Genomic DNA, 72089 nt, shown 5'->3' with positions numbered 1-72089 from the left:
ACCATAGGTCTTAATCACTGCACCACCACAAGTTATAAATATTTTAATAATTTGAGAAGTTCTTTAAGTAAGACTCACACCTTTTTATCTTTCTTAAAAGATCCTTATAGGTACTTTAGATGCTACAAAACTGTAATATTTGTACATTCAGAGATAAACAGCATGGAGAAGGAGGAGCTGGAGTGGTCCGGTACTTTAAATTACATCAAACCCCCAAAATATTCCTCCCTTTACTCTCTGCTTTTTGATTTAGTATGAAAATAGAATCAACCAGGAAATAACTTCTGCTTGTTCCTCCCAACACATTTACCAAACCATACATTCTCCCATATATTCTGCCTTCTATCTTTGAATTATTTTTAGTAATTTTATGTGTTGATTTAAGAGTGACTTCTCCAACTTTGCAGTGTATTATATCATCTCTGGCATCATTAAACATTCCCCTTTCTTCTTTATATTTTCACTAGTATGAACATATAATACCTCACATTAAACAAAACTGCATTTCAATAACTATTTTTACCCATGAAAAATTTCTCTGCTCTATTTTAGAAGATGATTTTCCAAAGTAGTTTTCTCCACTTCATCTCCTAGCTCGCTCTTTTAAATCTACCCCAGTGAAGTTTTCATCATGACCATTCTGCTGAAAACAGCCTAGTCATCAATGTCTTTTGGTGCTATGGAGTCAGTTCTGCCTCATAGAGACCCTATAGTCATCATTAGTCACCAATAGTCTCCTTATTAGTTAAGTCGATAGACTTATTTTCATTTTGCTGTATGTTGGATGTATCAGCAATATTTCACACGGTTAATTACTCTTTCCTTCGTGACAGACTTTCTTCAACTTTGGGCCCCTGAGATATCTATCTCCACCTCGCTGCTCATACAGTCTGGTGTCCCTTGCTGATTTTTATTTTCCAGATCTCTAAATATTTGTGTAATTTGTGACTCAGTCTCCTGACTTTTCTATTTCTTAATCTACACTAACACATTAAGTGATCTCATTCCCTCTAGTATCTTCAGATAAGAATTCTTCCTCCTACTATTGGCATATATTACATGTCTGCTTAACATATCTACTTGAATGTCTAACAGACTTCTTGAACTTAACGTCTGTAACTGAACCCCTGATTTCAATTCAGAATCTTGCTTCTTATACCATTTTCCTATCTATGGAAATGACAAATTTATCTCACAGCTGCTTGGACAAAAAAATTTGACTCCATGGCCCCTAACAACAATGGCTTAGTCAAAAAATTGCAGAGACAATCTGGACTGCTCTTTTCCTCTGACACTTAACATCCAGTTGCTCAGATTTACCTACAATGTATATTTAGACTCAAACTAGTTCACACTACCATGCCTATCATGATAGTCAATGCCACTATCTTCTCTTGCCAGGATTATTGTAATAACTTAATAACTAGTTTTTCTGTTTCTAACTTTGTTCCTTTACAGTGGGTTGAGATGCAGGAACCATAGTGAAGCTTGATTAATTTTTTTTTTTTTTCAAATCTACCTAAGGCTCGCCATCTCACTCAGAAAAAATTAAAGTCCTTAAACTGACCCATGAGACCCTACAAGAACTATGAACTTCCCCTACTCCCAATATCTTCCTTTTTTCACTTCATTTGTTCCAGTGACATTAACATGTTTGCCATTCCTCAAGCTCAGCAAGCAGGCACATGCCTCTGGTTTGTACTTAATTTTCTTTCTGTCTAGAATATACTTTCCTTAAACATCTTCCTGACTTTCTTATTTAATTCATCAGATCCTTGCTTAAATGTCAACTCATCAGAAGATCTACACTGTCCGCCCTGTTGAAGTTGTGACACCACGGTTCTCTATCTCCCTTACCTAGCTTTGCTTTTTTCATAGCAGTTATCACCATCCATCAAATTAAATAATAATTTATGTGATTACCGCATATCTTCCCCTACTAGAATGTGAGCCCAGTGAAGGCAGGAGTTTTATCAGCATGCTTCACTACTCCGTGCCTAGTATCTTAAAAAAGTGTTGTGACTTCAGTATGTGCTCAATAAGCACTTTTAAAAAATTGAATGAAGTCCAATTTTAGGGACTATGCCACCTGATGGAAACTCTGGTGGCGTAGTGGTTAAGTGCTACGGCTGTTAACCAAAGGGTCGGCAGTTCAAATCCGCCAGGCGCTCCTTGGAAACTCTATGGGGAAGTTCTACTCTGTCCTATAGGGTCGGTATGAGTCAGAATTGACTCGACGGCACTGGGGTTTTTCTGGGTTTTTATGCCACCTGAATCAACACGTAGTGATAGAATATTATCTCATATCTGCCCCAGAAGGAATTATCGGTTGACTTTTTTTCTTCCAATATTTTCATCCTATATTGCTCTCTTTAACTCCATGTTGACCTCCAAGAGAAAGCACTGTCTGAGTGACGTGAGGAATATGTTTGCCTGACTTTTAATGTCTAGTAGCATAAAGTATACTTTATTTAAATACTTATAATAGTCTTGGTTTCAGGAACAATATTTTACAAATAATTCTTCTTGTATTAACTATGTTTACATCTTCCTTAAAAGACTGATTTTCCACTATGCAATAGTTAGAAGATTTCAAAAACAGTGGCCATCAAGTAAAGGTTAGTTAACCTGTCATGAGACGAGGCCAAACAATACATAAATCTGTTAGTTGCTCTTGTTGTTAGGTGCCATCGAGTTGGTTCCAACTCATAACAACCCCATGCACAAAAGAACAAAACACTGCCCAGTCCTGTACCATCCTTACAGTCGTTGTTATGCTTGAGCTCATCGTTGCAGCCACTGCATCAATCCACCTTATTGAGGGTCTTCCTCTTTTCCGCTGACCCTGTACTCTGCCAAGCAGATCCAGGGACCGATCCCTCCTGACAACATGTCCAAAGTGTGTAAGACGCAGTCTCGCCATCCTTGCTTCTAAGTAGCATTCTGGTTGTACTTCTAAGACAGATTCGTTCATTCTTTTGGCAGTCCATGGTATATTCAATATTCTTCACCAACACCACAATTCAAAGGTGTCATTTCTTCTTTGGACTTTCTTATTCATTGTCCAGCTTTCAAATGCATATGATGTGATTGAAAATATCATGGCTTGGGTCAGGCACACCTTAGTCTTCAAGGTGACATCTTTGCTCTTCAACACTTTCAAGAGGTCCTTTGCAGCAGATTTACCCAATGCAATGCATCTTTTGATTTCTTGACTGCTGCTTCCCTGGCCGTTGATTGTGGATCCAAGTAAAATGGAATCCTTGACAACTTCGATCTTTTTTCCATTTATCGTCATATTGCTCTTTGTTCCAGTTGTGAGGATTTTTGTTTTTTTTATGTTGAGGTGCAATCCATATTGAACGCTGTGGTCTTTGATCTTCACTAGTGTTTCACGTCCTTTTAACTTGCAGCAAGCAAGGTTGTGTCATCTGCATAACACAAGTTGTTAATGAGTCTTCCTCCAATCCTGATGCTCCGTTCTTCTTCATATAGTCCAACTTCTTGGATTATTTGCTCGGCATACAGATTGAATAGGTATGGTGAAAGAATACAACCCTGATGCACTCCTTTCCTGACTTTAAACCAATCAGTATCCCCTTGTTCTGTCTGAACAACTGCCTCTTGATCTAGGTAAAGATTCCTTATGAGCAAAATTAAGGGTTCTGGAATTCCCATTCTTTGCAATGTTATCCATAATTTGTTATTATCCACACAGTCGAATGCCTTTGCATAGTCAATAAAACACAGGTCAACATCCTTCTGGTATTCCCTGCTTTTAGCCAGGATCCATCTGACATCAGCAATGATATCCCTGCTTCCACATCCTTTTTTGAGACTGGCCTGAATTTCTGACAGTTCCCTGTCGATGTACTGCTGCAGCTGTTTTTGAATGATCTTCAGCAAAATTTTGCTTGCATGTGATATTAATGATATTGTTCTATAATTTCCACATTCGGTTGGATCACCTTTCTTTGGAATAGGCATAAATATGGATCTCTTCCAGACAGTCGGCCAGGAAGCTGTCTTCCATATTTCTTGGCATAGACGAGTGAGCACCTCCAGCACTGCATCTGTTTGTTGAAACATCTCAATTGATATTCCATCAATTCCTGGAGCCTTGCTTTTCGCCAATGCCTTCAGAGCAGCTTGGACTTCTTCCTTCAGTACCATCAGTTCCTGATCATATGCTACCTCTTGAAATGGTTGAACATCAACTAATTCTTTTTGGTATAACTCTGTGTATTCCTTCCATCTTCTTTTGATGCTTCCTGCCTCATTAAATATTTTCCCCATGGAATCCTTCACTATTGCAACTGGAGGCTTGAATTTTTTCTTCAGTTCTTTCAGCTTGAAAAATGCTGAGCATGTCTGTCCCTTTAGGTTTTCCATCTCCAGCTCTTTGTACATGTCATTGTGATACTTTGTTTTCTCAAGAAGCCCTTTGAAATCTTCTGTTCAGTTCTTTTACTTCATCGATTCCTCCTTTTGCTTTAGCTGTTGACATTCAAGAGCAAGTTTCAGAGTCTCCTCTGACATCCATCTTGGTCTTTTCTTTCTTTCCTGTCTTTTCAATGACCTTTTGCTTTCTTCATGGATGATGTCCTTGATGTCATTCCACAACTCGCCTGGTCTTCAGTCACTAGTGTTCAGTGCATCAAATCTAGTCTTGAGATGGTCTCTAAATTCAGGTGGGATATACTCAAGGTCATATTTTGGCTCTCATGGACCTGCTCTGATTTTCTTCAGTTTCAGCTTGAACTTGCATATGAGCAATTGATGGTCTGTTCCACAGTCGGCCCCTTCCCTTGTTCTGACTGATGATATTGAGCTTTTCCATTGTCTTTTTCCATAGATGTAGTCAATTTGATTTCTGTGCGTTCCATCTGGTGAGGTCCATGTGTATAGTCGCTGTTTATGTTGGTGAAAGAAGGTATTTGCAATGAAGAAATCTTTGGTTTTGCCAAATTCTATCATTCGATCTCTCGCATTGTTTCTATCACCAATGCCATATTTTCCAACTACTGATCCTTCTTCTTTGTTTCCAACTTTTGCATTCCAATTACCAGTAATTATCAATGCATCTTGATTGCATGTTCGATAAATTTGAGACTGCAGCAGCTGATAAAAATCTTCTATTTCTTCATCTTTGGCCGTAGTGGTTGGTATGTAAATTTGAATAATAGTCGTATTAACTGGTCTTCCTTGTAGTCGTATGGATATTATCCTATCACTGACAGCATTGTACTTAAGGATAGATCTTGAAATGTTCTTTTTGTCAATGAATACAACACCATTCCTCTTCAAATTGTCATTCCCAGCATTGTAGACTATCTGATTATCCAATTCGAAATGGCCAATACCAGTGCATTTCAGCTCACTAATTCCTAGGATATTGATGTTTATGCATTCCATTTCATTTTTGATGATTTCCAGTTTTCCTAGATTCATACTTCATGCATTCCAGCTATTTCTTCTCATTTTGAGTCATGCCACATCAGCAAATGAAGGACCCAAAAGCTGTATTCCATCCACTTCATTAAGGCCAACTCTACTTTGATGAGGCAGCTCTTCCCCAGTCATCTTTTGAGTGTCTTCCAACCTGGGTGGCTCATCTTCTGGCACTATAACAGACAATGCTCCGCTGCTATTCATAAGGTTTTCACTGGCTAATGCTTTTCAGAAGTAGGCTGCCGGGCCCTTCTTCCTAGTCTCTCTTAGTCCTGAAGCTCAGCTGAAACCTGTCCTCCATGAGTGACCCTGCTGGTATCTGAATACCGGTGGCATAGCTTCTAGCATCAGAGCAACATGCAAGCCCCCCACATTATGACAAACTGACAGATACTTGGGGGTACATAAATTAATGATTTACAATGATTGTAAAGATGGCACAAGACTGGGCAACATTTCTTCCTTTTTTTTCTTTTACATAAATCTAGACACTGTAAAATAAAATATCTTTATTTTTTCTGTTGTCTTTAATAGCAGCTCAGCACTTCCCTCACCATGTGACTAGTTAGGGCTTCTATTACTTACCAACTAAGTAATGACTTGGTGACACTTGTTGTATTTATAAACTACATTTTCCTTCTGTAATCTCTTACAAAGCAGTTGTCATGGATTGAATTGTGTCTCCCCAAAAATATGTGTCTACTTGGTTAAGCCATGATTCCCAGTATTCTGTGGTTGTCCTCCATTTTGTGAGTGTAATTTTATGTTGAGAGGATTAGAGTTGGATTGTAAAGCCATCCTTACTCAGATCCGATGTAAAGGGAGTTTCCTTGGTGTATGGCCCGCGCCGCATTTTTTCTCTCTAGAGTTCAAAGGAAAGGGAAGCAAGCAGAGTTGGGGACTTCACAGCACCAAGAAACCAGCACCAGGAGCAGATTGTATCCTTTGGATACGGGGTCCCTGCACCTGAGAAGCTACTTGACCAGGGAAAGCCTTCCTCCAGAGCTGACAAAGAGAGAAAGTCTTCCCCTGGAGCTGATGCCACGAATTTGGACTTTTACCCTACTAGATTGTGAGAAAATAGGCTTTTCTTTGTTAAAGCCATCCACCTGTGGTGTTTCTGTTACAGCAGCATTAGATGACTAAGATAACAGTTAAACAAACCACTCACACACACACCGACACACACTCACACACACACACACATACAGACACAGTAAATCAATGCATTTCCTTTTCTGGTCAAAGTAAAATATTACCTTCAAGTGTGTAGTTACATGATTAATAGTTTCTTTGGTTTATAGCCACCATCTCAGACGCAGTCAACATTTTTTTTTACAGCTAGTATTAGAGACTGAGGAGAATACGTATTTTAAACTTCCATATTATCCCTGTATTATTCACACCTTTGACAAGAAACTCACTGACTCTATATAATTGTTAAAAAAAAAAAAAAGAATTTCAGAATACCTCTTCATTCCATTATTCATATGAATTGACCTTTAAAAAGAATGAGACCCTTTAGAGAAAATAAATCAACTTTTATTTGCTAAGCAAGTTAAAACATTCCACACACTTAGGTATCTTTTTCCTCTTCAAGAAACAATAAGTGAAATAAAAGAGGGACTTTTCAAAAAGGCCAGAAAGTATTTATCAAATAGAAACATCAATCTCAATGGGCAATTTTAAGATTTTTATGTTATTGATACTCATTTTCAGATTGAGATGTTTGTGCATATCTATGAAAGATCACTTAAAATACATCTAGATATATATTGCACCATGCATCTGAAAGTTTGTTGCACTGCGATGACTTGCATGTTGCTGTGATGGTGGAAGATATGCCACTGGTATTTCACATACCATCAGGGTTACCCATGATAGACAAGATTCAGCAGACATTCCAGAAGAAGACACAGTGGAAAGAAAGGCCTTGGAATCTACTTCCAAAAATTAGCCAGTGAAAATCCTATGAAGCACAACAGAATATCACCCAACATAGTGCTGGATGATGAGTACCTTAAGTTGGATGAAACTCAGAATACACAGTGGCCACAACATTGTACTCGAGCATACAATGATTGTAAAGATGGCACAGGACTGCAGCACAAACTCGATGCCAACAAACAGCAGATGTATATTATAGAAAATATAATTTCTTTAGTGCAGTATTATGTAACATTGCCAAATAATTCTAAGAATTACAAACAGCTCTGGGAAGTAATGACAATGTTCCTGCTCGTACTTATAGATTCAGGGTGGCTTAACTTTACAAAATTTATTGAGTATCACAAAAACATAATGGTTGACAAACCTAATTTAATTCTCTGCATCCCTAAAGTTGACTTTTTTCTGTCTATGCTAGCGCTAGCATTTACATTGTCACTATTATATGATAATTCCTATGATCTCCTTAGAGAGATGGGGTGCTCTAATTTCTTCTTGATAAATAAAACAAATCTGGTTTTGGTACCAGAATATTGTCCAGAAGTAACACAAAGTCTAAATATCACATTGTCTCTTTGGTTTTGAGGAAGTTGCAATGTTAAAGAGCCAATCCAGCCTTCCTCATCTCTGTGTATATCACCATCATTAAGAGTAGCACCCAGGTGACTCTTCCCTCAACTGAACCTAACCAAAGGGTTTCTAATGAAATTTGTTGACTGCATGTTACACAGGCTGTCAAGTGTGGATCAGACAATTGAAGTAATTTGACCTTCTATAAATAATCTGAAACAAGTGGTGCTTATTATGGAAACCCTGGTGGCATAGTGGTTAAGTGCTATGGCTGCCAACCAAAGAGTCGGCAGTTCGAATCCGCCAGGCACTCCTTGGAAACTCTGTGGGGCAGTTCTACTCTGTTCTTTAGGGTCGCTATGAGTTGGAATCGACTCGACAGCACTGGGTCACTGGGTTTTAATAGAAATTCAAACATAGGGATGTTCAGAGTATGCTCTCTGCAAAAAGTTAACTCAAACCACTCTTGGGAAAACAAGAGAGGGGAGAAAGAACAAGTGGATGCTCTGTGAAAATATATACAAAAAATGTTCCAGGAAGCATGTAACAAAAATGTCTTTGAACAGTCTGTTCTCGGGGAACAACTGGATAAGAAGAAAGAATTGCTTTCCGGAACTGTTATTAGGAAATATTTGCAAAAAAAAAAAAAAAAGGACTGACCAATATAAAGAAAAAAATTTGTGTGTGTGTGAAATGTCTGTGGTATTGGTCTCATACATAAAATCTCTGCCCTTTTTCAAAATGGCAGAGTATTTTGTATTTTGTAATTCATTTTCATTTAATTACTTAAATAAAACTCCTTTGTTCTCTACTCCAAACAGAGTAAGAATTTTGTTCTTCAACATTTTTTGTTGTCAGAAGGAGGATATCAAATGTGCATTGTATTTCCTGACCCTGAAGTGTCGTGGAATAAGGCCCTGGTCATATCTGAGCTGTTTGGGCTCTCTGCTTTCATGAATTCTTGGGAGCCATCATAAGGTAAATAACCTCTCAAATCTGAGGTCCACTCACGTGTGTTGAAAATTCCTTGAGATTTATTGCAGGGTTTGGTTTTATCCTCGCAAGTGAGTTTCCCCTGTCTTTTTCAGAAAATGGAAAATGACTGATCTAGAGGTGTTTCCAAGCCACCCTCCAGGACTCCTGCCTAAAGCATTTGGTCCCCTTAATGTGCTTATTTTTGTCTGCTTGGCATGACCTTACTAAATATAGTTTGGTGACTATGTGGCCACTTTGGGGATCATTTGATCTTTCTAAATTGGTTTCTCTGTGCAGCAAATTAGAAACTAAGGGTCCCCGCATAAAACAACCTCAATGAGATGCCTATTTTGATTGGTATTTGGAGGTCTCTAAAATACATCGAGACAGTAAGATTGCTTCCCTGCAGGACCTTGTCTCTAAGCAGAATAAAGAATCACAACGTCACATTTCATCTCCTACCCCCTCTGCTTCATTGCCAGCTGCTACTCCTTTGTATCCTTCTTTGCTTTTTTATTCATGTGATAATATTTCATTTGAGCCCCCTTTCTTTCCAACTAATTGGCTGATAAGCCTCTCTCTGAATTAGCTTTTCAAATATGCTTTAGTATGGATGAAGATACTGCTCATATCACTTTCACCCCTTGTCATGATCCAAACTGTGTAGTATTGCAAAAGATTTTCCAAAACTACATAAGGGCCCCTGTAAATTTGCTGAAGGATTTATGATCCTTGTTGAATCTTATCAGTCTGGATTCCCTGACTCATGCCAACTACCTAATTTTTATGCAAATAATGTGCACCTTCTATGTTTGTTTGCCAATTGTTTCCCCCTCAGAATTTATTTTCATAAGTGCTGCAATGTCAGGTTTTTTTTTTTTTTTTTTTTTTTTTACAAGTTGCTATACCAAAAATAGCATATTGAATTTACAAAAACACCTCAAAGGGGGAGAAAACAATTGGTAAGCACAGAGAAGGTGTGTGTTGTTTACATAAAAACATGGCAGTCCATAGGATAACCGGGATGGGGGAGGGACAACTCTGACTGAAATACGCTGAATAGAAAGATCCCAAAGAAGGTTTCACTTTATATATGAGCAAAACAGCCACTGAATTGTTGAAAGATACTCAGGCTATGGGCAGAAGATTACTAAACCCTTTCTGAGAGCCTTTCCCCCATTAATTGATTGCACAAAAATTCACTCCTATAAGCAAAACAGAGTGTTTATGATTGTCAGACCTGGTTGTTCCAGAAACTCTGGGCTTTCCTTAGGAGCCTTAGGAGCTTCTGGGGCTTTTAATGCTTTTTTTATACCTGGTCTTAAGCCTGAAATTTCAGCCTTGGTAAAAGAGCACCAGCTGGACTGGGGAACAGCTCCCATTTTGAATTAACCAATTTGGCTTACACACTTTCCCAGATTCTTGAGACTGAAAAGGCCTCCAAAACAAAAAAATTAATGGCCTTCCAACTGCAACAGTTACAATCTCCCATTCAAAAGAAGAATGCCAAACCTTCTAATGGCACAAGCCTCATCCTTGTCATTTTTGTAAAAAAAAAAAAAAAAAATGGCCATTGGAAGAGCGAATGTTGTAAGTCGAAAAATAAATTCAAGATTTCCCTGCAGGGCACCCTTCAACCTGATATAGAATAAAGGGGATCCTGGGCTAATTCAAGAACTTTTTCCATGGTGGCACTCAACTCACAAGGGGAAACTACTGCATACATTAATAGAGAGCCTTGCCAATTTCTTGTTGACACTGGATCCACCATGCCTGCTATTAACCCTGCTTGTTTACAAAAATCCCTACACCAGAGTACAAAAACCTCAAAAGTTGTGGAGGTTATTAATCAAAAACAAACATTGATTCACTTCCAACCTGTCCCAATATCTCTTGGCTCTGTCAAAGATCTGCACTCCTTTCTTTCTTTCTTTTTTTTTTTTTTTTACTAAGTTCCAATAACCCTGTTAATATATTAGGAAGAAATACTTTACCTAAATAGAATTGTCATTTACAATTTAATGTGAAGGGGAAATATTATTGAGCCTATCTGTTATCCCAAAGTCAGCTGAAGCAGGTTTAGAATTAGATCATATGCAAAAAGAAGAGGACATTTGCTTCTTGCAAGTGCTTGTCATGAATCTTTAAAATCCTACCCAACCTAATCCTCTCCCTTCTGGTATTTTCTAATTCCTGGAGCCTTATGGACCACTTCATCCATAGATGTAGGCTGAGTTTTATCAGCTGAAACTATTAAAATCCTAAACCTTTTAAAATCCACCTAAACCTTTGCCAAAGATTCCCCACTATCCACTTAAATAGAAAGCAAAGAAGGGGGACTTACATCATTTGGAGAATACCTTTATAAGGCTTTAATTGTCCATTGTACTAGCCCTTGTAATAGTCCTGTTGTTTCAGAAAAAACAAAAACAAAAAACTAAGCTGGAGATTCATTCAAGATCTGGGTGCCACAGGCATAAGGGGTCTGTGGACACTGAATGTTTTCACTCCTGCAGAGAACTGTGTAGGCCCATTTTAACAGCATAGGCCCTCATTGGGACAGCACAACAGGGTATATACCTGAAGCCTAACTTCACTGTATCAGCTATATGGTGGAGTGGCAGATTTGTGACATCTGACAGCACTCTGCCCATTAAGCAGGGTCCTCACATACCACAACAGGGGCCTGAGGACTGGTGGTTCTACCCACACAACATAGCCACCTCCAACAGGGGTCCAAGAATAAGTGGTGTCTCCCAGTCTTTACAGCCAATGGCATTGGATGCCCATAGGTCAAGTTGAAAAACCCACACACCTACACAGTCTAGGGAATATGGACATGTATTCCTTCCAAATGCTTGGGAGCAGCCATCAGCTCCCTGCCTTGCTCAGCACATGACCCCCTACTACAGCTAGATACCTGTGTTTACTCCAATCACCTCTGCCCTTCTAGAACTGTAGGTGAAAGCCTGTACCACACACTTGATGACTGACTTTCTGGACACTTGAGCTGAATCCATACCAGAAAAGTAAAAGGACTCCTGGGCTCATGCCTAGTAACAGCTCTAACCACCTAGAGACAGGACTTGAGAGCTTCAAAGACACCAATAATCAAACTAGCTCACATAAGCTGCCCATTTGGGCATATCAAAACAAGAAGCCAAGACACAGTAAGCAAACAAAAAATAAATAAACATAATAAATTTTTGATGGCTTGGAGACAACAGTCAGTATCAAATCGTATAAAGAGGCGGACTATGATGTCTGCAGCAAGCACCCAAAACAAAAAATCAAGAAATCTTCTTGATGAAGAGAACTTTCTGGAACTACCAGAGATAGAATACAAAAGATTAATATACAGGACTCTTCAAGAGATCAGGAAGGAAATCAGGCAAAATTCAGAACAAGCCAAGGAACACACAGTCAAAACAATAGAAGAACTTAAGATTATACAAGAGCAAAAGGAAAATATTAACAGGCTGCAAGAATCCACAGAGAGAAAGCAAAGAGAAATCCAAAAGATTAACAATAAAATTTCAGAATTAGACAACTCAATAGAAAGTCACAGGAGCAGAACTGAGGCAATGGAAGTTAGAATTAATGAGATTGGATATAAAGCACTTGACACCACCTTATCTGAGGAAAAATCAGATGAAAGAATGAAGAAATCAAAAGAATTATATGTGACCCTCTCAAGAGGAATAACCTAGGAGTGATTGGAGTGCCATAATGGAGTGGAAGGTAGGCAGATTAACAGGAAATACACAGAAAATTGTTTAAGATTTGCTGGCAGAAAACTTCTCTGATAACATGAAAGATGAGAAGATATCTATCCAACATGCTCATTGAAAACCTCAAGGTAGATCCCCAAAAAAGTCACCAGGACATATTATAATCAAACTTGCCCAAACCAAAGATAATGAGAGAATTTTAAGAGCAGTTAGAGATAAACAAAAAGTCATCTGCAAAGGATAATCAATAAGACTAAGCTCAGACACTCAGCGGAAACCATGTGTCATGGATTGAATTATGTTCACCCAAACATGTGTGTTTCAACTTGGTTAGGCCATGATTCACAGTATTCTGTGGCTGTCCTACATTTAGTGATTGTAATTTTATGTTAAAAGATTAGAGTGGGATTGTAACACCACCCTTACTCAGGTCACCTCCTTGATCCAATGTAAAGGGAGTTTCCCTGGGGTGTGGCCTGCACCACCTTTTATCTCTTAAGAGATAAAAAGAAAGAGAAGCAAGCAGAGAGTTGGGGACCTCATACCACCGAGAAAGCAGCACAGGAAGCAGAGTGTATCCTTTGGACCTGTGCCTGAAAAGCACCTCAACCAGGGGGAGATTGATGATGAGGATTCTTCCTCCAGAGCCAACAGAGAGAAAAAGCCTTCTGCTGGAGCCAACACCCTGAATTTGGTAGTCTACTTTACTATGGGAGGAAATAAACTTTTTTAAAGCCATACACTTGTGGTATTACTGTTATAGCAGCACTAGATGACTAAGACACTATGCAGGCAAGCAGACAACGGGATGACATGTATAAAGCCTTGAAGGAAAAAAAAAAAATGCCAGTCAAGAATTATATATCCAGCAAAACTGTCTCTCCAATATCATGGTAAAATTAGGGCATTTCCAGATAAACAGAAGTTTAGGGAATTTGCAAAAATCAAACCAAAATTAAAATAAATACTAAAGGGAGTCCTCTGGCAAGAAAATCAAAAACATCAGATAACAACCCAAGACTAGAACATGGAACAGAGCTCCCAGAAGTAAACACAGAAAGGGAAGTCTCAAAAATAAATCAAAGCTAAAACACTGAAAATAGGGAAACAAAGACTCAAATATGTAAAAGATGACAGTAAAACAAAAAAAGAGGGACTAGAATGTGTAGTGACACACCTTTCATATGGAGAGGAAGTCAAGAGAATATAAATAAATAAAAGACTGGTTTAAACTTAGAAATATAGGAGTAAATATTAAGGTAAACACAAATGAAAATAAAAACCCTACACATCAAAATTAAAAAAAAAAAACAAGAAAAACATGAAGACTCACCAAATACAAAATAGGCAACAATGAAAAAGATGAAAAAAAAAAATACAGAAAAGCAACTCAGCACAGAAAATCAAGTGGAACGATGAAACTGTCAAAAAAAAAAAAAAAAAGACATCAAAATGACAATACTAAACTCTTACCTATCAATAATTATGCTGCACATAAATGAACTAAATGCACCAATAAAGAGACAGAGTAGCAGAATGGAAAAAAAAAAATGATCAGTCTATATGCTGCCTACAAGAGACACACGTTAGACCCAAAGAAAGAAAAAAACAAAACTCAAAAGATGGAAAAAAAATGTCAAACAAAGAACAATCGAAAAGGAGCAGAAGTGGCAATACTAGCTTCTAACAACATGGAATTTAAAGCAAAACCCACCACAAAGGATAAGGAAGGACACTAATGATTAAAGGTCAATACACCAGGAGGGCATAACCGTAATAAATATTCGACACCCAATGACAGAGCTCCAAAATACATGAAACAAACTCTAACAGCGTTGAGAAGAGAGATAGACATCCCCACAATAATAGTAGGAGACTTCAACACACCACTTTTGGTGAATGACAGAACATCCAGAAAGAAGAGCAATAAAGACACAGAAGACCTGAATGCCACATTCAACCAACTTGACCTCATAGATACAAACAGAACACCCCACCTAACAGCAGCCTAGTATACTTTCTTTTCCAGCACATGTGGAACATTCTCCAGAATAGACTACATATTAGGCAATAAAGCAAGCCTTAACAGAATCAAAAGCATTGAAATATTACAAAGCATCTTTTCTGACAATAAAGCCATAAAAATAGAATTCAAAAACAGAAAAAAACAAGGAAAAAAAAAATCAAACAGATGGAAACTGAACAACACCTAGCTCAAAAACGACTGGGTTATAGAAGAAATTAAGGATGGAATAAAGAAATTCACAGAACCAAATGAGAATGAAGGCATATCCTACCACAACCTTTGGGACACAGCAAAAGCAGAGCTCAGAGGTCAGTTTATAGTAATAAATGGACATATCCAAAAAGAAGAAAGGGCCAAAATCAAAATGTTAACCCTACAACTCAAACAAATAGAAAGAGAGCAACAAAAGGAGTCCTTGGGCACCAGAAGAAAGCAAATAATAAAAACTGGAGCAGAATTAAATGAAATAGAGAATAGAAAAACAACTGAAAGAGGTAACAAGACCAAAAGCTGGAGCTTTAAAAAGGTCAACAAAATCTATAAGCCAATGGCCAAAGAGACAGGAAAAAAAAAAAAAAAAAAGGAGAGGAATCAAAAAACCAGAATAAGAAATGAGATGGGCAATATCAAAATGGACCCAACTAAAATTAAAAAAGAATCATAACAGAATACTATGAAAAGTTATACTCTAACAAATTTGAAAACCTAAAGGAAATGGACAAATTTCTAGAAACACACTACCTACCTAAACAACACAAACGGAGGTAGAACAATTAAATAAACCTATATCAAAAGAAGAGATTGAAATGGTAATTAGAAACTCCCAATGCAAAAAACCCTGGGCCCTGATGGTTTCACTGGAGAATTCTACCAAACTTTCAGAGAGTACTTAACGCCACTACTACTAAAGTTATTTCAGAGCATAGAAAAGGATGGAATACTCCTAAACTCATTCTATGAAGCCAACATAACCCTGATACCAAAACCAGGTAAAGATACCACAAAAAAAAGAAATTACAAAACAATATTCCTCATGAACATAGATGCAAAAATCCTCAATAAAATTCTAGCCAATAGAATTCAAAACATATTAAAAAAAAAAACTCACCATGATCAAGTGGGATTCATGCCTGGTATGCAAGGATGTTTCAACATTAGAAAAAGAATCATCGTAATCCAACACATAAATAAAAGACAAGAAACACATGATCTTATCAACTGATGCAGAGAAGGCATTTGACAAAGTTCAACACACATTCATGATAAGAACTCTCAACAAAACAGGAATAGAAGGGAAATTCCTCAACATATTAAAGGGCATTTATATAAAGCTAACAGCCAACATCATCCTAAATGGAGAGAGTAGGAGAGCTTTCACCTTGAGAACAGGAACCAGATAAGGATGCCCTGTAGCACCACTCTATTTCAACACTGTATTGGAGGTCCTTGCCCTAGTGCTTAGGTAGAAAAAGAAATAGGGAAGAAGTAAAAGTATCTCTATTTGCAGATGATATGATCTTATACAAAGAAAACCCCAAAGAATCCACAAGAAAACTACCAGAACTAATAGAAGATTTCAGCAAAGTAGCAGAATAAAAGATAAACATTCAAAAATCAGCTGGACTCCTCTTCACCAACAAAGAGAATAAAAAAAAAAAGAGAATATCAAAGAGGAAGGAAATCACCAAACCCATATAATTTACAATAGCCCCAAGAAGATAAAATACTTAGGAAGAAATCTAACCAGAGACATAAAAGACCTACACAAAGAAAACTACAAGACACTACTGCAAGAAACCAAAAGAGATCCACATAAGTGGAAAAACGTACCTTGCTCATGGATAGGAAGACTCAATATTGTGAAAATATCAATTCTACCTGAAACGACCTACAGATAAAATGCAATCCCGATCCAAATACCAATGACATTTTTTAATGAGATGGAGAAATGAATCATCAACTTCAAATGGAAAGGGAAGAGGCCCCAGATAAGTAAAGCATTTCTGAAGAAGAACAAAATAGGAGGTCTCACTCTACCTGATTTTAGGACCTATTATACTGCCACAATAGTCAAAACAGCCCGGTATTGGTACGACAACAGATACATAGACCAATGGAACAGAATTGAGAATCCAGATGTAAATTCATCCACCTATGAGCAGCTTATATTTGGCAAAGGCCCAAAGTCCATTAATTGGGGAAAAGACAGTCTCTTTAACAAATGGTGCTGGCATAACTGGATACCCACAAGCAAAAAAATGATAAGCAAGACCCATACCTCACATCATGCACAAAAACTAAGTGAAAATGGATCAGAGACCTGAATATAAAATCTAAAATGATAAAGATCATGGAAGAAAAAATATGGACAATGTTAGGAGCCCTAATACATGGCATAAACAGAATACAAAACATAATTAACAAAGTGTAAACACCACAAGAGAAACTGAGTAACTGGGGGCTCCTAAAAATTATACACTTATGCTCATCAAAATACTTCACCAAAAGAGTAAAAGGACAGCTTACAGATTTGGAAAAAATTTTTGTCTTTGACATGCCCAATCAGGGTCTAATCTCTAAAATCTACAAGATACACCAAAACTTCAACCAAGAAAGGCAACCCAATTAGAAAATGTGCAAAGGATAAGAACAGGCACTTCACCAAAGAAGACATTCAGGCGGATAACGGATACATGAAGAAATGCTTACGATCATTAGCCATTAGAGAAATGAAAATCAAAACTGCAATGAGATACCACCTCACCCCAACAAAGCTGGTGTTAATCCAAAAAACACATGATAATAATTGTTGGAAAGGTTGTGGGGAGACTGCAACACTTATACAGTGCTGGTGGGAATGTAGAATAGCACAACCACTTTGGAAATTGATTTGGTTTCCTTAAAAGGTGAGAAACAGAACTACCACATGATCCAGAAATCTCACTCCTTGAAATTTATCCTAGAGAAATAAAAACCATCACACAAATAGATATATGAGCACCCATGGTCATTGCAGCATTGTTCACAACAGGAAAAAGATGGAAAACACCTAGGTGCCTGCCCATCAATGGATGAATGGATAAACAAGTTATGATATATTCACACAATGAGATACTACACAAGAATAAAGAACAAGGATGAATCTGGAAACATAACGTGAATGAATCTGGAAGGCATTATGCTGAGCAAAATGAATCAATCGCAAAAGAACAAATATTGTATGAGACCATGATTATGAGAACTCAAGAAAAGGTTTAAACACAGAAGAAAACATTCTTTGATGGTTACAATTGTGGGGAGGGAGAGAAAGGGGACTAAATAGTAGACAAAAATTATCTTAGGTGAAGGGAAGAACAACACACAATACAGGGGAAGTCAGCATCCTTGGACGAAACCATAAACTAAGAAGTTTCCTTAATACAACCAACACTTTGAGATACAGTATAGCAGGTGGGTGGGTGTTGTCTGGGGACCATGGTTTCAGGAATATCTAGGTCAATTAGTATAACAAAGTTTATTTTGAAAATGTTCTGCAACCCACTTTGGTGAGTGGCATACGGGGTCTTAAAAGCTAGCGAGTAGACAGCAGGATGCATAAATTGAGCCCATCCCACCTGGAGCAAAGGAGAATGAAGAGCACTGAAGACATAAGGGAAATATTAACCCAAGAGACAAAAAAGGGCCACATAAACGAAGGACTTCACCAGCTTGAGATCAGAAGAACTGGATGGTGCCAGCTACCATCAACGACTGCCCTGACAGGGAACACAACAGATAGTCTATGAGGGAGCAGGAGAAAAGTAGGATGCAGAACTCAAATTCTTTAATGGTCTGAGACTTGAGGAACCCCAGCAAACATGGACCCCTGACTCTGTTAGCCCAGAACTAAAACCATTCCCTAAGCCAGCTATTCAAAGAATAGACTAGACTATGGGACATAAAATGATACTCATGAAGAGTATGCTTTTTAATTAAAGTAGATACTTGAGACTAAATGGGCAGCTCCTGTCCAAAGGCGAGATTAGAAGGCAGAAAGAGATAAGAGCTGGTTGAATGGACATGGGCAATCTTGAATGGAAAAGAGCAAAGTGTGGTCACATTATAGGGATAGCAACTACGGTCACATAACAATAACTGTATAAATTTTTGCATGAGAAACTCACTTGAGCTGTAAGCTTTCACCTAAAGTACACACACACACACACACACACAATCTGCTTTGTGCAGATGACACAAACTTGCTTGCTAAAAGTGAAAAGGACTTGACACACTTACTGATGAAGACCAAAGACCACAACCTTCAGTATGCATTATGCCTAAATATAAAGAAAACAAAACCCTTCACAACTGGACACATAAACTGAGAAAAAATTGAAATTGTCAATGATTTCATTTTACTGGGATCCACAATCAACACCCCTTGAAGCAGCTGTCAAGAAATCAAAAGACTCATTGCATTGGGCAAATCTGCTGCAAAAGTGTTGAAAAGCAAAGATGTCACCTTGAAGATTAAGGTGCACTTGACCCAAGTCTATGCATGCCAAAGCTAAACAATGAATAAGGAAGACCAAAGAAGAATTGATGTCTTTGAGTTCTGGTTTTAGTGAAAAATATTGAATAATACCATGGACTGCCAAAAGAAAAAACAAATCTGTCTTGGAAGAAGTACAACCAGAATCCTCCTTAGAACAAAGGATGGCGAGGCTATGTCTCACATACTTTGGACATGTTTTCAGGAGGGATCCATCCTTGGAGAAGGACATTGTGCTTGGTAAAGTTTGAGGGTCACCGAAAAAGAGGAAGACCCTGAACATAGTGGACTGACAGTGGCTGCAACAATTGTTGTGCTCAAGCTAACAATGATTGGGAGGATGGCCTTAGTGGTTGGTGTACAAATTTGAATTATGGTCATATTAACTGGTCTTCTTTTTAGGTTTTTGAATACTATTCTATCGCTGGCAGCTTTGGGCTTCAGGATAGACCTTGAAACTTTCTTTTTGACAATGAACAAGACATCATTCCTCTTCAACTTGTCATTCCTGGCATAGTAGACCATGTGGTTGTCTGATTCAAAATGGCCAATCAATACCTGTCCTCTTCATCTCACTAATGCCTAGGATATCGATCTTTATGCATTTCATTTCATTTTTGACAATTTCCAAATTTCCTAGATTCATACTTTGTTCATTCCACCTTCTAATTATTAATAGATACTTGCACCTGTTTTTTCTCATTTTGAGTGGTGCCACATCACCAAATGAAGGTTCTGAATGCTTGGTTCCACCTGTGTCATGAAGGTTGACTCTACTTTGAGTAGGCAGCTCTTATCCAGTCCTGCTAATAGCCCCATCCTGTCTGAATTGGGTTGTTTTAGTTTTTGATTTTTTTTTTTTTTAATCACAGGACATGGTAGCACTAAGAGACGTCTCTAAGGTATTTGCTGTATTATACGTATACCCTTTTTTTACCTTCATATGTAATAAAGAAGGAGCCATCGCAGTGCAGTGGTTAAAGCACTCCTCTGATAACTGAAAGTTTGGTGGTTCGAACCCACCAGCCACCAGCCACTCCCTGGGAGAAAGGTGTGGCAATCTTGCTTCTGTAAAGATTTACAGCCTTAGAAACCCTATAGGGAAATTCTACTCTGTCCTACTGAGTTGCTATGAGTTGAAACCAACTCAGCAACGGCAGTGAGTTTGGTTTGTTTTTTGGTATGTAATAAATAGTCCAATTTCCCCTTGGTAATTAGGATCAATCACAGAAGACAATATGTTAACTTCTTTCTTTGCCTGTTGACTCAGAGGCATGAGGATCCCAAAGTGGCATCTTTAACTTTCAGTTCAGTGGAATCAATGTTTTTTTCCTGATGGGTGCATTCCTCCCTGTGGAACTAAGGCATCTATACCAACAGAGCATAGAGTAGTTGGAAAGGAGAGCAAAATTTTTGCCAGTGGTTCACTAGGGGTAAGAGTGAGCGGTTCTGCTCCCATTTCCCCCCCTTGGTTTCTGGACCTATGAATCCTGGCTGTGGGAGAAACAGGACCATATACTGGATGCTGTTTTAGAGCATATACATTGCTCCAGCCCTGCAAGATAGTTACATTTATATGGTGTCATAAATAGGTCTTTAAAAGACAATTTCATCATTCTATCAAGCCAGCTCCTTCAGGAAAATGGGCAATATGGTAAGACCAATGAATTCCATGAGCATGGGCCCACTGCCACACTTTATTTGCTGTGAATTTTGATCTGAGGCAATGCTGTGTGAGATACTATTACTATGGATAAGGCATTCTGTAAAGACATGGTTAGTAGTTTTGGCAGAAGCATTGTGTGCAGAGAAGACAAATCTGCGTCCACAGTGTCTACACCAGTAAGAATAAAACAATGCCCTTTCCATGATGAAAATGGTCCAAGGTAATCAACCTGCCACCAGGTTGCTGGCTGATCACCTCAGGAGTGGTACCATATCAAGGACTCAGTGTTGGTGCCTGCTGTTGGCAGATTGGTCACTCGGCAGTGGCTGTGTACAAGCTGGCTTTGGTAAATGGAAGTCCATGCTGTTGAGCCCAGGTATAATCTCCATCCCTGCGACCATGAGCACTTTGTCCAGGAGCCCAGTGCCCAGAGAAAGAGGCTGACTGGTATCCAGAGAACATTTCAATCTACCCACTCAATGTTAAAATCCTCTGCCGAGGTCACTCTTGGTAAGCATTCATATAAGATTCAAATATCTTCACTTCTTTGGCCCCTTCAAAGAGGTCTATCCACACACCTCTTTCCCATACCTCCTTGCCATCAATTTTCCAATCATGTTTCTTTCAAGCCCCTGACCATCCACCCAAACCATTGGCCACCACCCATGAATCAGTGTACGATCACACATCTGGCCATTTCTTCTTCCAAGCAAAACAAATAACCAGTTGCACTGCTCAAACTTTTGCCCCCGAGACGATTTCCTTCACCGCTGTCCTTTAGGTAAGTTCCAGGAAAGGGCTCTAGTGCTGCCGCTGTCCACATATGAGTAGTGCCAGCATATCATACAAAATCGTCTGTAAACCAGGCACGAATTTTCTCTTTCTCAGTCAGTTGATCGTAAGAAGCTCCATATGAGGTCACAGGTACAGACTAGGAGAGGGAAGGTAACGCTGCAGGAGTGGGGACCACAGGCATTTATAATTTACATGTGCTCTCAGGACCTGCTTGGGCCCAATCTTTTATAAACTATTTCCACTTGATGATGAAGGGCTGCTGTGAATGTCCAGCATCAGACAACATCCAGTTCACGATGGGCATCTCAGGCTGCAGGGTGATGTGGTGGCCATAGTAAAAGTGTTCAGTCTCTGCTAAAACACAGTAACAAGCCAAGGGCTGTTTCTTAAAAGAAAAGTAGTTATTTGTAGAGGATGGCAGAGCCTTGCTCTAAAGTCCTAAGGGTTTGTGCTAAGATTCACCAATACGGGCCTCCTAAGACTCCAAACACTATCGCTGCAACTGCCACTTCAAAACCATTGGATCAGTTGTATCATATGGCCCTAGCAGCAGAGCAGCTTGCATGGCAGCCTGTACTTGTTGCAGAGCTTCTCTTGCTCTGAGGCCCACTCAAAATTAGCAGATTTTCAAGTCACTTGATGAATAAGCCAGTGTAGCACACCCAGAAGTGGGATATGTTACCTCCAAAATCCAAAGAGGTCCACCAGGAATTGTGCCTCCATTTTAGTTTTAGGAGGAGCTAGATACAACAATTTATCCTTTACCTTTGAAAGAATATCTTGACATGCCCCACACCAGTGGACCCAGAGAAATTTCACAGAGGTAGATGTTACCTGTATTTTATTTGGGTTAATTTCCCACCCTCTGGCACACAAATGGAACCCTGGTGATGCAGTGGTTAATTGTTTGGCTCTAAGTTCAAATCCACTACCCACTCCTTAAAAACCCTGTGGGGCAATTCTACTCTGTCCTGTAAAGTCAATATGAGTAGGAATCAACTTGACAGCAACAAGCTTGGGTTTTTTTGTTTTTGTTTTTGGTGGCACTCAAATGCCTTACCAATAAGTCTAAAGTTGTTGATACTTATTCCTTTCTAGTCCCAATCAGCATAATGCTGTCAATATAATGGACAAGTGTGATGTCTTGTGGAAGAGAAAGGTCATCTAGTTACCTGAGAACTAAATTATAGCAAACAGCTGGACAGTCGATAAACCCCTGAGGCAGGACAACGAAGGTATATTACTGATTTTTCCAGCTGAAGGTAAACTGCTTCTGATGGTCTTTAGAAACAGGTATTGAGAAAAAGGCATTGCCTGGATCAATATGTGCATTAATAATACCAGTTGTTGCATTAATTTGCTCAAGCAATGAAACTATATCTGGAACAGCCATTGGAATTGGAGTCACCACCTGGTTAACTTTATGACAATTTTCTGCCATTCTCCAAGATCCACCTGTTTTCTGTGGTGGGAGTCACTGCCCTTGCATCCTTCAAGCCCTTGATGGTGGCACTAATATCTGTAATTCCTCTAGGAATGTGGTATTGCTTTTGGTTTACGATTTTCTTAGGCAGGGACAGTTTAATGGCTTTCACTTGGCCTTTCCTATCATAGTAACCCTTACTCCACGTGTCAGGGATCCTATATGGGGGTTCTGCCAGTTGCTGAGTATGTCATTTCCAATTATGCATCTGGAACTAGGGAAATTACTACAGGATGGGACCAGGGACCCACCGCACCCACTGTGAGATGGACCTGATCTAAAGCTCCATTCATAATCTGACCTTCTGCCTCTAGCCTGACTGGTGGGTCACAGTGATGTTTTGGGTCTTCTGGAATTAGTGTCAGTTCTCAGGCAGTGTCCAGTAATCTCTCAAAACTCTGATTAGTTCCTTTTTCCCAATGAACATTCACTCTCTTTAAAGGCTGTAGATCCCTTTGGGGAAGGCCAGGAAACAACAACAACAGTCTACACTTTTGGCAACGTACTGCAGACCTTTCACAAGGGGACCTGGCCTCCCCTTCATTCAAGGGACTGTGGGTCTGTAAACGGGCTCAAGTCTGGGGATTGATTGTGGGGCCATGACTCTATATTTTGGTGATTCGAATTGGGGTGTCACTCAGTTGACCTAGGATTCTTCTGCTCATACAGATCAAGCAAGTATTTAGTAGGTTTTCCATCTATTTCACTCATAGGGACACCATGACTAAGTAGCCAATGACATAAGTCCATGTGAGTCAGACTATTCTGATTATTGCTTCGACTCTGCTGTCTAATGGAGCAATGACAATGATGCTTTTTACACAGTAGCGATGAGCTTGTTTGAATTATGTTCAAATGTTTGGTGGTGGGTAGACCTTGTAAGTGATGAACTTGGAGATTTGGCTGAGGAGATTTCTAAGCAAGGTAATAAAGAGGCCACATGGTTTCTCCTTGTCACTTATAGTAAAAAGTGAGAGGAAAGAAATGGACTTAAAAATGAACTGTTCAAAATGAAAGCAAACGAAGGACTTGGTGATAAAATATTTTGTTAAAGAGATTAAGCTTGTGACTGATGGATCTAGTCAACTACCACAGCAGAAAGCCCGTAAGCTTAGACGGAAGGGGACAGAGACAGGAAGAGAGGAAGAGAAGCTGTCTGCCTCTTGCATTTCTATAGGCAGGAATCAGGCTTAAAGATCTGCTTCTGTTGTCTTCCAAGAAAAGAAAAGGAAAGTACCATACCTGGAGCAGCTCAGACATCATCAGAACTGCTAGAATGTACTGAGGAAGCAGGGTTGACTTGGTTTCAAAGGGTGGACCCACAATCTCCTTTTTTCAAAGAGATCTCCACCAACTTCATACAGCGTGTAGGGCTGCTATTCAAGTGGGACGACAGAGTAGGGCCTCGACTCAAAGCTGAGGTTGCCACACCCAAAGGCCAAGAGAATGAAGTCACTATTCAAAGATGAGTGGTGGGGCAGTCATGCCCAAAGGTCAGGAGAACGCAGCCTGAAGTAGCTGAGGGCTTGGGATAACCATTCAGATGGACTAGGAGAATAAAAAAAAAAATTTTTTTTTTTTTTTTATTCATTAATAGTGACCTTCGAGTGGTGCAAATTGTTAACTTGCTTGGTTGCTAACTGAAAGGTGGAATCCACCAGAGGCACCTTGGAAGAAAGGCCTGGTGATCTATTTACGAAAAACCAGCCATCGAAAACACTATGAAACAGTTCTACTCTAACAAACACGGGTCACCATGAGTTGGAGTCAACTTGATGGCAACTGGTAACTGCAACCTCACAGGTTGTGGTGAGGAGTCGGTAATTGTGTGCAGTGTCAGGCTTAGCATGGGGCACAGGGTCAAGGCTGAGCCCACCCTTCTCTGTGATTCAGGTGGGAAGGACCTGGTGTAGGGCAGTGAGCAGAAACTAGGCACCTTACCGTTTCCAGAGGGGCCGCGATGGGAGAGAAAGGGCTGGACTCTTAGCAGAGAGGTTTGGAGCGAATGTGGACATCTTCTGTTTGGCCGTCTCATTTTATGGATGAGGAAACTGAGGCTCGCCCAGAAGGGGACTTCCCAGGGTCACATAGCCACATAACATCCAAGCCAGGCCTGGAACCAGGGTCTGGGTTCCTCAGTGGGTCCGTGAATAGAGCCATCCAAATGCAAGAGAGCAAATTGCCAACCAAGTAAGCCTGTAAGGTGAGGCTGAAGCCCAGTGACAAGGAGGGACCTCCACCCAGAACCTGGAGAGCGCAACCATCACTCAGTATCTCGAGGGCAGGGCCCTTCCACAGATGGCCTCAAAGAACAGAGCGTTATTTTCAAGTCTTGAAAGCTAATGTAATTTGTTGTTCTGGGTTTTGGACTTGCTCGTTGCCCGTTTTCCTTTCTTTTCCTCCAATTTCTTCCATTTGTAATGAAAATGTCTACTTGTACTGGTTCCACATTGTTCTTTGCAAGCAGATAACTTGTATTCTAGATTTAACAGATTCACAGATGAAGAAGAATTTTGCTCCAGGATAGAATTTGCCTAAAGTTTCATCCAAATTTGATTTAGATGGTTGAGAAGATGAGATTTTGGACTTAGAGCTGATTTAAGACATTTGGGATGATATGATGAGGTAATGTGTTTTGCATGGGGGAAGGACATGAATTCCTGGGAGTCAATGGGTGGAATGTTATGGATTGCATGGTGTCCCCTAAAAAAATATTTGTTGTAAATCCTAATTCTTTATACCTCTTTAAAGTGTTGAAAAGCAAAGATGTCATCTTGAGGACTAAGGTGCACCTGACGTAATATTCATGCAAAAACTGGAGAATGACTAAGGAAGACCTGAGAAGAATTGATGCCTTGAATTATGGTGTTGGTGAAGAATATTGAATATACCATGGACTGCCAAAAGAACAGCCTCTGGAGAAGAACACCATGCTTGGTAAGGCAGAGGGTCTGCAGTAAAAGATGGAAACCCTCAATAAAATGGATTGACACAGTGGGTGCAACAATGGGCTCAATGATTGTGAGGATGGCACAGGATTGGGCAGTGTTTTCTTCTACTGTGCTTAGAGTAGCTATGAGTTAGAACCGACTCAACAGCACCAAGCAACAACATATCTATGGTTATAATCCCATTTGGGAATGAGTGCTCTGTTATGTTAATGAGGTAGTATGTATATGTGTGTAGGGTGTTTTAAATTAATTTTTTTTAATAATTTTTATTCTGCTTTAAGTGAAAGTTTACAAATCAAGTCAGTCTGTCACATATAAGCTTATATACACCTTACTACATACTTCCATTTACTGTCCCCCTAATGAGTCAGCCCGCTCCCTCCTTCCAGTCTCTCCTTTCTTGACTGTTTTGCCAGTTTCTAACCCTCTCTACCCTCCCATCTCCCCTCCAGACAGGAGATGCCAACACAGTCTCAAGTGTCCACCTCATACAAGTAGCTCACTCTTCATCACCATCTCTCTCCAACCCATTGTCCAGTCTCTTCCATGTGTGATGAGTTGTCTTCGGGAATGGTTCCTGTCCTGGGTCAATAGAAGGTTTGGGGACCAGGACCGCCAGTATTCTTCTAGTCTCAGTCAGACCATTAAGTCTGGTCTCTTTATGAGAATTTGGGGTCTGCATCCCACTGTTCTCCTGCCCCCTCAGGGGTTCTCTGTTGTGCTCCCTGTCAGGGCAGTCATCGGTTGTGACCGGGCACCATCTAGTTCTTCTGGTCTCAGGATGATGTAAGTCTCTAGTTCATGTGGCTCTTTCTGTCTCTTGGGCTCATAGTTATTGTGTGACCTTGGTGTTCTTCATTCTCCTTTGATCCAGGTGGGTTAAGGCCAGTTGATGCATTTTAGATAGCCACTTGTTAGCATTTAAGACCCCAGATGCCACACTTCAAGGTGGGGTGCAGAATGTTTTCATAACAGAATTTATTTTGCCAATTGACTTAGAAGTCCCCTTAAGCCATAGTCCCCAAACCCCTGCCCTTGCTCCGCTGACCTTCGGAGCATTCAGTTTATCCCGGAAATTTCTTTGCTTTTAGTCCAGTCCAGTTGAGCTGACCTTCCATGTATTGAGTATTGTCCTTCCCTTCACCTAAAGTAGTTCTTATCTACTAACTAATCAGTAGCTAACCCTCTCCCACCCTCCCTCCCTCCCCCCGTCTTAACCACAAAAGAATGTGTTCTTCTCAGTTTAAACTATTGCTCAAGATCTTATAATAGTGGTCTTATACAATATTTGTCCCTTTGCATCTGACTAATTTCACTCAGCATAATGCCTTCCAGGTTCCTCCATGTTATGAAATGTTTCACAGATTTGTCATTATTCTTTATCGATGCGTAGTATGCCATTGTGTGAATATACCATAATTTCTTTAACCATTCATCCGTTGATGGACACCTTGGTTGCTTCCAGCTTTTTGCTATTGTAAACAGAGCTGCAATAAACATGGGTGTGCATATATCTGTTTGTGTGAAGACTCTTATTTCTCTAGGGTATATTCCGAGGAGTGGGATTTCTGGGTTGTATGGTAGTTCTATTTCTAACTTTTTAAGGAAACGCCAGATAGATTTCCGAAGTGGTTGTACCATTTTACATTCCCACCAGCAGTGTATGAGAGTTCCAATCTCTCCGCAGCCTCTCCAACACTTATTATTTTGTGTTTTTTGGATTAATGCCAGCCTTGTTGGAGTGAGATGGAATCTCATCATAGTTTTAATTTGCATTTCTCTAAAATTAAAAAAAAAAAAAATTTTTTAATGGCTAATTATTGAGAGCATTTTCTCATGTATCTGTTAGCTGCCTGAATATCTTCTTTAGTGAAGTGCATGTTCATATCCTTTGCCCACTTCTTGATTGGGTTGTTTGTCTTTTTGAGGTTGAGTTTTAACAGAATCATATAGATTTTAGAGATCAGGTGCTGGTCGGAGATGTCATAGCTGAAAATTCTTTCCCTTTTTACCCTTTTGGTGAAGTCCTTAGATGAGCATAGGTGTTTGATTTTTAGGAGCTCCCAGTTATCTGGTTTCTCTTCGTCACTTTTGATAATGTTTTGTATTCTGTTTATGCCTTGTATTAGGGCTCCTAATGTTGTCCCTATTTTTTCTTCCATGATCTTTATCGTTTTAGTCTTTATGTTTAGGTCTTTGATCCACTCGGAGTTAGTTTTTGTGCATGAGTGTGAGGTATGGGTCCTGTTTCATTTTTTTGCAAATGGATACCCAGTTATGCCAGCACCATTTGTTAAAAAGACTGTCTTTTCCCTCAATTAACTGACACTGGGCCTTTTTCTCTGTTCTCTATTCCATTTTTTTTTTTTATTCCATTTAGTTCAGCTCTAATTTTTATCATTTGTTTTCTTCTGGTGCCTGATGGATTCTTTTGTTGCTCGCTTTCTATTTGTTCAAGTTGTAGGGGCAGTTCTCTCATTTTGGCTCTTTCTTCTTTTTGTATTGTGCATTTATCAATATAAATTGACCCTGAGCACTGCTTTTGCTGCGTCCCAGAGGTTTTGATAGGAAGTGTTTTCATTCTCGTTGCATTCTATGAATTTCTTTATTGCCTCCTTAATGTCTTCTATAACCCAGTCTTTTTTGAGCAGGGTATTGTTCAGTTTCCAAGTATTTGATTTCTTTTCCCTGATTTTTCTGTTATTGATTTCCACTTTTATGGCCTTGTGGTCTGAGAAGATGCTTTGTAATATTTCGATGTTTTGGATTCTGCAAAGGTTTGTTTTATGACCTAATATGTGGTCTATTCTAGAGAATGTTCCATGTGCACTAGAAAAAAAAGTATACTTTGCAGCTTTTGGGTGGAGTGTTCTGCATAAGTCTATGAGGTCAAGTTGGTTGATTGTAGCAATTAGGTCTTCCATGTCTCTATTGAGCTTCTTACTGGATGTCCTATCCTTCTCCGAAAGTGGTGTGTTGAAGTCTCCTACTATAATTGTGGAGTTGTCTATCTCACTTTTCAGTTCTGTTAAAGTTTGTTTATGTATCTTGCAGCCCTGTCATTGGGTGCGTAAATATTTAACATGATTATATCTTCCTGGTCAGTTGTCCCTTTACTCATTATATAGTGTCCTTCTTAATCCTTTGTGGTGGATTTAACTTTGAAGTCTATTTTGTCAGAAATTAATATTGCTACTCCTGCTCTTTTTTGATTGTTGTTTGCTTGATACATTTTTTTTCCATCCTTTGAGTTTTAGTTTGTGTCTCTAAGTCTAAGCTGTGTCTCTTGTAGGCAGCATATAAACGGATCATGTTTTTTTATCCAGTCTGAGACTCTTTCTCTCTTTATTGGTGCATTTAGTCCATTTACATTCAGTGTAAGTATAGATAAGTATGTGTTTAGTGCTGTCATTTTGATGCCTTTTCATGTGTGTTGTTGACAATTTCATTTTTCCACTTTTTTGTGCTGAGACGTTTTTCTTTGTAAATTTTGTGTTCCTCATTTTCATAGTAGTTGACTTTATGTTTGCTGAGTCATTATGTTTTTCTTGGTTTTTACTTTGAGTTATGGAGTTGTTATACCTCTTTGTGCTTACCTTAATATTTACCCCTATTTTTCTAAGTAAAAACCTTACTTGTATCGTCCTGTATTGCATTTTTTTCCTCTCCATATGGCAGTTCTATGCCACCTGTATTTAGTCCCTCTTTTTTTTTTTTGATTATTGTAATCTTTTACATAATGACTTCAATGATTCCCTGTTTTGAGCATTTTTTTTCTTTTTAAAATTATTCTTAATTTGTTTTTGTGATTTCCTTATTTGAGTTGATATCAGGATGTTCTGTTCTGTGACCTTGTGTTGTGTTGGTATCTGATATTATTGATTTTCTGACCAAACAATTTCCTTTAGTATTCCTTGTAGCTTTGGTTTGGTTTTTGCAAATTCTCTAAGCTTGTGTTTAACTGTAAATGTTTAAATTTCACCTTCGTATTTGAGAGAGAGTTTTGCTGGATATATAATCCTTGGTTGGCAGTTTTTCTCCTTCAGTGCTCTATATATGTCACCCCATTGCCTACTTGCCTGCATGGTTTCTGCTGAGTAGTCTGAACTTGTTCTTATTGATTCTCCTTTGTAGGAGACCTTTCTTTTATCCCTGGCTGCTTTTAAAATTTTCTCTTTATCTTTGGTTTTGGCAAGTTTCATGATAATATGTCTTGGTGATTTTCTTTTTGGATCACTCTTATATGGGGTTTGATGAGCATCTTGGATAGATATCCTTTCGTCTTTCATGATGTCAGGGAAGTTTTCTGCCAACAGATTCAACTAATCTTTCTGTATTTTCTATTATCCCTCCCTGTTCTAGAACTCCAATCACAAGCAAGTTATTCTTCTTATAGAGTCCCACATGATTCTTAGGGTTTCTTCATTTTTTAAAATTCTTTTATCTGAGTTTTCAACTGTATTGGTGTCAATTGCCTTGTCCTCCAGCTCCCCCACTCTGCATTCCAATTGCTCGATTCTGCTCCTCTGACTTCCTATTGAGTTGTCTAATTCTGTAATTTTACTGTTCATCTTTTGGATTTCTGAATGCTGTCTCTCTATGGATACTTGCAGCTTATTAATTTTTCCACTATGTTCTTGAATAATCTTTTTGATTTCTTCAACTGCTTTATCAGGGTGTTCCTTGGCTTTTTGTGTAGATTGCCTTATTTCATTTTTGAGGTCATCCCCGATGTCTTGAAGCATTCTGTAAATTAGTTTTCTATATTCTGCATCTGTCAATTCCAGGATTGTATCTTCATTTGGGAAAGATTTTGATTCTTTAATCTGGGGAGTTGTAGAAGCAATCATGGTCTGCTTCTTTATGTGGTTTGATATTGACTGCTGTCTCCGAGCCATCTATAAGATATTTGTAATGAATTATTTTATATTTGCACACTAAGTCTTATCTTGTTTTGTTTTCTTTCAATATATGCAGACGGGCTACTAGATCGCTCTGTCTTGATTGTTGTAGCCCTTGAATCACTTATGTCCTATTACCACCTGTTTTGGGCTGTTACCAGATATATAAGCCTAAGAGTATATTCACTATTCTTGAGTAGAATCTGATTTTCGGTCACCAAATGTGTGGTGTGGACTGTCACCTCCTCTCTTAGAAGAGTAGTGGTGATAGTTGTGTGCACCAGATTCTAGTAGCAGCAGGGGGTCACACTCCGGGGGGGGGGCAGGATGCTGACAGGCTTCCCCCAAGTACCAGTGAGGTAGGTGTGTCTCTATTCCTAAAGCACTCTGGTAAGTGGGCTCTGCAGATGTACCTTAGGCACACAATGCATGTACCTCTACAGATTGGTAGGTGCCATTATCCTCAGACCTCTATGGCAGGAGGCTAGGTGGTTTGGGTGGAGCTTCAGCCCTCAGTTCCCCGTTGTGGGTCAGTGAGGGTTCTGTTTAATAGGTAGAGATATCAGACCTGGGAAAATTATCTTTCCAGTGACCCGCTAAAACAATTACAGTCAGATCACTATCAGATTGGCCTTTGCATTATAATAGCCACCTTGTTCCCTGTAGGGATGAAAGCCCAAGACTGTGGATCTCATATGCTTGGCTGGAGCTGGTTCTGTATTTTTAGTCCAGTTTTGGGAAGTCAGGGAAGGATTCTAGTCCCTGGGTTTTTTGTAGCTGCTTCTCTCAGGACAGGAGAATCGGTTAGGAAAAGGAAAAAAAAAAAACAAAAAACTGCAGAGCACTTCACTCTCTGGCTTAGGAAATTCCAATGTTAATGAAGCCCCCTGGGAAGGGGAGGGGAGGGATTAGATAGATAGGAGAGAGTAGCACCCAGGAATATAGACAAAGTTACTTATCTTGCTTGGTGATGACTGTTTTATTTCAGATTCCCGAGGGGTTTGTAGCCTGTGTGCCTTGGCTGGGTCCAGATTGCCCCCGAGGGTCAGGCCCATGTCCTGTGCTTGTGCTGTCTCAGAAGCCGTGGTCACCTCCTCCACTCCCAGTCCAAAGCCTAGCACCAAGGTTCCCCAGCTGGGATGCTGCACTGCAGGCTCTAAAACCAGTCGCTGCCTCCTGGTGACTTCTCCTCCTTTCAGCCGCGTCACTGCGCTGCCTGAGTGCACTGGCTGGGCTTCCCCCAAGGTCACTTCTGGGGGCTAGGGCTGCGTCCTGTGTTTGCGCTGTCTCAGGATGCCGTGCTCAGCTCCCCTGCACCCAGTCCAAAGCCCGGCGCCAAGGTTTTCTGACTGGGACGCTGGCTCCAGGCTCCGAAAACTGTTGCTGCTTCCCTGTGGTCACTCGTTCTCTTGTTAGCCACGTCAGTGAGCAGCCTGCTTGCACTGGCTGAGTCTCTGTTACTCAGGTCAACTCTTTAGATCTGTGTTTGATGGTCAGGGTTCGTAGATTGTCATGTATGTGATTGATTCACTTGTTTTTCTGAGTCTTTGCTGCAAGAGGGATCCGAGGTAGCTTCTACCTAGTCAGCCATCTTGGCCCCGCCTCCCAAATCAATCTTTTTTGAGATATAAACAAGCAGATTAAACTAGCAAGCAGAGATGGGAGAAGACAGATGCCACGACACATGGAGATCATCAAGAAGCTGAGGAACAGAAGCCGAGAACACCAAGGACGCTCTCCCAGAAATGACAGAGAGAGAAAGCCTTCTCCTAGAGTCAGCACGCTGAATTCGGACTTCTAGTCTCCTAAAGTGTGAGAAAACTAATTTCTGTTTGTTAAAGCCCCCACTGTGGTATTTCTGTTATAGCAGCACTAGGTAACTAAGGCCATGTGTCTTTCCCATCATTACTTCTTGAAAAATACTGATGAATAGAATTACTGATAAGATGGACAGGATGGTTTTCTTTCAGCCATTTACCTGACGAAGAACTTTGCTTCAAATTACTGTACTTTGGCTAAAAAAAAAACAAAAAAGCACACTCCTCATGTTATAAAATCCAGGCTAAATAAATGGCTTCAAAATATACTCAATATTACTCAATACTGGAACAAACTGATACAGCAAATTTGTCAAGAGACTCAGTTTTGATGAAAGACTAATTTAAAGCTGTCACATGCTGGGTTTGGTAGCTTTTCTTTGAAAATTTACGGTAGTTCTGAAACAAAGATCTTTAAAGTAGCTGTTAATTTTGTTTGAACTCTATTATGTCTCAGAGATTAGCGTGAATATTTCCAGATCATACACTGTGTACACACTGTGTGTGTAATACACACACACACACTCATTTTTTTCCTGGTGATACTTTTTATATACTCTTAAATACATACTTATAATGTGGTCAGCTAAGGAGTGAATGAATGGTTAATTTGACTAATGATTCCTATTCCCAAGTTGTTAGGGATGTTTTAACACGGATTTCCTCTTTGTACAAAAACATGACTTGTGGAGTAAGGCCTTGATAGGGGATCAGATAAGCAAAGCTTTATCTAGATTTATAGGAACAGGATGATTTTTGTTACAATCAATAGAAATCCTATACATAGTGACAAAAAAAAATTACAGGTATTAGGAAGAGAAGGAGGAGACAGCCACTAAGAATGGCTGTTTTAACAGTGGCTCCAGTTCTTCATAAAGAAGCAAGGTACATTACTTATCTCTTCTCTGCATTTCATAGATCAGAACGTTGGTTTCCCTGTGTGTAAGACAGCATCACACAGACATCAATATTACATGATTTTTTTTTTTTTTGTTTTATTGCCAGTGAAGAAACAGAGTGTGGTGTCATAATATCCCCTTAACTGAACAAGAGAAAACTTTCCCAGAAGCTGTAACAAATATTTTCTCATGCCTTATTGGCCATCTGTATTATATGACCATATTTTATCCTATATATGGCCAGTGGAATAAGATTACACTTAGTCCAACCTGCCTTATTCCATAATCTGAGGTCAGTTCTCCAAATCACGTTGTTGCTATTCAATAGAAGAGAAATGGAATATCTACTAGAAAATCAATACTATTTGTTAACTGCAAGTCCATCACTCCACTACTACTATTTCCAGAAGTTTGCCATCCTTTTATTTAGGAAAATTTCCCAGCCAACATACAGGGGTAATTTGAATAATTAGCTTAGGTATTAAATCAGAATATGGTTGTTATGTGGGTAGAGTGGAATTATTGGCAGCCGGGAGGTGAGTCATTACCCACTTCCTTAAAGCTGTCCCAATCAACCTTGGGAGATAAATAAGAAGTGATTTTACTAAGGAAAAGCAGCTGTTTAATAGGTTTTCTAACCCTCATCTAAGCAGACAGCTCCCCTATGTCTCTTGAATTTAGAAATTTTGTAGCTACTCTTGCTTGGAAAATTGTCACTTTTAATATAATTTCCTAGTTCTGGAAGCCCCCATTTCTTGCCTTAACTCTTACAAATGGCTTTGCTCCTAGTGTTCTGCTTAAATTCTTGCCTCTTTATAACATATCTCTATGCCTATTAAAGTTTACTTATTTATTTTTTCTAAAGTAGGAAATAAAGTCATGCTTGTTCGTTTCTTAAAGCTCCTCAAGGCCCTCCATTTGCTTCAGCACAGCCCCAAAGCTTTACAGTGTAATGGCGTTGAGTATTGTCACGCCAAGCTTACACTGAGTTTACCTGAATTTTATTACATGATATGAAAAGAGAAAGAAGATGGCAATAATACTGATCACTCTTCTCTTCAAAATACTGGAGCATAGACCAGCAAAAAAATAAATTCAATTTTGTCTGAATATAAATGTCCATTGGTTAAACACACAGTAAAATACTATGAATAGTATTATATGTTTAATAGACAGAGAATGAAAGCCTTCTCCTAGAGCCAGCATGCTGAATTCGGACTTCTAGTCTTCTAAAGTGTGAGAAAACTAATTTCATGTTTATGTGATCAAACAAGTATATGAAGATCACTTCCTCAACAATCATGAGAGAAGTAATTGAAGAAATAACTAAAAATCCGTGAAAAATTAGAAGAATGGATTTGTCTACATAAGACAAAAATGAAATGTACAAATAGAAGTCAGCAGGTTGGAATCTTCAGTAATTAATTGAGCTGTTCCATAGGATAAAAACTTGACGAATTTGATTTCATTATAACCTCCCTCCATAAAAAAAAAAAAAAATAGAATACAGTAGTATTCATTTTACATGCATACCTACATATTACTGTGGAGGACTATATAAAAATATATTATGAATTTTATAATTAATTCAAAGAGTTTTTAAGGAATAATTGGATCAAATCACAAAGTTACTCAATGCATTGCTTGTTTTTACAATGAAGTTATAGATAAAAGTAGTTAAGATGCAAATGATTAAGTTATACAACATATGTATTATGTGTGTACGTGTGTATATCTTGGCCCTAAAAACATTCTAATATCATGGAGAGCACCTGGGAGTTGATGGTAAAGAAAAGTGAATGAGAAAGTGCTAAGAATAAAAAGTTAGTCCTCTTATGGTTAATCAAGAATTCCTGTTTAAAAAGAGGAAATAGAAATTGATGTCTAATATAAATTTTAGAAATATAAAGATGACATTTCACCTGAAAATAACATAAAATTAAATAGCTTGGAAGGAGAATGAAAAATAAATGTGGGATAAAAAATTAGGTAAATTCTCAAAATTGCAATAGAAGTGTCAAAAATATTCTATAAAATTAATAAATCAATAATGTAGGTATAGAGTTATCCATCAGAAGTCCAAAAACTAAAATAAAGTGTTTCATTTGTGAATTGGAATTGTGGATCAGAAGTGGGATGGTCAGTGGTGGAATTGACTACTTTTACATTTCATTCTTGTATTCTCTGAACCACATTGATATATTTTTTTAAATTTTTATTATGCTTTAAGTGAAAGTTTAAAAATCGAGTCAGTCTCTCATACAAAAATTTATATACACCTTGATATACACTCTGTTTTTTTTTATATATATACTCTTAATTGCTCTCCCCCTAATGAGACAGTATGCTCCTTCACTCCACTCTCTATTTTCGTGTCCATTCAGCCAACCTCTGACCCCCTCTGCCCTCTCATTCCCCCTCGAGACAGGAGATGCCAACATAGTCTCATACGTCTACTTGACCCAAGAAGCTCACTCTTCACCAGTTTCATTTTCTGTTACATAATCCAGTCCAATCCCTGTCTGAAGAGTTGGCTTTGGGGATGGTACCTGTCTTGGGCTAACAGGAGGTCTGGGGACCATGACCTCTGGGGTCATTCTAATCTCAGTCAGGCCATTAAGTCTGGTCTTTTGACGAGAATTTGGGGTCTGCATCCCACTGTTCTCCTGCTCTCTCAGGTGTTCAGTGTTGTGTTCCCTGTCAGGAGAGTCATCAGCTGTAGTCAGGCACCATCTAGTTATTCTGGTCTCAGGCTGATGTAGTCTCTGGTATATGTGGTTCTTTCTGTCTCTTGGGCTCATAATTACCTTGTGTCTTTGTTGTTCTTCATTCTCCTTTGCTCCAGGTGGGTTGAGACCCATTGATGCAACTTAGATGGCCGCTTACTAGCATTTAAGACCCCAGAAGCCACTCTCCAAAGTGGGATGCAGAATGCTTTCTTAATAGATTTAATAATGCCAATTGAATTAGATGTCCCCTGAAACCATGGTCCCCAAACCCCTGTCCCTGCTATGCTGGCCTTCGAAGCATTCAGTTTATTCAGAAAACTTCTTTGCTTTTAGTTTAGTCTGGTTGTGCTGACCTCGGCTGTATTGTGTGCTGTCTTTCCCTTCACCTAAAATAATTCTTATCTACTATCTAATTAGGTAAGATCCCTCTCCGTCCCTTCCTCCCTCCCCCCTCTCATAACAATCAAAGAATATTTTCTTCTCTGTTTAGACTATTTTTCCAGTTCTTATAATGTGGTCTTATATAATATCTGTCCGTTTGCAACTGACTAATTTCACTCAGCATAATGCTTTCCAGGTTCCTCCTTGTTATCAAATGTTTCACAGATTCATCATTGTTCTTTATCAATGCATAGTATTCCATTGTGTGAATATATTATATTTATCCATTCATCCATTGATGGGCACCTTGGTTGCTTGCATCTTTTTGCTATTGTAAACAGTACGGCAATGAACATGGGTGTGCATATATCTGTTTGGGTAAAGGCTCTTAATTCTCTAGGATATATTCCAAGGTGTGGGATTCCTGGAAGGTACGGTAATTCTATTTCTAGTTTTGTAAGGAAGCACCAAATCCATTTCCAAAGTGGCTGTACCATTTTACATTCCCACCAGCAGTGTATAAGTATTTCAGTCTCTCCACACCTCTCCAATATTTATTATTTTGTGTTTTTTGGATTAAAAACATTTATAATTTTGTTTTTTGGCGTAAGATGAAATTTCATTGTAACTTTGCATTTCTCTAATGGCTAATGATCGTGAACATTTCCTCATGTATCTGTTAGCTACCTGAATGTCTTCTGCAGTGAAGTGTCTGTTCATATCCTTTGCCCATTTTTTGATTGGGTTATTTGTCTTTTTGTAGTTGAGTTTTTGCAGTGTCATGTAGATTTTAGAGATCAGACACTGATGGGAAATGTCATACCTAAAAACTTTTTCCCAGTCTGTAGGCAATCTTTTTACCCTTGGTGAAGTCTTTGGATGAGCACAAGTGATTGATTTTTAGAAGCTCCCAGTTATCTAGTTTCTGTTCTGCATTGTTAATAATGTTTCGTATACTGTTTATGCCATGTATTAGGGTTCCTAGCATTGTCCCTATTTTTTCTTCCATGATCTTTATCATTTTAGATTTTATATTTAGGTCTTCGATCCATTTTGAGTTAGTTTTTGTGCATGGTGTGAGGTATGGGTTTTGTTTCATTTTTGCGCAGATGAATATCGACTTATTGTTAGCACCATTTGTTAAAGAGACTGTGTTTTCCCTATTTGACTGACTTTGGGCTTTGTCAAATATCAGCTGCTCATATGTAGGTGGATATATGTCTGGATTTTCAATTCTGTTCCATTGGTCTATGTGTCTGTTGTTGTACCAGTACCAGGCTGTTTTGAGTACTGTAGGTTCTAAAATCAGGTAGAGTAAGGCCTCCCACTTTGTTCTTCTTTTTCAGTAATGCTTTATTTATCCAGGGCCTCTTTCCCTCCCATATGAAGTTGGTGATTTGTTTCTCCATCTCATTAAAGAATGTCATTGGACTTTGAATCGGAATTGCATTGTACCTGTAGATTGCTTTTTGTAGAATAGACATGTTTTACAATGTTAAGTGTTCCTATCCATGAGCAAGGTATGTTTTTCCACTTACCTAAGTCTCTTTTGGTTTCTTGCAGTAGTGTCTCGTAGTTTTCTTTGTATAAGTCTTTTATGTCTCTGCTAAGATTTATTCTTAAGTATTTTATCTTCTTGGGGGCTACTGTAAATGGTATTGATTTGGTGATTTCCTCCTCGATGTTCTTTTTGTGGGTGTAGAGTAATCCAACTGATTTTTGTATGTTTGTCTTATATCCTGATACTCTGCTGAACTCTTCTATTAGTTTCAGTAGCTTTCTTGAGGACTCCTTAGGGTTTTCTGTGTATAGAATCATGTTATCTGCAAATAGAGATACTTTTACTTCTTCCTTGCCAGTCTGAATGCCCTTTATTTCTTTATCTTGCCTAATTGTTCTGGCTGCCACCTCCAGCACAATGTTGAATAAGAGTGGTGATAAAGGGTATCCTTGTCTGGTGCCTGATCTGAAGGGGAATGGTTTCAGACTCTCTCCATTTAGGATGATGTTGGCTATTGGCTTTGTATAAATGCCTTTTATTATGTTGAGGAATTTTCCTTCTATTCCTATTTTGCTGAGAGTTTTTATCATGAATAGGTGTTGAACTATCTCAAATGCCTTTTCTGCATCAATTGATAAAATCATGTGATTCTTGTCTTTTGTTTTATTTATATGATGGATTACATTAATTGTTTTTCTAATATTGAACCATCCCTGCATACCTGGTATGGATCCACTTGGTCATGGTGAATTACTTTTCTGATATGTTGTTGAATTCTACTGGCTAGAACTTTGTTGAGGATTTTTGCATCTAAATTCATGAGGGATATAGTTCTGTAATTTTCTTTTTTTATGGAGTCTTTACCTGGTTTTGGCATATGCTGGCTTCATCGAATGAGTTTAGGAGTATTGTTTCCTTTTCTACACTCTGAAATACCTTTAGTATTAGTGGTGTTAACTCTTCTCTGAAAGTTTGGTTGAACTCTGCAGTGAAGCTGTCTGGGCCAGGGCTTCTCTTTGTTGGGTTTTTTTTTTTTTAATTACATTTTCAATCTCTTCTTTTGTTATGGGTCTATTTAGTTGTCCTAACTCCGTGTTAGTTTAGGTAGGTGGTGTGTTTCTGGGAATTCATCCATTTCTTCTAGGTTTCAAATTTGTTAGAGTACAATTTTTCATAGTAATCTGATATGATTCTTTAAATTTCAATTGGGTCTGTTTTAATATCACCCATCTCATTTCTTACATGGGTTATTTGCTTCCTCACCTGTTTTTCTTTTGTTAGTTTGGCTAATGGTTTATCAATTTTGGTAATTTTTTCAAAGAACCAGCTTTTGGTCTTAACTCTTTCAATTGTTTTTCTGTTCTCTATTTCATTTAATTCTGGACTAATTTTTATTATTAGCTTTCTTCTGGTGCCTGAGGTTTTCTCTTGTTGCTCTCTTTCTATTTGTTCAAGTTAGTAAGGATAATTCTTTGATTTTGGCCCTTTCTTCTTTTTGTATGTGTGCCTTTATTGACATAATCTGACCTCTGAGCATTGCTTTTGCTGCTTCCCAAAGGTTCTGATAGGAAGTGTTTTCAGTCTCATTGGATTCTCTGAATTTCTACATTCCATCCTTAGTGTCTTGTATAATCCAGTCTCTTTTGAGCAGGCTTTTGTTCAGTTCCTAAGTTTTTAATTTCTTTTCCCTGCTCTTTCTGTTATTGACTTCCCTTTTATGGTCTTATGGTCGGAGAAGATGCTTTGTAATATTTCAGTGTTTTGAATTCTGCTAAGACTTGCTTTATAACATGATATGTAGTCTATGCTAGAGAATGTTCCACATGCACTAGAAAAGAAAATATACTTGGCTACTGTCCAGTGGAGTGTTCTGTATATGTCTATGAGGTCAAGGCAGTTGATTGTGGCATTTAGATCTTCTGTGTCTTTATTGAGCTTCTTTCTGGATATCCTGTCCTTCACCAAAACCGGCATGTTGAAGTCTCCTACTATTATTGTGAAGCTGTTCATCTAACCTGTCAGTGCTGATAGAGCTTGTTTTATGTACCTTGCAGCCATTTCATTTGGTCCATAAATATTTAATACAGTTATTTCGTCCTGGTACATTGTCCCTTTAATCTTCATACAGTGTTCTTCCTTTTCCTTTGTGGTGGATTTAACTTTAAAATCTATTTTGTCAGAAATTAATACTGCCACTCCTGTTCTTTTTTGATTGTTGTTTGCTTGATGTATTTTTTATATATTTTTATCCATTCTGCCACTCTCTGTCTCTGTATTGGTGAATTTAGTCCATTTATATTCAGCGTAATTATAGATAGGTATGAGTTTAATGCTGTCGTTTTGATTTTTTTTCATGTTTGTTTTTGACAGTTTCTTTTTCCCACTTAATTTTTTGTGCTGAGTAGTGTATCTTTATATATTGCCTTTTCCTCTCATTCATTGTTGTTGATTTTGTTTCTGGCGAGTTTCTATCTTTTTCTTATATTTTATTTTGATGAGTAGGATAGTTAGTCTCCTTTTTTGATTACCTTAATATTTACCCTTATTTTTCTAAGTTTATACCTAATTTTTATTTCTGTATATCTCCTTGTCCTCCTCTCTGTACGAAAGATCTATGACTACGTTCCTTAGTCCCTCTTCATTGTTTTAATGTTGTTTTCTTTTGCATAATAACATTGCAGTTTCCCTATTTTGAGCATTTTTTTTATCTTGATTTATTTTTGTGATTTCCCTGTCTCTGTTAATATCAGATTGCTCTGTCCAGTGTTGTAGTCTTGGGTTGATACCTGTTATTGATCTTCTAACCAAAGAACTGTCTTTAGTATTTCTTATAGTTTTGGTTTGGTTTTTACAAATTCCCTAAGCTTATGTTTATCTGGAAATGTCCTAATTTTACCTTCATATTTGAGAGACAGCTTTGCTGGATATCTGATTCTTGGTTGGCAATTTTTTTCCTTCAATTCTTTATATAAGTCATCCCATTACCTTCTTGCCTGCATGGTTTCTGCCGAGTACTCTAAGCTTATTTTTATTGACTCTTCTTTGTAGGTGAGTTTTAGTTTATCCCTACCTGCTCTTAAAATTCTCTGTTTATCTTTGGTTTTGACAAGTTTGATTATAATATATCTTGGTGGCTTTCTTTTAGAATCTACCTTATGTGAAATTTGATGAGCATCTTGGATAGATATCTTCTCATTTTTCACAATACCAGGGAAGTTTTCTGCCAACAAATCTTCAATAATTCTCTCTGTATTTCCTGCTGTCCCTCCCTGTTCTGGTACTCCAATCACTCATAGGTTATTTCTCTTGATAGAGTCCCACATGATTCTTAAGGTTTCTTCATTTTTTTTAATTATTTTATCTGATTTCTCTTCAAATATATTGGTTCCAGGTACTTTATCTTCAATCTCGCCAATCCTGCCTTCCACTTGCCCAATTCTGCTCCTATGTCTTTCTATTGTCTAGTTCGGTAATTTCATTGTTAATCTTTTGAATTTCTGATTGCTCTGTATGGATTCTTGCAGCTTATTAAATTTTTCATTATGTTCTTGAATAATCCTTTTAATTTCAGCTGTTTTATCTGTGTGTTCCTTGGCTTGTTATGCGTATTGTGATTTCCTTCCTAATTTCATTCCTGATGTCTTGAAGGGTTCTGTATATTACTTTTTTGAATTCTGAAAGTGGTAATTCCAAGAAGGCACCTTCATCCAGAAGATCTGTTGACTGTTTGTTTTGGGAGCTTGTTGAGGCAGTCATGGTCTGTTTCTTTATGTGACTTGATATTGACCGTTGTCTCTTTGCCATCTATGTTATTGTATTATTTTATTTTATGTTTGCTTACTGTACCCTACCTTCTTGCTTTGTTTTGTTTTGATATGCCCAAATTAGTTGACTGAGTGAGTTAACCTCATTATTTTCACCTTTGAAGCTCTGACGTCCTGTCACCAGATGGCTAGAGATATTTTCAGGTATATCAGTCTAGGAGTCCATTCACCTTTCTTTTATGAATTCAGCTCAGGTGTCCAGGTACCTGGTCATCAAGTGTGTGGTACAGTCTCTGTCCTACAGTCTTAGAGGGGAAGGGGTGATTGTTATAGGTATAAGTATCTGGTTGCAACAGGAGATCAACCTCAGAAGAGGCAGGGGGCTGAGAACTATCCCTCGAATGTCTCTGGGGAAAGTGCTCCCTTGTTCCCTAGAGCTTACAAGTGGGTAGGTTCTGCAGATCACCATGGGCATCCAATGCTTTTGTTTGTAAGGACTGGAAGGTATGAGTTATCATTGGACCCCTGTCGTGAGTGGCTGGGTGACCTGAGTGGAGCCACCAGTCTTCAGACCCCTGATGTGGGTAGGTAAGGACTCTATTTAAGAGGCAAAGTGGTGCCAAATATCAACCCCCACCTCTTCATTGCACTGCTGAAATGGTTGTAGTCTGCCAACGAGGGCCTATTCTCCTGAAATAGGCCCACACAGGTCCATGCAGGAGGGAAAGGTATTCAAAGTCCATGAACCATTTGTGCCTAGACAGGAGCTGCTTCTGTCCTGAGCTCCCCCAGTTAGTGCAGCTGGCAAATTATCTTTTCCCCCAATTGTTAATTTATTCCTACTCCAAGGCCGAGAGAATGGCAACAGGCATTCAACACGGCCTGTCTCAGGCCCAGGGAAATCAATAGCCACCAAGGCTGGTTTGGGGGCTGGGACACAGTAAAACATATGCAAGTACTTAGCGTTTGCCAAGAGCACCATTGTTCTCTGGTTTCAGAGGTGTGAGTAGGCTTCGTGGCTGGCTGCTTCCCCCTGAGGAAACTGTGGCCGAACGCTACCACCAGCCTGCCATGGCCACTCCCAGAAATGGTGCCTGAGGGATCCCAGTGATTCAGGCCTGGTAATTCCTCTCTGCTTCTGAACCATGTCTCCCTCCCCCTGCCACTCAGTCCGTTTTCTAACTTTGCCTTTGATGCTCAGGGCTCCTCACTTGTCATAAATATAATCTTTTCACTTGTTTTCTTGGGTCTTTGTTGTAACAGGGACCGCAGGAAGTGTCTGGTTATTCTGCCATCTTGCTCCCGCCTCCCACTTTGATATTTTTTTAACTGTATGCTTGTGTTAACTTTAAAATAATTTAAAAATTAAAAATGTTGTGACCATTGACTTAAGAATATCACAGAGAGCTGTGAGAGAGGAAGAAAATACTGTTTTCCATTTCACATTGTTGCAATGTTTAAGTTAAAAAAAATTATCAAACAATAATTTCAGTATTTAAAATGCAATATTCTATATCAACTTAATATTAATAGTTTTCATTCTCTGTTTCACAAGTGCTCAATTTCCACTATAACTTCCAACATCAAAATGCCTCTGTTTGCCTTCAACTACTACCATACCTGGAATTTCATTTCTTGGACAAATAGCCACCCGTTAGCTCTCTAAAGACCACAGTGTTACTGACAACACTTTGTAAGAGAAAGACAATAATGTTTCAGGAGTGAGAAAGGTAGGAAAACTGCTATAAGTAATTTGAATCCTACTGTGTGCGATTTCCTTGCAGGCAGTATAAAAATCACAGAGCACTGCAGCCCTCTTCCTAGCCTCTTTATTTATTTATTTATTTACTTTCTGTATAAATTCTGTAATCAAAACTGTGTCCTTTTGGGAAACCATTCATAAAAATTGACCAAAAGTCATTAACAAGAAAACTTCCCTCCATTTTATTAGTTGTGTAAGCATTACAACAGTAAATAGCTCTCATTTTTAAAGAGAAGTAGTTTGCTTCCCCAAGTTCAGTACCAAAGATCCTCCCAGTGTTTGAAACTGAAGCTTATTACTTTAACATTTGAAAAAGGATATTTTCAGCCTACAATGATACTATAAACACAGAGAAGAGGAAAACTGAAAGCTGTGGAATCAAATTAAAAAAAAAAAAAAAAAACAGTGGAATCAAGTTAGGATATAAAAATGCATTTTATAAAATAGAAAAAAAAATGAAGCCCCACTTAATAAGTTTTGATCCTTTTTTATGTATAGTGATTGTTTGAAACTTTGTGACCTATGTAACATATTCAAGGCTTAGGGCTGTAAATTGTGAGGCCATGTGAAAATTTAATCTTTGTCCTCTTCGAACAGCTTGACGTGTAACGTTTTAGTTTTCTCTCCTTTTACTTGTCTGAAAAAAAAAATAATGAACATGCAAGATTTTGGAAGATAATTACATAAATTGAAAAGGAGTCATCTTTTGTGTTCATAATTCCTAGATCCACTCCTACTCTCCACAGAATATCACGGTTAATAATTTAACATTTTTAATCATTCTGGTGGCTACCATTATAAGGTTAAATGATGCATTTATATATTTATTTGTGGGCACTACAGCTATAGAAGTAACTGCTGATATTCCAGACTGACAAGCACAGAATAGTGTGCACTTACATCACCTCCCACTTTTTCTCCCATCTACTCATTGCTCAATTTTTTTTTGTTACATTACTTTTAGTTCTTTTAAGCTTGGTTTTATCATTATAAATCATTTTCACTTTCTCTTCTTCACCTTCCAATTTATTTAGTTATACATTTGTATTGTTATGATTTATTAACATTTGCATTCACTTCTATTAGAGTGTAACTGTAGCACTTCATTTAGTTGTTTGCCATATGCTATGATTTCCCAGCCCTAAGCATATTTTCTCTGCTTATCTGTAAATTCATCTGTTGCTGCAATGGACATTCCCTGTGTATGCTGAAGGCTTCCTTCATCAAGTGTCTGCTTCCTTCTACTTCTCTTCCTGGAATCTTTCTTTGGAGCCATGGAGAATTTCTCAGCCCAAGAATAGGGTAGAACTCAAGTACAGGACTTTAACATCCCCAAGGACAATCCCTAGCCAATGAAAGATATGAATTAGTGGATAAATTACTGAACTTCCCTACCTCTCAATGAACAGGTCTAAAATATGTTCTACAATGTTTTTTCAAGTGGCCCCATAGGACTGAGCTGCAGGTGCTCACAGCAGTGACCCTTCTCATTGAGGCATCCTTGATTACATCTTCTTTTTAATTATCTCACTTCTCTCACTCCCTCATTTGCTCTTTTAGGGGTCATGTCCCACATAAAATACACTTAGCCAAGTCTTTTTGTCAGGGAAATTCCAGACCTCTTGTGTTCATGCAGAATCTGTACATGAGAAAAGGCAGTTGTTCTAATAAAGCAAGGGGGATACTGCAAGTTCAATATTGGAAATATTGTCTGGTAGTGTTGTATTCTCTTACCTTATTGTTCAATCTATATGCTGAGCAAATAATCCAAGAACCAAAACAATATGAAGAAGGATGTGGCATCAGGATTAGAGGAAAACTCATTAATAACCTGTGATATCCATATGACACAACTTTGCTTGCCCAAAATAAAGAGGACTTGAAGCACTTACTGATAAAGGTAGAAGACCACAGTCTTCAGTATGGATTGCACCTGAACATGACGAAAACAGAATCCTCACATCTGGACCAATATATAACATCATGATAAATGGAGAAACAGTTGAAGTTGTCAGGATTTGATTCTACTTGAATCAACAATCAACACTCAGGGAAGCCACCTACTGCCATTGCTATCTAGTCCATTCCACTCACAGTGACCACATAGGACAGAGTAAAACTGCCCATAGACTTTTCAAGGATTGGCTGGTAGATTTGACCTTTTAGTTAGCAGCCTTGTAGCACTTAACCACTGCGCCATCAGGAGTCTCATGGAAGCAGCAGTCAAGAAATGAAACAATGTATTGCATTGTACGAATCTGCTACATAATACCTTTTCAAGGTTCTAAAAATCAAAGATGTTACTTCGATGACTAAGGTAAATGTGACCTAAGCTGTGGTATTTTCAATACTTAGCAAATAAACCAAGAAGCTGGACTATATGAAGAAGAACGGTACTTCAGAATTGGAAGAAGAGTCATTAACAACCTGATTTATGCAGTTAACACAACCTTGCTTGCTGGAAGTGAAGAGGACTTGAAGCACTTGCTCATGAAGATCAAAGACCACACAGCATTCAATATTGATTACATCTCAACATAAAGAAAACAAAAATCCTCACAACTGAACCAATAGCAACATCATGATAAATGGAGAAAAGATTGAAGCTTTCAAGGATTTCATTTTACTTGGATCCATAATCAACATTTATGGAAGTAGTAGTTAAGAAATCAAAAGATGTATTACATTGGAAAAATCTGCTGCAAAAGATCTTAAAGCGTTCAAAAGCAAAGATTTCACCTTGAGGACTAAAGTGGGCCTGACCCAAGCCATGGTGCTTTCAATCACCTCATATGCGTGTGAAAGCTGGGCAATGAATAAGGAAGGCCAAAGAAGAACTGATGCCTTTGAATTACAGTGTTGGTGAAGAATATTGACAATACCGTGGACTGCTGAAAAAACAAACAGATCTGTCTTGGAAAAAGTACAACCAGAATGCTCCTTAGAAGCAAGGATGGTGAGACTATGTCCCACATACTTTGGACATGTTATCAGGAGGGATCAGTCCCTGAAGAAACACATCATGCTTGGTCGAGGATCTGTGAAAAAGAGAAGACCGTCAACGAGACGGAATGACACCATGACTGCAACAATGGACTCAAAGCGTAACAACAATTGTGAAGATGGCTCAGGGCTGGGCAGTGTTTCCTTCTGTTGTACATAGGGATGCTATTAGCCAGAACTGACTTGACGGCATCTAACAACAACAACAACATAAACCAAAAACAAAAACCCAGTACCTTTGAGTCGATTCCGACTCATAGCTACCCTATAGGACAGAGTAGAACTGCCCCAGAGAGTTTCCAAGGAGCGCCTGGTGGATTCAAACCTCCGACCTTTTGGTTAGAAGCTGTAGCACTTAACCACTACACCACCAGGGTTTCCAAGAACAACATATGCATGCGAAAAAGAACAATGAAAAAAAGACAAAAGAACAATCGATGAATTTGAATTGTGATGTTTGCCAAGTATATTGACTATCAGAGAACGAACAAATCAGTCTTAGAAGAAATTCAACCAAAATGCTCCTTAGAAGAGAGGATGGCAAGACTTCATCTTGCTTACTTTGGACATGTCATCAGGAAAGATCAATCTCAAGAAAAGGATATTATGTTTGGTAAAGTCAAGGGTCAGTGAAAAATGAGCAAAACACTGGCAGAGATGGATTGACACAATGCTCTCAACAATAAGCTCAAACGTATTAAAGATCATGGAGATGCTACAGCATTGGGCAATATTTCATTCTGTTATACATAAGGTCACCAAGAGCCAGAGCAACTCAATGAAAACTAGGAGCAGCAATAAATTTTCTAAGATACCTAAGAAAGACTGTTCTAATGTTTTGTCTCTAAACTAATTCAAAATATCTGAAATGAGTAAAGTACACACAAACACAGACACACAGGGTTGAACCAAATATTATTGTTTATTATTGGACTTGTTGAACATGAAATGCCATGTTTCAATTAAAATAAATTTATTTGGAGGATCTTTTAAAACTTATGGTACTATGAATCCCTTTAAAATACATTTCTTGTTGCCTTCAATTTTTCTAGGGCCTATCAATTCATTTGTATCCAATAATATCCTCCCTTTGAACAGCAACATATTTAGACCCTTTGCTCATGGGAAAACAAAACATTAATCAAATAATCATTTTTATTATATTTTCAACATAAGGAAAAGAACAATTGGATTGGTTAACTATCTTGACTAAAACCCACTGCCATCAAGTCAATTCTGATTCATAGTGACCCTACAGGACACAGAAAAAGAAACTACTGAAACCGGGAAACAAGATTCTCCAAAGCCTTTGATTCTTTTTTTTTTTTTGTGGAAGTGTATTTTTTTTTTTTTTTTGTGGAAGTATTATGTTCATGCAGTTATGAAGTTCTTCATATTATCTATTTAAATTAGATTGAGGAACAACAATTTTCAGACTATTTCTAAATAAGTTTTATTCTTACTCTTTATTATGAAAACCCTAAGCTACCCTAGTGACTTAAGGGAAGAGAGAAAAAAGTCAGATGTGAAACAGGACTAACAAGAGAACAGCAGATATCATGTAAGGACAGTGACGCTCCTTCTGACCCACTGTCCCATGTGTTGTTGGTACAGGAGCTCTAATCAGGACGGACATCATCACCAGTGAAGGAAGTACCTGAGTCTTATTGACTCAATATTTTCATGTTTCTTTGAGGAAAGGTGAAGTGGACTGGGTTTTCTGCTTATAAGCTCAGCAAGGTTTTCTATACAACTGTAAAATATACTTACATAAAGATATTCAGATTATGTAAAAAGGAAAAGAAATATAATTTCTGTTTCGAGAATTAGCAAAAATAATTTAAAAAATAAATTTAATTGTATTTCATATTTTGTAAAAATTACAATGCAGTAATTAATATCATCACATTGTCAACCACATGGGGACTGGGAGCCCAGGACTCTAACCCAGGGTAGGTCACATTTCTCACAAAGAAAACAATCATACCACAGAGCTTCCTCCTTTTAATAGTAAGAATTTATGGAATTAACGTTATATTTGTACATAATTTGTTTTATTATAAATATGATCTTCTTAATTCTTATGTACTTAGGGTATAAAGTCTTTGCGACCAGACATTGCACTAGCATGTATTTTTATGAGCATGCATTAAACATAATTGGTGCTTAATATTTATTGACTAGGGTGGAACTTACCAGCTCAGATCATTAATAATCATTAGAGTGAATTTAAGCCTCCAGATTTCAACTCTTATTTTTCTTATTCTCTGACTTGTCTTTTCCCATCCTTGATAATATTCTGCCTAGTTCTAAAGCCTTCAGTGGCTGCCTCCCATTCAAATCAGTTGAGGGGTTTTAAAAATATACTAGTGTCCCGGCTGTACCCTAGACTGATTAAAATAGAATTTCTGGGAAAATTGTCTATATATGTATTTATTTTAGAGGTCAGAAGTTCTTTGTAATGTACAAGCAGAGTCAAGGAATAATGGAACAGACTATTGTACTAGATCTATCATTTTCTTATCATTTTACCTTCATTATAAAATTTCTTTTCTGTCTAGTTTTGATTGTACTGTCTTTCTTCTCTAGATGTAGCAAGAGCTGACTACATTGAGGCTTTCGAATGGGTGCTCACTGCACTAAGTACTATAGACTTATTATTCCTTTATAGAGCTATTATTGTCTCTAATTTAAAGGTGAGGGATCTTAGGGTGACTAACTCAAGGTGAAACAGTTATTGTGTTATGTTTCAAAACCTTTGTTACATTTGTTTTCTTCTTATTTTGTGGTATCCTAAGCATCTCTTCCACGAACAATACCTGATCCTTCCTTTCATCAATAGTGGCAAGTCTTCATAATGCTCTTTTTAATCACGTACTTAATTTAAAAAATAAACGCCTGGGAATGCTCACCTGTTGCTTTGATTTTAATTACATCATGTATATATTAGGAAAAAAAACGGTTGCAGTCAGTCAACTCTGACTCGTGGTGACACAGTATGTGTCAGAGTAGAACTCTGCCTCACTTGGCTTTCGATGGCTGACTTTTTGAAGATCACCAAGGCTTTCTTCTGAGGTTTCTCTGTGTGGACACAAGCCTCCATCCTTTCAGGTAGTAGGTAAGCTAGTCAACTGTTTGCACCACCCTGGAATTCCCACATAATGTATATAGTGATAGCTAATTGTTCTGAATTATCTCAGATTTTATTGGAACATAGAAATAAGAAAGCAAGGAACAGAGAGATTAAATTACTTGCTCAAAGTCACAAAGTGTATAATTGGGAAAGCCAAAGTTAAAACAGCTTGTACGACTCCAAATTCTTTCTTCTTTATTTGCTTATGAAATATTTCAAATATACACGTTTACACATACATACACACCCATGCAAGATAAATGTATTATAAAAAAGGAACCCTGATCGTAAAGTGGTTAAGAGCTTGGCTGCTAATGGAAAGACTGGGGATTGGAATCTACCATGTGCTCTGCAGGAGAAAGATATGGCAATTTACTTGCATAAAGAGTGCAGCCTTGAAAACCTTATAGGGCAGTCTTATTCTTTATTATTACCTCTATGACTTGGAATCAACTGGACAGCAACAGTATCATTTTTTAATATGTATATATGTATATTTTACCACTCGTGTGTCATTTTGTCCTGTTGTTGTGCCTTCATGTTGCTGTGATTCTAGAAGCTATGTTACCAGTATTTCACATGCCAGTAGGGTCACCCGTGGTAGACAGGTTTCAGCAGAGCTTCCAGACTAAGACAGGCTAGGAAGGAAGGTCCAGCAATCTACTTCTAAAACAACTGGTCAGTAAAAAACTTGTGAATAACAGTGGAACATTGTTTGATACAATGCCAAAAGATAAGCCCCTTAGGATGGAAGACACTCAAAATAAAACTGGGTAAGAGCTGCCTCCTGAAAATATAGTCATCCTTGATTATGTGGATGGAATAAAGTTTTTAAGACCTTCATTTGATGATGTGACATGACACAAAATGAGAAGAAACAGCTGCAAACATCCATTAATAGTTGAAACATGGAATATGCAAACTATGAATCAAAGAAAATTAGAAGACATCAAAAATGAAATGGAAAGCATAAAGATCAATATCCTAGGTGTGACTGGGCTGAAATGGACTGGTATCGGCTGCCTTGAATTGGACAATTAAATGGTCTACTATGTCAGGAATGACAAAATGAAGAGGAATGGTGTTGCATTCATCTTCAAAAAGAACATTTCAAGATCTACCCTGAAGTACGATGCTGTCAGTGATAGGATTATATGTACAGGCCTACAAAGAAGACAAGTTAATATGCCTATTAGTCAAATATATACACCAACCATTAATGCCAAAGATGAAGAAATTGAAGATTTTTAAGAACTTATGCAGTCTGAAATTGATCATACATGCAATCAGCATGCATAGATAATTACTGGTGACTGGAACACAAAAGTTAGAAATGAAGAAAAAGGATCAGTAGCTTGAAAATATGGACTTGCTGATAAGAATGACACTGGAGATTACATGATAGAATTTTGCAAGATCAATGACTTATTCTTTGCAAATCTCTTTTTTCAACAACATAAATGGTGACTGTACACCTGAACCCTGCTTGACGGAATACATGGGAATCAAAAATGGGCTACATATGTGGGCAAAGACAATGGAGAAGCTGAATATCATTGGTCAGAACAAGGCCAAGGGGCCACTGCAGAACAGATCATCAATTGCTAATACGTAAGTTCAAGTTAAAGAAAATATAAACCAAAATACAATCTTTAGAAAGTCCTACCTGAATTTAGATAGCATCTCAAGAATAGATTTTACCCATTGAACACTCATGACCAAAGACCAGAAGAGTTGTGGAATGGCATCAAGAAGTTCAGACTTAAATAGAGCAAAAGATCATTAAGAAAACAGAAAAGAAAGACGTGACTGAAATGGATATCAGAAGAGACACCGAAACTTACTCCTGAATGTAGAGTAGCTAAAGCAAATAGAAGAAATCGTGAAGTAAAGAGTTTAACAGAAGATTTCAAATAAAGTATTATAATGAATGTGCAAAGACCTGGAGTTTGAACACCGAAAGAAAAGAACATGCTCAGCATTTCTCAAACTGAAAGAACTGAGGTAAAAATTGAAACCTCGAGTTACAATATTGAAGAAGGTCAAATACTTCAGCCTTTAGTATGGATGACACCGCGACATAAAGAAAACAAAAGTCCTTAAAACTGGACCAATAAGCGACATCATGATAAGTGGAAAAAGATTGAAGTTGTCAAGGATTTCATTTTGCTTGAATCCACAATCAATACCCATGAAATTAGCAGTCAAGAAACCAAACAATGCATTGCATTGGAAAAACCTGCTTCAAAAGACCCCTTTAAGATGTTAGAAATTGAAGGTGTCATTGTGAGAACTAAGGTGTGCCTGCCCCAAGTCATGACATTTTCAATCGTCTTGTATTCATGTGAAAGCTGGAAAATGAATAAAGAAAACAAATGAAGAATTGATGCCTTTGAAATATGGTGTTGGAGAAGAATACTGAATATACTATGGACTGCCATAAGAATGAGCAAATCTGTCTTGAAAGAAGTACTGCCAGAATGCTCTTTAGAAGGGAGGATGAAGAGACCTCATCTCATGTACTTTGGAAATGTTATCAGGAGGGTCCAGTTCCTGGAGAAGGACTTCATGCTTGGCAAAGAAGAGGGTCAGTGAAAAAAGGAAGGCCCTAAATGAGATAGATTGACACAATGGCTGCAACAATGGGCTGAATCAACAATTGTGAGGATGGCACTGGACCAGAAAGTGTTTTGTTCTAGTATACATAGAGTTACTATAAGTCGTTAGTGGCTAGACAGCACCTAACAACATATGTATATTGATGCATAGAATATGAAAATAGTCATATTCTCACCGTGCCTTTTAACAGAAAGCAGTATTGATTCAAATTCCAGAAACGAATTAAACATTACATTTGTTATTAATATCTCATGGGAAGCTCTCCCAAATGCCATTCATATATCCTTCATCAGTGTCCAATCTCTTAATTGTGTTCTGGTTTATTTTTTCCAGATATAATTACTATTAAAATAATTCCTATCCTTTGAATTTTTATGATTTCCATGCTCCCTGTTTTTAAAAAACATTTTGCCTCTGATTTTATTTACACAGTTAGGCTGAAATACTTTAGCAAAATTTAGACCTCACTGAACTGCACTTATATTTGCCCTTACTTAAAAAAAAAAAATGCTTAGGAAAATGGTTGGAAGGGCAGGGCCAAGTTAGGGGAGTAGTCAGGCACTTCCTGTGGTCCCTTTTACAACAAAGACCTGAAAAAGCAAGTGAATCAATTATATATGACAATCTAGAACTCTGAACATCAAAGGGGAAGTCGAGGAGACTGAGAGGCAGGGGGAGGGAGAAACAGTTTAGAAGCAGCAAGGAGTCACCAGATCTGACTTGGTGGGAGCCAGCACCCTGCAGGCTGGATTAGCTGGTGTGCATGGTGAGGCAAATAGTTGTGCTCAGGATGTGTTTTCCACATTGGGAGAGACTGGAGTGGCAGAGAATCTACTCAACCCTCCAAACCAGTGAAAAGCGGCACTCAATCAGCAAAAGATAAGTACATGCATCTAACCTACCTGGACCGGAAGGAGGACCTGTTGTGTGCTCTGAGCCATTCTCTCAGTTTGGAGAGGGAACAAATTAGCAAACAGGAAAAAAATACTCTGTCAGCTCCCCTAAGCAGGGAACTAAGTACAGGCACAGCCCCTTTGTATAGGCACAGGTATAAGGAGTCCATGGACTTCGATGCCTTTCACACCTGCATAGACCTGTGTGGGCCCATTTCAACAGTGTAGGTCTTCATTAGCACAGTACAGCAGCCTATTTTCAACTGTATCAACTATAAGGCAGAGTGGCAGATCCGTGGCATTTGACAGCGCTTTGCCCGTTAAGCAAGGCCCGCACCTACACACATAAGGGGCCTGAGGACTGGTGGCTTTACCCATGCCACCTAGCCACCCACAACAGGTGTACAAGAATAAGTGGTACCTCCCAGTCCTTACAGCCAACAGCATTGGATGCCCATAGTCTGTCTGCAAAAACCACCAACCTATGCACTCTAGGGAACATGGACATGCTTTCCTCTCAGACACTCAGCCCCCTGCCTTGCACGGTTCATGACCCCCTACTGCAGCCAGATACCTATGTCTACTCCAATCACCCCTGCCCATCTAGGACTGCAGGTGAGAGCCTGTACCACATGCTTGGTGACTGACTACCCAGACACCTGAGCTGAATCCATACAAAAAAAGTAAATGGACACCTGGGATCACATACCTAGTAACAGCACTAACCATCTGGTGACAGAACATGAAAAGTTCGAAGGTGCCAATAATCAAACTAGCTCACACAACCGCCCTATTTGGTCATATCAAATGAAACAAAATAAGAAGCTAGGACACAGTAAGCAAACATTAAAATATATATATATATATATATATATATATATATATATAAAATAACTTATTGATGGCTCAGAGACAACGGTCAATATGAAACCATGTAAAAAGGCAGACCATGATGGCTTCAGCAAGCTCCCAAAACAAAAATCAAGAAATCTTCTGGAAAAAGAGAATTGCTTAGAATTACCAGAGGTAGAATTCAAAAGATTAATATACAGAGCTCTTCAAGAGATCAGGCAAAATGCAGAACAGCAAAGAAACACACAAAAAGAGCATAGAGGAACTTAAAAAGGTTATATAAGACCATAATAACAAATTTAACAGGCTGCAAGAACCCATACAGGGACAGCAAACAGAAATCCAAAAGATTAGCAATAAAATTTCAGAATTAGACAACTCAATAGAAAGCCATAGGAGCAGAATTGAGGCAATGGAAGTCAGAATTAGTGAGATTGAAGATAAAGCACATTACACCAACTTAATTGAGGCAAAATCAAATAAAAGAATTAAAAAAAATGAAGAAACCTTAAGATTTATGTGAGAATCTATGAAGAGGAATAATCTACAGGTGATTGGAGGACCAGAACGGGGGGGGGGGGAGGATAACAGAAAACACAGGGAAAATTATTGAAGATTTGTTAGCAGAAAACTTCACTGATATTGTGAAAGATGAGAAGATATCTACCCAAGAAGTTCATCGAACTCCACATAAGGTAGATCCCAAAAGAAAATCACCAAGACATATTATAATCAACCTTGCCAAAACCAAAGATAAAGAGAATTTTAAGAGCAGCTAGGGATAAACAAAAAGTGACCTGCAAAGGAGAGTCAATAAGACTAAGGTAGCACTACTCAACAGAAACCATGCAGACAAGAAGTCAATGGAATGACATATGCAAAGCTTTGAAGGAAAAAAAAAAATGCCAGCCAAGAATTATACATCCAGCAAAACTGTCTCTCAAATAGGATGGCAAAATTAAGACATTTCCAGATAAACAGAAGTTTAGGGAATTTGTAAAAACCAAACCAAAATTTCAAGAAATACTAAAGGGAGTCCTCCAGTTAGAAAATCAATGACATCAGAAAACAACCCAAGAGTAGAACACAGGACAGAACAACCAGATATTAACCCAGATAGGGAACTCACAAATACGTCAAAGCTAAAACACTGAAAATACAGAAACAGAGACATCAATATGTAAAAGATGGCAACACTAAAACAAAAAAGAAGGTTTAAAAAATGTAGTCATACATCTTTTGTATGGAAAGGAGGTCAAGGCAATAATAATAATAAAAAAAAAGATTGGTTTAAACTTAGAAAAATAGAGGTAAATATGAAAGTAACCCCAAAGGAAACTAGCAATCCTACACACTGAAATAAAAAACATACAGACTCAACAAGTACAAAATCAACAACAGTGAAAACACGTAAAGAAAAAAGACACATGATAGAAAATTAACTGGAACAAAGAAACTGTCAACAACACACACACAATATGCCAAAATGACAGCACTAAATTCATAACTTGGAAACCTTGGTGGCATAGTAGTTAAGTGCTACAGTTGCTAACCAAAAGGTCAGCAGTTCAAATCCACCAGACACTCCTTGGAAACTCTATGAGGCAGTTTTACTCTTTCCTATAGGGTCACTGTGAGTCAGAATCAACTCAACGGCAGCGGTTTTGGTGTTTTTTTTTTTTTTTTTTTTAACTCATACCTGTCAATAATTACACTGAATGTAAATGGACTAAATGCACTAATAAAGAGACAGAGAGTGGCAGAATGGAAAAAAAAAACATGATCAGTCTATATGCAGTCTACAAGGGACACACCATAGACTTAAAGACACAAAGAAAGTAAAACTCAAAGAATGGAAAAAATACATCAAGCAAACAACAGTCAAAAAAGAACAGGTGTGGTAATATTAATCTCTGACAAAATAAACTTTGAAGCAAAATCCACTACAAAGGATAAGGAAGGACATTTGTTATAGGGTCAATACACCGGGAGGACATAACCATAATACATATTTACACATCCAATGACAGCACTCCAAAATACATAAAACAAACCGTAACAGCATTGAAGAGAGAAATAGCTCCACAATAACAGTAGGAGACTTCAACACATCACATTCAGTGAAGGACAGAACATCCAAAAGAAGCTCAATAAAGACACAGAAGATCTAAATGCCACAATTAACCAACTTGATCTCATAGACATATACAAAACACTCCACCAAACAGGAGCCAGGTATAGTTTCTTTTCCAATGCACATTGAACATTCTCCAGAGTAGACAACATATTGCACCATAAGGCAAGCCTTTGCAGAATCCAAAGCACCAAAATTTTACAAAACATCTTTCTGACCATAAAGCCATAAAAGTAGAAATCAATAACAAAAAAAAGAAAGGAAAAAAAATCAAACACATGGAAACAGAACAATACCTTGCTCAAAAACTACTTGGTTATGGCAGAAATTAGGGACAGAATTAAAAAAAAAAAAAAATCACTGAATCAAATGAGAAGGAAAATGCATCCTACCAGAACCTTTGGGACACAACAAAAGCAGTGCTGTGTTGTCATTTTATAGCAATAAATGCACACATCCAAAAAGAAGAAAAGGCCAAAATTAAACATTAACATTATGACTCAAATAAATAGAAACAGAGCAGCAAAAGAAGCCTTCAGGCACCAGACGAAAGCAAAAAATAAAAACTAGAGCAGAATTAAACGAAATAGAGAATAGAAGAACAGCTGAAACACTGGATAATCCATTGGCCAAAATGATAAAAGAAAAACTGGAGAGGAAGCAAATAACCCAAATAAGAAATGAGATGGTTGATATCAAAACAGACCCAACTGAAATTAAAAGAATCATAACAGAATATTATGAAAATTTATACTCCAATAAATTTGAAAATTTAGAAGAAATGGAAAAATTTCTAGAAATACACTACTTACCTAAACTAACACAAACAGAGGTAGAATGACTAAATGAACCTATAACAAAGAAAAGATTGAAAAGGTAGTTACAAAACCTTGCCCTACCACAAAAAAAAAAAACAAAAAAACCCTGTCCGTGATGGCTTCTCTGGAGAATTTTACCAAACTTTCAGAGAAGAGTTAACACCACTACTACTGAAGGTATTTCAGAGCAGAGAAAAAGACAGAACACTCTTAACCTCATTCTATGAAGCCAGCATAACTCTGATACAAAAACCAGGTAAAGGCATCGAAACAAAAGAAAATTACAGATCAATATCCCTCATGAATGTAGACGCAAAAATCCTCAACAAAGCTCTAGCCAATAGCATTCAACAGCATATAAAAAAAAAAAAAAAAAATTTCACCATGACCATGTGGAATTCATATCACATAATTTTTTTTTTTAATGCAGTGATGGTTCAACATTAGAAAAACAATCAATGTAACTCATCACATAAATAAAATGAAAGAACCACATGATCTCATCAAATGACTCAGAAAAGGTATTTGAAAAAGTCCAACACTCATTCAGGATAAAAAATCTCAGCAAAATAGGAATAGAAGGGAAATTCCTTAACATAATAAAGGGCATTTATGCAAAGTTAACTGCCAATATCATCCTAAATGGAGACAGTCTGAAAGCATTCCCCTTGAGAATGGGAACCAGACAAGGATGACCTTTATCACCACCCTTATTCAACATTGGGCTGGAGGTCCTAGCCAGAGTAATTAGGCTAGAAAAAAAAATAAAGGGCATCCAAATTTGCAAGGAAGGAGTAAAAGTATCTTTCCAGATGATATGATCTTATACACAGAAAACCCAGAGTATCCATAAGAAAACTACTGGAACTAACAGAAGATTTCAGCTAATTATCAGAATAAAATATAAACAAACAAAAATGAGTTGGACTCCCCTATACCAACAAAGAGAACTTCCAAGAGGAAATCACCAAATCAATACCATTTAAGATAGCCCCCAAGAAGGTAAGATACCAAAACAAAACAAAAAAAAAACCCATTACCATTGAGACCATTCTGACTCATAGTGACCCTATAGAACAGAGTAGAACTGCCCCATAGGGTTTCCAAGGAGCACCTGGTGGATTTGAACTGCCGAGATTTTGATTAGGAGCTGTAGCACCACAAGGGTTTAAAGAAGGTAAGATACTTACGTATAGATCTAACCAGACATGTAAATGACCTGTACAAAGAAAACTAAAAGACGTTACTGCAAGAAACCAAAAGAGACCTGCAAAAGTGGAAAAACATACCTTACTCATGGATAGGAAGACTCAACATTGTGAAAATGTTAATTCTACCCAAAGTGGTCTACAGATAAATGCAAATTCCAATGATATTTTTCAGTGAGATGGAGAAACAAATCATCAACTTCATACAGAAAGGGAAGATGCCCTGGATAAGTAAAGTACTACTGAAGAAAAAAAACAAAGTGGGAGGCTTCACTCTACCTGACTTTAGAACCTATTACGAGCAGCTGATACTTGACAAAGGCTCAAGTTCCATTAAATGGGGGAAAAGACAGTCTCTTTAACAAATGGTGTTGGCATAACTGAATATTCATTTGCAAAAAAATGAAACAAGACCCATACCTCACACCATGCATAAAAACTAACTCAAAATGGATCAAAGACCTAAATATGAAATCTAAAATGATAAAGACCATGAAAGAAAAAATAGTGACAATGATAGGAGCCCTAATACATGACATAAGCAGAATACAAAACATTACTAACAATGTACAAACACCACAAGAGAAACTAGGTAATTAGGAGCTTATAGAAATCATTTATGCTAATGCCAAGACCTCACCAAAAAAGTAAAAAGTCAACCTACAGACTGGGAAAAAATTAGGGGGTACTACATATCCGATCAGGGTCTAATCTCTAAAATCTACAAGATACTACAAAACCTCAACAAAAAAAGACAATCCAATTAAAAAATGGACAAACGATATGAACAGGCATTTCACCAAAGAAGACCTTCAGGTAGCTAACAGATACATGAGGAAATGCTCACAATCATTAGCCATTAGAGAAATGCAAATCAAAACTACAATGAGATACCATCTCACCCCAACAAGGCTGGCATTAATCCAAAAAACACAAAATAATAAATGTTGGAGAAGTTGTGGAGAGACTGGAACACTCCTACAATGCTGGTAGGAATGTAAAATGGTACAACCACTTTGGAAATCAATTTGGTGCTTCCTTAAAAAGCTAAAAATACAAGTACCATATGATCTGGCAATCCCACTCCTTGGAATATATCCTAGAAAAATAAGATCCATCACATGAATAGACATATGCACACTCATGTTCATTGCAGTACAGTTCACAATAGCAAAAAGATGAAAACCACCTAGGTGTCCATCAACAGGCAAGTGGATATACAAATTATGGTATATTCACACAATAGAATACTATGCAACAAAAAAGAACAATGATGAATCTGAGAAACATCTCATAATGTGGATGAATGTGGCAGGCATTATGCTGAGTGAAATTAGTTGCAAAAGGACAAATATTGTATGAGACCACTATTATAAGAACTCAAGAAAAGGTTTAAACACAGAAGAAAACATTTTCTTGATGGTTATGAGGGTGGGCAGGGAGGGAGAGATGAATTCACTAACTGGATAGTAGGCAAGAATTATCTTAGATGAAGGGAAGGACAACACACAACACAGGGGAAGTCAGCACAACTGGACTAAACCAAAAACTTAGAAGTTTCCTGAATACAACCAAACACTTCTAGGGACAGTGTAGCAGGTGCGAGAGTCTAGGAACCACGGTTTCAGGGGACATCTAGGTCAACTGGCATAAAAAAGTTTATTAAGAAAATGTTCTGCATGTGTTTGGTGTCTGCAGTCTTAAAAGCTAGTTAATGGCCATCTTTAAGGTGCGTCAGTTGGTCCCAATCCACCTGGAGCAAAGGAGAATGAAGAACACCAAAGATACAAGGAAAATATTTGCTAAGTCGACAGAAAGGGTCACATAAACCAGAGACTCCTTCAGTCTGAGACCAGAAGAACTAGATGGTTCCCGGCTACCACCAAAGATCCCCCCTTACAGAGAACACAGTTGAGAGTCCCTGACTGAGTAGGAAAAAAGTGGGGTGCAGAACTCAAATTCTAGTAAAAAGAAGACTTAATGGTCTAAGACTGGAGGAACCTCAGAAGACATAGCCCCTGGACTCTCTGTTAACCAGAACTAAAACCAGTCCCAAATCCCACTCTTCAGACTAAGATTAGACTGGACTATAAAACATAAAATGATACTTGTGAAGAGTGTGCTTATTAGTACAAGTAGATAGAAAAAAAAAGGTAGGTACATGTGACTAAATGGGAAGCTACTGTTGGAAGGCAAGATGAGAAGGCAGAAATGACAGGAGCTGATTGAATGGACGGGGAAATACAGGATGAGTGTGCTGTTACATTATAGAGAGAACAACTAGGGTCATATAATATTGTGTGAGTAAGTTTTCGTATGGGAAACTAACTTGAACTGTAAACTTTCACTTAAAGCACAATAACAAAAAAAAAAAAAGAAAAATAGTATTTTTAGCCAAAAAAGGTATTTCATATACAATATTCAATTAAGTTAACCATCATAACTTTATCAATATAAGTTAAGTATCAAATTAATGTTGTATTAAATGCTAACAGTCCTTGGCTCTCTGATTTCAACTATTTTAATAACATCAAAAGAATCATTTCCTACATCAGTAGCCTCTTACGTATATTCTGTCTTTTTAATCTTTGTTCTGTGATTTTTCATTTCCTATCAATGACAGTTTAAAATGCAAAAATTGGACTCTAATGTTGACTAATACCGCTCTTTCCATTCATTTCTTGTTAATTTCTCACCACTGACCTGAATGCTCCTTGTACATCATTCAAGCTAACATTTTGGACGTTCTGGTTTATCTCACTCTCCATGCCTCTGTTGATGCTACCATACCTTTCTGAATCGTGCTGTCATTTTATATCTGATTTGCAATTCTTCTGTTCTTCACTGTTTCACCTTATGAAAAAAGAAAAAAAAAACTAATTTGGGAAGTCAGTGTCTGATTTTATAAATTCAGGAATATTTAAGTAAATGAATCTTTCAAAGTATTGCAATGGACTGTTAAGCAGCTTTTTGTGGCACATGACCAGTTCCACTACAAGTACTCTGTGTTTACACATTTTCATGTTTGCAGCTCAGAATATGTTTCTTCCTAAAACAGAGAACTTGTATAAACTTACTCATTCTTTTAGAAAAAGTTGGTAATCCTTCTGCAAATATACATTGTCTCTTTTCAAACCCACTGCCAATATTCTTCATGTACTAAATGACAAAGTATTAAAACATAATTTCAGATCTCCAAACAACCCTTTGCCATTGAGTCAATTACAATTCATAGTGACCCTATGGATCTCCAAGTACCTAGCTATCATCCTTGCCATTCAATTTTTCTTTTCAGTTACCTCCACTGAAAAAGGTAATAATGATAGATGATAGATAGGTGAATAGATGAATAGATTCCAGTTAAGGAGATCGGAGTGGCAATACCCTTTATGTCCTAATTTACTCTTACTACTATCATAACCATGTTTTAAGTCTGGAATGAATAATCTGAAAATTAAAGCATAAATCTAAGGACTAGCAACAGTGAATATCAGATACCACGTGTTCCTGGGTTACTTTAGGCAAATAAGGAGCCCTGGTGGTGCAGTGGTTAAAGTGATCAATTGGTAACTGTTAAGTCGGAGGTTCGAAACCACCAGCGACTCTGCTGGAGAAAAATGTGGCAGTCTGCTTCCACAGAGATTTTCAGCCTCAGAAATCCTTTGGGGTCACTGTGAGTTGGAATCAATTCAATGGCAGTGGGTTTGGTTTGGCTGGATTTTAGGTAAATATCTAACTATTGAGTTATTTTATTACTCTTACTGTTTTAGCTAGTGATATAGGGCTTATAGACATGGTCAATGAACTGAAAAAGAACCATGTGTTTTGTAATTCTCTATAAACAAAACTGTTTACCAGTTTGATTAAAGATGATGCTCATAACAGATGTCTCAATTGAGAATGCCTTGGAAAAGCACTTTTTTTATTTAAATTATCTAGATAAATAGGTGATAGGTCAGTGATAGATATATGATTAGATAGATACGTAGATTGCTGTAGAGAGATAGAGATATGCATGGTTATATTGCCCTTATTTCTAGTCAACACAATAATTTACCGTCACAAAAGTAAATTGCCTTTGTGCTTTATTTGGTAAAACAATATAAAGAAAGTCAAAAGTTAACAGAGTTAGTTTTATTTTTTAGTGATACTTTATTTGACTTTCATAGCATTCATTATGTGCCGTATATTGCTGTAAGTGTTTAACAAATATCAGTATACCAATCTTCAGAATAGCCCTGTGAGGGAGGTGCTATTATTACCCTCGTTCTACAGATGGATAAACTAAGACAGAGAAAAATCGGGTAACTTGGACACTGTCATGCTTTTCATAAAAGATGGGTCTGAGATTTGAATGCAGGCCTTCTATTTCTACATCCAGGCTCCTAATTACTTCACTGTCTTGCTTTCTTGGTTTTGGTTTAGAAGTTTTCACAATTCTATAAATAGAAAAGTAAGGGCAGACACTCTGATTATGTGTAGTTTTTTCTCTAATCATTTTTTCTTCAATATTGTATCTCTAATTTTTTTTAATAAACCTAGCTAATGATGAAACATTTATTTTAAGAAATTATTTTAAAAATTATTTTAAATTACATGCAGCCATCCTGAACCAGTCAGGAAAGAAGGGCACGATACATTAGAAAATGTGTTCTAGGAGTTTATATTGTTTTAGTGAGGTTACCTGGAAATTCCTTATCCATATCCCAGTCTCAACAAGAAAAGAAAACGTAACCTCACCTCACAAATAAATATAAAAATACAAAACAAATGAAAAGATTCAAATCCTGAACAATAAAGTTAAATGAACATTCTGTTGAGTAACTGTATAAAAACTTCAATATTCCTTAGTCATATCTTTTGCTAGAATGATTCACACACACACACACATGCATACGTACACACACACTTTTCTTATCTATATTTATGTATACATAATTTTAGTACTGTGAGGACAATATAATTTGGACTCCTGGTGCTTTCTGTTAATAATGGCACCTCTTTTGCAGAAATCAAAGTTATTTTTAAAAATTGAAAGTGCAATTCTATGAGAGGAAAGACCTTACTTCTCTCTTGGTGATAGGATAATGTTGGGATAAGGCGAGGAAAAGTATAAAAGCTTTCGAAAATGGTTATTGTCTGCAGAATGAAGACCTATACACTGTGCTGTTGATTCTAAGTAAGACGTAATATTCCAAGGCAGTGGAGTCTCTGTTTCAAGGGAAAATGGCTGTGCCTTATTATTAAGGTATAGAATTACAAGTGTTAAAATAAATAATAAAGATAACACTGAGGCAGTCATCAGCATTGGGTTGGGTCACACTATTTTTCTGCTTTCTCTGTCAAATTAGCAAGGAGACCACTTCATGCACCAGGAGGCAAAATGATGTACATACTTCAAAAAGGAGACACTGGAGACAAGGCAGGGCCAGCTTTGTTTGGTCAGGGAGCGTTCACGTAATTGGATCTGGGAGCTGATAAGGCTAATGTACTCAGTGGCAGGAGATGACGGGGGCCCATCTGTGCAGGCCTGATGAGTTGATCAGATCAAGGAGGCTGCTGGTCAGTTTTCGGAAAGTGATGCAGAGCCAAAATTAGGTTGCTGAAAATTTCCATCCATCTCATATGAGGACGGAAGGAAATCTGCTGTTTTATGGAGGAGAATAACTATACTAAGTATACTGAGATGTTGTCTTAACTTACATATAATTTTCAGCTGATTGTCTTAGGTGTCACACAATACGTTCTCTTTCTAAAAATTTTTTTGAAATGCACTTACATATGTATCTAAATGGGCTTATTTATTCATTATAGGTTAAAATTTGTTCATGGCCTGAATTTCTGATTTTTTACCTTTTAATTGAAACAGTATAGCAAAGTTACGGTGTGAGCACACAGCCAATTTGCCTGGATTTATATCACAGTGCCCTTCTGAAATGTTTTTAACTTATCTTTGCCATAGTTTCTTCATCTGTAAAATGGAAGTTAGAGAATTTTTACATTAAACAAGTATGTATTAAATGCTTGCATGAATTTCAGGCACACAGTTCATACATTATTACTAGTTTAGTAGTGGTAGGACAAAATATATCAGACCTGATTTTGCCCTTCGCAGCTTTGGGTTGTCTGAAGAATGTGGGTAAAAAAAGGGTAAGTAAACTCCTAGATGCAAATAAATGGGCTCATTTACTTATCTCCTATGCTACTGGCTGTCAGTGGCTAAGGAACAGTGTTAATTCCTCAGACCCTCTGCTCTGAATAATATCAGTTTGCCCCAGTAGAGTTATTGCCTTATATACTCATTGCCGTCGAGTCAATTCTGACTCCTAGAGACCCTATAGACAGAGTAGAATGCCGCATAGGGTTTCTAAGGCTGGGATCTTTATGGAAGCAGACTGCCAAATCTTCTTCCCATGGAGCAGCTGGTGGATTCCATCCACCAACTTTTCAGTTAGCAGCCAAGCTTTTACATATGTCTAAGTTACTAAATGCTTTTATGCTGTCTATGTCATTCATCTTTCCGTGACACCTACTCTCAGAGCTTCAAATTATCCTATTAGATATCCAATACCCACCTTTCAGTTTGTCATACTGTGGTGACTTTTATGTTGCTCTCATGCTGGAAGCTATGCTACCTGTATTTCAAATCCATGAAACACATGGTGGACAGATTTCAGCACAGCTTCCAGACTAAGACAGGCTAGGAAGCGATACCTGGGGATCTACTTCTGAAAATTACGCAGTGAAAATCCAATGAATCAGAACAGAATATTGTCCAATATAGAGCTGGAAGTTGAGCCCCTACATTGGGAAGCACTCAAAATACACAGTGGCCGCAGCAATGGACTCGAGCATACCAATTAACCTCAACATGGTGCAGGACCTGACAGCATTATGTTCTGCTGTATATGAGGTCACCATGAGTTGGGGCCAACTTGATGTCAACCAACAACAAGGTAACATGACTGCTGATGGTTTACAAATGTCGCAGCGTTACTTGCCCTTTAAGAGTGTAAAAAGTGTTTAATTGAAGAGCGGAAGTTGAGAGTGTGGAGTTTCAGGTGTCTCTTACAGGATGTCACAAGTTTTGTGAGGTGTGGCACTGATGTCTCTCCACTGCCTACTGTTGTCCAGACAAGTGCTGCCACTGTACCCATTAATCAGGCAGCTTTCTGTGAACATATTAGAAGCTGGTCCTTTGCTGTGAGGTCAAGGTGTATATAAAAGAAACAATCAACCAAATGAAGTTGCCGTAGAGTTGATTCCAACTCATAGCAACCCTACAGGACAGGGTAGAACTGCCCAGAGAGATAAAAGGGATTTTATAGGAATGTGTTTGCTAAATCCCTCAGAGAACTAAAGTGGGGGGGGGGGGGTCTTTATAATTATAACTCATCTCTCCCTTTTAGTCCAACTTTTTCATCATTCTGTCATAAAACAGCCACTTAAAAGTTGAGTTTTATTATTGTCCATATTCTAATTTACTTTCACTCTCAGTTATTATTCAGGACAGCTTAACCCAAATTATCTGGTTTCTTATCAATGAATAAAAATAGTCCAACAAATAGTGAACAGTGTATGTGGATCCTCTTCTATTTTCTCTAAAATACTCTCACCATGAGCTCACGTCGGTGTGATGATGAGCCTCATGCTCAGGCTACCTGGGTGGAAGTTACACTCTTCCAGTTATTTTAGCTTGCCCAGAGCTCTCTGCCCTACTCTTAACGGACAGAAAAATATCTTGGTATTGCTGTTTCTTGGAAATTATCTGTATGAATTAGTGTGGGCTTTGCTAATCAACTAGAAACTACAATATCCAATTACAGCATCTGGCATCTAATTTTTGATTTAAATAAATGACATACTGGGCAATGAATGTCATTGAGGAAAAGATTCATTGATCAGCTCATCCAATCACCTTATCAAATAAGTAAATTGAGAGTCAGACATTTCTTAAAATAAAGTTAAACATTTTTTTTTTTTTTAACTTACAGCAAGAGTCTCCTTTGGGGGAGGGAGGAAACATAATTAAATGAGCAGAGTAATGAATGAATACCAGTTATGTTGGACTATCATATTCCTTTAGGAGGCATGAATTAGATTACCTCCCCCCCTTTTTTTTTTATTATTTTGTCTTAATCGCTACGTTCCTCTTCCCTAAATGAGTTTCATTAGAAATAAATTATCCATGGAACTCATGTGTATATAGCAGCTAAATCTCGATTCAGTTAATTCAGATGACTTCTTCCCATACATCTGATGTCAAATTAGGTCAGGTGAGTAATAATTAGATCTAATAAGCTTTCCCACAAGCTGTTAACTCCCTTACCTGGAGCCAAACAGAAGACAGGTGATAGTTTAACTGTCTGTGTGAATGTATTATGTCAGCACAGGAGTAACAACAGTCTCTGCTACCGAAACATGTGAAAATATAAAGTTTGTATTTGTATATGGGCAAATATATTGAAATATCTAACCAGGATTTGAGTCCTGACAGGGTTTGAGTCCTAACAGCAAGGTATCCATGGCAGTGCTTGTATCAATATGGAGCATTTTATCATCAAGGATTAAGTTCCCTGAACGTGATATGAATTTGCAATGAGTAAGTAATATAGCTTATAAGTGATATAAATGAGACACTATAGTTACTCATGATATAGTCAGTGTAAGTGGCTAATCCAAGTTCTACTAGTCAGAAAAAAACAACCTCTGACAAAACCTGTTGTATTGCTTTGCAAGTATTAGTGATTTACCCCAACTGGATTAAGAAATTTTAAAGGTGAGAGAGGTGGAACTATTAGAAAGATAATGAGTGTCCCAATTGTTACAAATAAAAGAAAGTCTTACCAACCATCCTCCAGCAGAAGTTCATGGACATATTGTCTAGAGTGCTTGATTTCACCTTCAGTAATTTTGTTCCTTAACTATGTATTACAAATTTAAAATTCATAAAAGAAAGACTCTTTTTTGGCCCAGTTTAGGTCAGATATACAGACATTCTTGAAGAATCAGCTTTAAAGAGAAAAAAAAAAAAAAAAAGAGAGAGAAGAGCTGTATAACTGGGATCCCAACTATCACTATAAAGGTTATTTCCAGAGAAGGGGTCTCTATCAGAGCCGCCCTGGTTATATTTACCTGCAGTGGGAAGGACAACTTACTGAAAAAAAGTGTAGGCTAGGAATATTATGAGTTGTTCCAAAACTAGTTATTTGTCTCATTAAAATTTCCCTCATCTCTAATCTGAATCGAACTTGGATGACTTTTTATTTAGAAATTTTCATGACATGCTTCTAAAATTTTTTCAATGTAATATCAATATTATCCCCACTAAGGGATTTAATTAGGCAGTTTAATAATTCCAAGGATCCCTGGTGGTACAGTGGTTAAAGCACTCAGCTGCTAACTGAAAGGTCTTTGGTTCGAACCTACTAGCCACTCCAAGGACAGCCTTGGAAACCCTATAGGCCAGTTCTATTGGAGCCCTGGTGGCACAATGGTTAAGAGCTCAGCTGCTAACCAAAAGGTCAGCAGTTTAAATCCGCCAGTTGCTCCTTGGAAATCCTATGGGGCAATTCTACTCTGCCCTATATGGTCTCTATGAGTCAGAATTGACTCAAAGGCAACGGGTTTATTTGTTTGTTTGTTTTGGTTATTAGGTAGTGCTGTGATAATGTGCAATAACAAGCAATCCCCATATCTTTTTAGTTTATTATAACTGCACACATTTGCTTTTAACTTTTTGTTTTGAGAATTTGGCTGGGCTTCTGTTCAGATCAGTTGCACATATCTTATTCCAGTCCTTGGCTAAAGGAGATACCTGAGAATGTTTTCTCAAGTTGTATGGTAGAACGAACCCAAGAGAGTAAGGCACACATACAAGCAATTTTAAGACCTCTGGTTAGAAATGGAGCACATTATATCTGGTCATATCCTACTAGACAAATCAAGTGGTATGGCCATACCCATAGTTAATGGGATAGGGAACAATCTCTGAACAAAGTGATTCATGGCAAGTGTTGGGAGTAAAGAATAATTGTCACCAAATAATATAATCCACCACAATAGAAAAAGTAGACTAACGGTAAAACAGATTCAGCATGTTTGCCAGGGAACATAATTTTGAATTGAATGCTCCTCAAAAGGTATAAAATTTTTAGCTGAAAGACAAAATTATGTAAACAGAATTGCCTGAAAAAATGTATTTATTAATTTATGCTTTGGTGTGACATCACTGACTCATATTAAGAGACACTATAAGAAACTAGGGGTCCTGGTGGTGCAGTGATTAAGCGTTTGGCTCAGCAGTTCGAATGCACCAGCCGGTTCTTGGAAGCCCTATAGGGCAGTTCTACTCTGTCCTATATGGTCACCACAAGTCAGAATGGATTCAATGGCCATTGGTATAAGAAACTCATTGTTGTCAACTTAAGATGTGTGTTTATGAATTATTTCAAAGTCCTCATTCTGAGGCTGTTTGGAGAAATATATTTATCTTATAATTTCAGAATAGTTGTTCTTTCCCTCAATTATTCGTGTGATTTTATTTTCAAACACACTAAAATCATTTTACTGATCTCCTCTTCCTATTCTGATTACCACCTAATATTCAGAGACAAATTAATCTCACCTTGAGAATATATATATCTCACTTATTTATCTCTATTTTAGATACATTCCTATCTCTTTTATTTTATTGTTTCTCTTGTTTACCTACTTCCTTTTATAGCTAGTTTTCACTAAACTCTGCTGTGTGTCAGATATCATTATAAAACAAAGAAACAAAACAAAACAAAAATCCATTGCTGTCCAGTCAATTCTGACTGATAGGAACCTGATAGGACAAAGTAGAACTGCCCCATAGGATTTCCAAGGCGTAAATCTTTGCACGAGCATATTGCCACATTTTTCTCCTATGGAGTGGCTGGTGGATTTGAATTGCAGACCTTTTCGTTAGCAGCCAAGTGCTTTAACCACTGTACCACCAGATCTCCCTCATATATCATCATAAGCTCCCCTATACGTTTTCTAGATCAAGGCAGGATATACATAAACAAATATAAACCATTACACAACTTTGGGAAACTTTATTGATCTCTCTAAACCAGTTCTGTCATTTTGCAGTGAAGGAAGTCAGACTACATTGATTTCTCTAGCACGTTTAAGATTTAGTAAGTTATTGGGGCTAGATTCCAAGGACAATGAGTGGTTCCACACTAAAGGATTGAGATAAGGGGGCCATTCAGTTAGTTGAGTATTGCAGTCAGCACATCAGAAGTGGTAAGAGGAAGAAAACGTTCATCAGCATGGAGTGCCTGCTCAGGGTGGTTAGCTACTTATTAGGAGAAACAAAGTACACAATTAGGAAACCCAAGAGCAAAAGCATATTTTGGCAGATGCTACCAGATCATGTTGTTAGCTGCCCTCAAGTTGGCCTCTGATTCATGGTGACCACATGCACAATGGAGCAAAATGTTGCCCTGTCCTGAGCCATGGCCATGATCAGTCATGGATCTAACTGCTGTGATCCATAGGGTCTCCATGGGCTGAGTTTTGGACGCATATCACCATGCTTTTCTTCCTAGTCCGTCTGAGTCTGGAAGATCCGCTGAAACCTCGTCAGCAATATAGAAAAAGGAAGCCTCAGCTGACAGAAGGGTGGTGGCTATACATGAATTGCACTGGCCAGAATGGAATGCTGGTATCCCACACGTTGTTGTTAGGTGTGTTGTGTCAGTTCCAACTCATGGCGACCCTATGTACAACAGAAGGAAACGCTGCCCAGTTCTGCCCCCACAAGGAAGGTGAGAATTCTACCACTGAACTATCAATGTCCCCATTGGATAATATGCTATCATAAGCCGAACACTTAGGGTGCACAGCTACTGAAAATAAGATTGCCTCCCCCCCCGCCCCCCGCCAGTAATGCAATCCTTTCATATCTGAAGCTTTGGCCACTCCGTGCTTCCCTTTGTTAAATGTATATATTTACCACGATAAAAAAAAAATTAAAAATTTCAGATCCAACCACCCTTCCCCGTTCTGTATAACACAGAAATCAACCCCTCTGCAGGATTCTGAACAATTCGCAACACTTTCCTGAGAAGCTTCCTAAGTATCAAGCATCCTGTATCAGTGAGTAGTTTAAACGGCTCTTCTCCGAAGGGAAATGAGGAGCCAAGGTCCTCATAAGTCTTAACAATCGGCTCTGCTCTTTGACTATTAGACTTTTTTTTCTATCTATTACAGAGGCATTCTGCATAGCAGGCACACTTCAGAGATCTCAGACTTAAGAAAGTTGTCATCTTCCTCAGCTCATGTCAATTTCCTTCAGGGAAAGCTGACAGGGCACTACTCATCATATAACTGAGTATGGTAATTCCCTGCTGTGAGCTTTCCTTTGTAAAGTCTGTCTTTGAGCATCCATCACCCAAACTGTCTTCAGATTCAAGCAAAGAAACCTTTGTTCCTTCATTTTTGAAAACACAGTAGATCAGCTGTAGTCAAATAAATGTTGTATGGAGGCTAAAGATACAGCACTTTCAGTACACCTAATAACTTGTATTATTATTTAAACTTTTTTTTCAGTTTTCTATTTTGTATACATATCTAAGCAAAGTGGTTAGAGCAAAAGTCTATAAAATAGTCAAAGAATTGCCCCAAACATCTGTAGACCTGGAAAGGCCGTGCAAGCTGAACTCCTGGCTGGTAGGCACCAGTGTCTTTCAGCAGTTCCCTTTTTTGGACATTCTAGCTGGACCACCTTACAGGTGACTACGCAGAGAGTGTGAAAGTGTGAGAATGCTTTGTCGTTAGGTGAGGCTACACTAGAGACGTGGACATTTGGGTTGCATTTTGAATCATTCATTACCAGAAAAATAAGTCTGGAAAGACCTTGGGTCCCAGTTGGGATAATAATATGATAGTATTTTATTTTTTTCTGTTGTTATGGTCTTTACATAAAGAGACAGAATAACATATTCTGTTGACTTCTGGATGCACTGTTGGTGCCAAGATTTTAACCCTATTAATAACTATCAGGAGCCTTGATGGTGCTATGGATAAGGATTCGTCTGCTAACTAAAAGGTCCGCAGTTCAAATCCTCCATGGCTCCGTGGAAACCCTATGGAGCAGTTCAGCTATGTTCTATAGGGTGGCTATGAGTCAGAATTGATGGCAGGAGGTTTGGTTTTGGTTTTTGGTAATTACTATCAATACTTTGTATAAAAAAAATTTTTGCAAAGAACTTTATCGAGCATTGCTTTTTTTTATGGTTCACATATCTGCCTTGCAGTTTAATGCAGGGATTAAGAATATACATCTTACAAACACACCGTCCTTGTTCAAATCTAAGTTTTGGTATTTATTGGTGATGAGATATTCATGAAGCTATATAACCTCTCTGTTCTCAGTTTTCCCATTGGTAAAATGCTGTTGATGATAATGACAGTGCTGACCTTTTGGGCTGGTGCGGTGCTTAAATATGTTAACACACATACATACAATGCTTAGAACAATGCGTGGCAACACAGTATTCATATGTAATTGTTA

Source organism: Elephas maximus, chromosome 18 (assembly GCF_024166365.1).
Source record: "Elephas maximus indicus isolate mEleMax1 chromosome 18, mEleMax1 primary haplotype, whole genome shotgun sequence".
In the NCBI taxonomy this organism is placed as follows: domain Eukaryota; kingdom Metazoa; phylum Chordata; class Mammalia; order Proboscidea; family Elephantidae; genus Elephas; species Elephas maximus.
The sequence above is the reverse complement of the archived record's forward strand: the minus strand, read 5'-3'. Positions refer to the sequence as shown.